Source organism: Sparus aurata, chromosome 6 (assembly GCF_900880675.1).
Source record: "Sparus aurata chromosome 6, fSpaAur1.1, whole genome shotgun sequence".
Taxonomy (NCBI): domain Eukaryota; kingdom Metazoa; phylum Chordata; class Actinopteri; order Spariformes; family Sparidae; genus Sparus; species Sparus aurata.
Genome location: NC_044192.1, coordinates 34,753,025 through 34,825,113, shown reverse-complemented (window position 1 = coordinate 34,825,113; position 72,089 = coordinate 34,753,025). Strand labels below are relative to the sequence as shown.

The window sequence follows — 72,089 nt, the reverse complement described above, 5'->3', positions numbered from 1 at the left end:
GAAAAGTAAATGGGGGTGTTGTGTAGCTGAAAATCCAAACGATTCCAAATTATTGTGTTATATGACTTGGTGATTTTATGTGTTTTCCACCAAACTGCCAGAGTTGAGGAGAAAGTGATATTCTTGAAGTAGTTCTGTTTCTAGATTGATTGTTGTAGGAAGTGAAGGTCTGCAAGTGAGGTGGTTTTACATTAATTTGTGCTGAATCTAGCCATGGGTTATTGCGGTTTTCCTTTATATTGAATACATTTTGCAACTGATTTGGCAGGAAGTAGTGAAGGAAGCTTGGTGTTTCAAGGCCACCTTGCGACTTTGTGTTTTGTAATGTTAAAAGTGAGATGCTTGTTTTTTGTTTTTCCAATGAAATTGAGTTGTTAGTCAGCTTGGTGTTTTGAACCATTTGTCAGTGGGGAAGCAATGAGAATAAACCCCTAATCTGGAATAAAGATCTCCTTTTCACTGTTGCAATTAATGCATTAATTTAACTCAAGTTTTACACAAGTGTAACTTTTGGGTACTTTTTTTAACACTGGATTTTACTATTTTTCTACTAATAATAATCATATCAACATCTTGGTTTTATATAGCACCTTTCAAGAGACCCCAAGGAAGCTTTACCTTAGGAAGGGCACAAGAAAAGAAAATTACCCTTAATTGGTGGGTCCAATTACTAAAATCTAAATCTTAATCACAGCTAATTACTGGGTTGTTTTCTGTCAAAAGTTTTTTTCACTGTTTCCATAAACATTAACACCTGCATTACTGAGGTGGGTTTATATTAGGACCTGTGTTCTCAACAACTCTGCTACCCATAACTGCAAAACTTTTATGGTTTTATGTTGTCACCTGTCTTCAGTTATCATAGGAGATATTAACTTTTATTTAAAGCCAGAATGCTCTTTTTGTGCTTTTGACAGAGCTCACAGTGCTGCGGACGCAGGAGAAAAGAGAGGTAACAACAACAAGGAAAAGAGAGAAAAATGTCATGTGGATGAGCAGCCTTGGGCAAGGTTAGCAGAAAGGCACCCATTTGGCAGTTAGAATTTTGACTGGCACATAGTTAAACAGTGATGCAGTTTGACAAATTTCAAACAGAGCTTATGAAAAGATAACATAAACTCAATAGCAACCCAGGGCTCACCGTCCCCCTGCAAGTGTCACCCCATGGTGTGAGTTAAAGGCATTAATGAGCTGAGTTGCTCGGTGCTCTTGGATTAAGGTCTTTGTAAAGTAAATCACTGTCAGATAAAGGCATGGTGTTTATAACGTACCATTAATATTTTGATCGGTATGTTCAAGAGAGCCAGCTCCTTAATGCACACTGTCCAGGGCTTTAATGGGATGCACTGGCACATCTGTGTGTGTTAACAGGTCATGAATCTTTTGCCAATTGAAGCACCATATTGTTAGACAGGATTTTTTTCACTTGTAGAGAAATGAGTCCGTGTATGGCTTGGCAAGAAATTCTTGGCAGCTGCAGTATTATTTGGTCAATCTTGTTGGTGGAGGTGGGCAGAGGAGGAGGATTGATCAGGGAGTCACTAGTAATTCAATACCCATCTTTGATTTGACTGTGACAAAATAATACTAGAATAATACAATGTCGTGTCATTTTGTCACTTCATGTGAAGTGTCACAGGGAAAAGGAAAAAAAAAAACTCTAAACTGTGGTCTGGCAATAGAATGTTCAACTTTCATTCATTCATTCCTGGAGCAAAAACATTAACCTTCTGCATGAGCCACTCTAACAGTACTAAATTAAAGTTCCCACATGTGCCACACTGTAGCAGAGAAAGCTTCTCTTAACCTATAACTTTACTCAATCTTCAGTCGTAGCCATTCATGTCTCTGTGTTATTGAATATAACTATATAGTCATTAAAGGCAGTTCATTTTCTGAGACTGTTGCTGTAAGGAAATTAATACCAAATATCAAACCATCATATGGGCAGGCCACTCTAACAGACTCTGAATTGCTTGAGCCAGATGCATCAAAAGAATTTAAGATCTTCACAAATTAGGTTATACTGCTGCTTTGTCCATCATTTCTATCAGTTATGATAATATTGTACATGCCAAGTTAATTGCTGGGATCTGGAAACACGCTGGAACAAACATGCCAAATGCAACTAGGCAAGAAACATGAGCAGCAAGACGATCATAGGCTAATTTAGCCAAGTTATTTGAACTGTTTTTCTTTAGGTACAATTTCAAATGAGCAGACTTGAAAGGTTGCCAATTATCTGTACTGGCAAAGGAAAACTGTGTGCTTGCACATCTACGGTATGCATGGTATATGCTGAACAGGTTAAATAGTAAGTTGCTCTGTAAACTTTGATGTCTATGATGTTACTGTAATTGATAGGATGATAAAACCACACAAATATGATCCAAGTCATGATGATTTTACATTACATTGAATAATTTCTTTTAAGCTAAAGGTGCTACATAGGTACACATTCATTGTGTCATATTTAGCTGCAATTCATTTAAATGCAGTGACAGCAAATTTTGCACATTACTTCATACAAAGGCATTTCTGCCTATGTTATGGAACATAATTGTGAAAAGCTGCATTCATAGTTGACCTTTACAGTAGTTTTTTGGATGAGCCCATACCTACACCTCCTAATGCTGTGGTTAAGATCTGAATTAGACCCAAAAACAATTTAGTTACTGTTGACTGTCAGTTAAAAAAACAGGCAACAAACAATGGTCTCCTGTTATTGTCCAATCCAATGACGTGACTTCCCACTTTGCTCTTCTTCAGCCACTAGAGGGCTTTGTCCGCTGACCACAACTATATTTTGTTTTCGTGGATCTGCTGAATCGGCTAAACTGAACAATAGACCCTTAACCTTGGGAGGATAAGAGGATAGATAGGATGTTGGGCTCATGTCCAACAAGTTTTCCATGCACATCTTTTACATCCATGTTTAGGAATCTCTTCCAGAAATCTTGCCACTAGTCATGGCAATACAATGATGATTATAACTGTCAGTTCTTGTTACTGTCTCCAAGGCCATCATAGAATTACTTACAGTTCCATTGCCAGGAGTTTCTGATTGTTTTTACTGAAATCCACGTACAGTCTGTGAGGAAACTTCTCCAGTGATTCCAGAGCCATGTGAGACACATCTGGGAGATTACTACGGCTGTGTCTTCAAGTCGACAACTCCGAAGGCCTTCTGCTATTTTAATCCATACTGAATTCCAACAGCCTGCAATCAAACCAAATGAGAGACGATTGGACATACAACAGAAGGCTGTACAATTAAAGCAATTGCCGGAAATTGTTTGTTGAGTGGTTTGTGCCTTTGTCTTGTTTAAATAAAGATCCAGAAACATGTTGCCCCAACACATGTATCCTGATTACACACTCTTTAAAGAGGTCACTTCTAGGACTTTTCGATTCATTAATGTTCAGAAACAAAACTCTAAAAAAATGTGATTGTGGCTTTTGAAATGTGGCTTTCTTCTTTATGTTTTGTCTTTGATATTAGTTTAATCAAATTAGATTTACTCATAATTGCAAGAATAACACACAGCCGCAATCAAGCTGTCATAATATGGTAAAAAGCAGTTCTTGCACTTGTTTGTAGGTGTAAGGGGAATCACTTATTCTTCCAACATTGCATTCAACACCAGGGTCTCCCATTTTTAGAGAGGAAGAATATGAAAGTGAATAAATCACAGAATTAAGGGATCAGGGCGGATTTCTGACAAGAAACAACCTTTCACTACACAATTGTAAAATGAAATTCTCATGATGACATCACTTTAAAGAAAACATTTGACCTGGGTTTTACCTCTCACGTTAGATACAGGCTGCTCTACCTTACTGGACAGTGTCTGAAATCACTATGTACTATAAAGTGATGATGGTGATGATGATAATAATAACAATAATGATAATTATAATAATAATGGTGATCATTATCATAATCATAATCGTAATAAGTTTATTTATGAAGCACTCTTCAAAAACAAAGGTCCAAAGCGCTTTACGATAAAAAATAAAAATAAAGTAAAAAAAATATAGTAAATGCAATGGGGATGGGGGCCTGGACAGCAAAAGCTGGTCCCATTTGGTCACAAGTCAAGTGTGGTGTTATGTGGTTGCTTCTCTTTGAACCTGTTAAAAGTTTGGCAGCTGCATTTTACATCAATTGATATTATGCTTGCTTATTCCAGATTAAAGTGTCTTGCAGCGCTATGCTTTACAGATGATATTACTCAGGCTGAAAGGGTTCTGCCAACTTTCCTCACTTCACTTCAAATTAATATCACAACGCTACGCCTGGCACTGATGATGCAAATAATAAAACATTTACTGAGCTCAATTCCCACTTAACTGCTCACTATAGAATAAACTAAAGTGTTTGCAAGGAATAGTGAGAGATGAATGCCTGTACACATTTGCTCACTTCACTTCAAATCAATATTTCTACAATTTTTATTTTGTTTTTGCATTCATTTAAGACACTATGTACATCAGTCAAGACGACAAGCAGTAAAGCAAAAAGTAATTTGAAGCACAAGACAGACTTACAGGAATATATTTAAATTAATTGGAACCTATGCCCTTGAAAGAAAAGTAAAACACGGAATAAAGTCAATCTCTCAGTCATGAAAACTGAGTTTTTTAAAAAACTGTTGATATTGGCTATTTAACTTAAATATGAATTCATTATTATAAATATGATCTTTTTTATTATTTCTATTTTGTTATACTAGCACTGATCCTGTGTTAAGTGATCATCGGCAGATGTCAGTCAAATGGTGATCAGTACTTATTTTTCTTGGATTGTCTGTTCATGAGGCTACAACTTCTACAACAAAAAGTGTGAACTACCCTCAGGTTGTTATCAACTGACTGGTTTGAGACAGTTACAGACATTGGTTTCAACTGGTTTAAAACCAAAAACATTGCAAACAAAAATTAAACATGATAATAAAAGATAGCCTGTATACATAATATGATCCATCTTTAGTTTCTGTCGACACATTTTCAGAGAAGAAGAAATATGAGTGTTTTGGTGCTGCTCATGAGCCCATATCTAACTTAAAAACCATGGTGCAGTGTGGGCAGAACATTTCTTCATTATCTGTACCTTAAGACATATGACAACAAGATAAAGGTAAATGTGTATGGGCTGACCAACAGGTAAACCCAAAAAACTGCTTGTCCTCCTCAGACAACTATGGTTTACTGCATCCTTGATCTCAGCAGTTCATTTGGTGAGTACAATATTAGTTTAACTACTAGAACGGCCAGAGGAATAAAAGGAAATCCAGGTTTCAATAAACTGTAGTTTTACAGTGATTAGGAGTGTAACCCCTTCTTAGATATAAGGAGCCTCTCCTTAATATTGCAAAGTAAGAGAACATCATCAACATCATCATGTCCATGTAAAGGACCTGACTTTATAGTTCGATGTTACTGTGTTCAGCAAGCATTGCAGTCCGGCGACTCAAATGAATGATGAGTCTATCAATCAACTAGTTGATCAAAGCCATGAAGTTATTTGTGAAGCAGAATGAACTCCCCTTTTTCAAATATGCGGGTTTTCTCCATTTTTTTCATTGCAAATGTAATATCCCTGAGTTCTGGACCAAGACAAGCTATTTGAAGACGCGTTATGCTCTAGAAATTCTTAGCATTTCTAAGACTAATTGTTTGGGTGAACACTCAAAACACACACACACACACACACACACACACACACACACACACACATACACACACACACACACACATAAACAAAGCATTTTGACACATTTGACACATTTTTGACAGGGTTCATTCATCCATTCATCTTCAAGCAAAATGCAACTGAATCATACACTTCTCAGCTCAGGAAACTTTCAGTTTCCACTTTCGGTATCTGACGATCCGTCTATATTTGTAGAGTTGGAAAAGAGAGTCATTTAATCTACTAACCCGTTAACCTGCGTATTGGACCTTTAACTTAAAATGCTTAATATTTATAATGTCAGAGCCACATGGAGCTGTGACTGATTTCTTAACTAGAAAGCAGCCCTCCAGAGGATCAAGTGGTGCTTTAAAGTAGCTTCTTGGAGGGCCCTCCTCAGATCTACCTGTTTGTACTGAGTACATAACCTCCAGATAATAACTTCTGTTATGTTTTGTTTAGTTTCGTGAGTGATAAGAATCAGGAGCCCAAAGTGCAGTAGCTCTAGCAGCCCTAACGGTTCTCACAGTGTTTCCTCACTGTTCAAACTAAGTTTCCATTTCTTGGCTTTCATCTGTTTTTATAATCTGTATCACTTAAGACCGAGTGCTTTTGCATGGCTGCTGCCTTTGACCATTTATCCAGTCCAGAAATGCTCGTGACTATCAGTTACATCTAAATGAGAAGCAAAATATGAACACGGAACACATCCATAATAAATTATGGAAGTTTTAATGAGAGATGAAGCTGTTTCCACACGGTCACACTGGGATAAGATGCCTGTTGTGAAGGATCTGTCTAAACAGATCTTCTGAAGCAACGTGAAGAGGGTATGACGAACTGTCCTGACGTTTTGATTTTGTTTAAAGTGAGTGTTGGAAAGAGGGCCTCCGAGAAATGTTGGAGGGAAACTATTCAACAGTTGACACCATTAAGCATTTAACTGGGGACGTGTTTTAGAAAATATGTGTAAGAGGTAAAAGATTTGGTTGTGTTCATAAGAGTAAACTACAGAGGAATCATTCACAAAAAGAAATGGGTAAATTCTTAAGATGTGCACCCTGAGTAACATAAGTCTTGAAGTTGTTACCAAAGATAGATTGCTGCCTTGTCAAGACTTACTTTTGAAAAGCACTGAAAAATGGGATTGACTTTCAAGCTGGATTTTGAAAGGAAAGGGGTTTTGTGCAGTAATTGCTATATAATGAGGGTTTCACTGACCTCCTGCCACATCTTGGCCATGTTTTTTTATTTACTCGTCTGGTGAAAGGCAACGACTCCGTTAAACAGATGGAAAAAATATGTCTCTCCAGCTCCTGCAGGAATTTGATTTCTCCCAACAGCTGTCTCGCTTTATACAAGCATGAAGTCAGGGAATTGCCCATCTCAAATCAATCACGTCAGCTGAAGTTTCCTGCAAACTGTGCTCACAGAGCTGACCGGAGGAGCAGTGGGGAGCATCATCATGGCGGAGCTGATGTGCTGTTGTTTACATCCTCTAATGCCTTCTACCATTAACTGCATGACTGAGAGCTGTGATCTGAGCCACAGGAAATCACCTGACACATGAGGGAGGAAAGTTTAACACCGCTCCATTAGGTCTGAAACTGACTCTTAGAGAGTTGTGATGATAATGGACCAGTTTGCTTCTATTACAATTTACACTTTTTTATGACTGTGAAAGCAAGCAATGTCAATAAAGTAAAACCCCTTCACTGTATATTTTCATATGAATGTCTGTTTTTGCTCTGAAAGCTGTTAGATTATCATACACTGCACAGACACACACCGGTTACTAACACCATCCTTGTGTCTTTTAAACCATATAGCTTGTGAAATGAGAGAAAATCTGACACTGCATGTTTTGAAAAAGTTAAAGACTGAAAAGACATTTTTGTAGTTCATTTGTATTGAACTGCTTAGTGAGTGAGTGCCAGGCTTTTGTTTGTTCTGATTGCTTACAAGTGAAAATTAATTTGGGACTCATCAATGTGCTTGATGACGACATTTTTTTTTCAACAGCCAGTGCTTATTGTCGTTCCTTGATGTGCACAGGAAGCAATATGTTAGGAAATGACCCTGCATCGGATTGTGAAGTGAAACTTGGAATTTCCTTTCCTTTGACTACATTCACAAAGGAAAAATTATCAAAGTGTAAATTTAGTCAGGAAGATTATCTATATGCTGCTCATCATATATTTCGCTCTCTCTCTCTTCTCCTCCTGCCTTACCACTCCATTCCATATCCATCCAGATTTCAGCCATTCTCTTTATCCAATCACCCACGCCACCACCAGTGTCTAGACTCTATCAGGGGGGTATCATATACAATGCCTCATTTCCCCTGAAAATATGATGATGTCATTATGGGCTATAATCGCCTAAGACTATTTATATTTCTCATATTTATTTTATTTATGTCAATCAATACTTGTTCGCTCGTTTTAGGTCCCTCCTGTTAGAACTTTTGTGCCCCTGTGAATAGACAAGAGTGTAGGAGAAGACCAATCAATGACATCAGTTGGATCCAAAATACTGGCAGACTTTATAACAGCATTTTTTTTTTACTACATCTCATGGAAATTCGAGTGGGGCTCACATGGTAAAAAGCTGGGGGAAGACAGTTTTGAAGAAGTCAAGCAACACAAAGGTATAGCTTACATATCTGAGCCTATTAGAAATATAAAACATTTCAAATCTTGCATTGTGTACATTATTATTCTTCGTCCCCGCCTTTTTTGGCTCATTTTAACATATCTTTGTGGGTTTGTGCAACCTGTGGATATGCAAACTGGTTTGAAACCACTGATAGGACTGTTTGTCATATTACCCACATATGTTCATGTGTATGTTTGTCCTCATGCATTTCCATTTGACAAATAGATCTGAGACCGGCACACAGAAAAACAGCTAGATACTACTAGAAGCCCAAAACGCCAAAGTGCCATTCACTTCCATTGTACAGTACGAGGTAGTGGGATAATTATGTATCATGCCAAATGTATTGTATTTGAAAGCATCAAATAAGTGCATATGTAATCCATGACTGTTTGGTCATGGTACCGAGAGAAGTGTTGGTAAATGATGCCTCACCATGACTTATGAGGAATATAATTGGACTTGCAAGAAGTCTCGCCTGAGATCTCATGAGGGGTGACTTGTTGCAGGAAGACGACTGTGGGAAAGTGAATCAGATTAGTAGTAGTCTTCTAGTTTAGTTTCAGATATTCAAAGCCATGTACCTCCATTTTACAGAAAAAAAAATCACTCCTCACTTAATGTTTTTGCATATAGTTTGTTTTTCATTGGGTAGGTTGTGAGGTATCATTCTATGTGTTTCAGGTTTCATTGGAACTCTGCTAAGAAAACACTACAGAATATGAACTCTAAGGAAAATCTAGTTTGGAAAAGTTTTTAGGAGTGAAGTTAGCTGAGAAGTGTATGATTCAGCTGCATTTTGCTTGAAGATGAATGGATGAATGAACCCTGTCAAAAATGTGCCAAATGTGTCAAAATGCTTTGTTTATGTGTGTGTGTGTGTGTGTGTGTGTGTGTGTTTTGAGTGTTCACCCAAACAATTAGTCTTGGAAATGCTAAGAATTTCTAGAGCATAACGCATCTTCAAATAGCTTGTCTTGGTCCAGAACTCAGGGATATTACATTTGCAATGAAAAAAATGGAGAAAACCCGCGTATTTGAAAAAGGGGAGTTCATTCTGCTTCACAAATAACTTCATGGCTTTGATCAACTAGTTGATTGGTAGACTCATCATTCATTTGAGTCGCTTGCTGAACACAGTAACAAAAAGTTTATGCTGGTTTTTTATGCTGTTGTAATTTTTCACAGTTTTGAGAACCACCAAGGCTGGAGAATCAGATGCTGCTGGGCACCTGTTAACTGCTCACTCCTCATACTTTTGCCATAAATAACTTTTTTAAAACTGTATATTTTGTTGTATACTTACATTAAGCTAATGTTTCAAACAATGTTTAATAGCAGAGAAATCCACACGGTTACACAAGGCGTTTCATTTCGTCACCCGCCAAAGCTTTAAAACGTTACCTCGTCCGTGAACATTTGTGCCCCAGTCACACTAGATAGACTTCAGCAGCGGTAGTGTGATCACCACCAGCAGGGCATTTCTTGTATTTCTTTGACCTCAGGATAATTTTTATTCATTCATGACACTTGTCCAATTGTTTATCCAGACAACTTTACTTTACATTAGCTGTTAGCTAGCGATCAACAGCACACAACAATAAGTGTGTCAATCCAGTTCAACCCTCTCACTGAACCCAGCATTTACCAGAGAGTGGGTACCAGAGAGTCTCTGTAAAGTAGATTTGCCCTCCTGCTCCAGTCAGCAGTCAACATTACAGTAGCCTACATAAAACACCAGACAATGAAGGACACCGCTGCGGACCACTTGATGAACAGGAGTGAAGATAAATCAATTTTTGATTCCCATCCATCCATCCATTTTCTTCCGCTTATCCGGGGCCGGGTCGCGGGGGCAGCTGCCTGAGCAGGGACACCCAGACTTTCCTCTCCCCGGATACTGCCTCCAGCTCTTCCGGGAGGACCCCAAGGCGTTCCCAGGCCAACTGAGCGACATAGTCACACCAGCGTGTCCTGGGTCTTCCTCGGGGTCTCCTCCCGGCGGGACATGCCAGGAACACCTCCCGAGGGAGGCGTCTCGGGGGCTTCCGAAATAGATGCCCGAGCCACCTCAGCTGGCTCCTCTCGATGTGGAGGAGCTGCGGCTCTACTCCGAGCTCCTCCCGGGTGACAGAGCTCTTCACCCTATCTCTAAGGGAGCGCCCTGGTTTGACAGGCGGATCGGTGCAGCGTTCGCAGTAATGCGGTCGTTGTATCGGTCCGTCGTGGTGAAGAGAGAGCTGAGCCGAAAGGCGAAGCTCTCGATTTACCAGTCAATCTACGTTCCTACCCTCACCTATGGCCATGAACTTTGGGTCATGACCGAAAGAATAAGATCCCGGATACAAGCGGCCGAAATGAGTTTTTGATTCCCAAAAGAACAAATTAAAAAAATTAATCTCTGAGCTCCATCAGTGAATGAGTTTTTCTGTAACTTTGTGATGTATGTCCTTTGAAATGTTTCTCCTCTGTTGTTTACCATCTAAGCCCCCTGTTTGTATTTCCATCAGAAGCATATTGAACAATGACAACAAAGCTCTCCTCAACATCAACATCATTCAGTTAGAATTATCTCCATCAGCAGAATATATAACGGTCTCATAAAAAAAAGCCTGTTGTCGGGGAGCGTCCAGGGAAAACAAAGAGAAGAATGGCAGAGCTAATGTGGAGCTGGGCCTGCACAGAGTTGGATTTCAGTCTAATTGGGATCATACGCCGCATGTGCACTTTTGGCATATACGTTAGATTAATCAGGGGCTCTTTAATCGTGGAGAAAAAAAAAAATCTGTGCGTGGCTGGGCGGACGCTGGGCCCCCACACCAGGCCTCCAGCCTGGGATCTGTCTAAGCACAGACCTTTTGACTCCATAAACACCCGCTCTCAAAAATTGGGGTCAGCCTCTCATTGCTTGCACCAGAGTGCTATCATGCCACCACAAAAGGTCCCCTTAATGATTAAATTGCGTGGAGTATGGATGTTCCCAATGTGCAGATTCCTGGCAGCTGACACTTCCTCCTGATTGTAATTTATGTCGGAAGTCATTGCTGTCCAACACTCGGTCCGTTCAAAGCCCAGGAGAGAGGACGTGCACGTGGATAAAGGCTGAATCATCCAGCCTGCTACAGCTTTAATCTGCACCGTGAAGCAAAGGCGACCTCACACATTCACCTTGTAGCATTTACAAATTGACAACAGGAAAAATTGCATTTCTAAAATGTGCTCATGTTTTTTTTTTCTCATTGCTGGGACACTTTTGCCAACCTCAGCTCTGATATTTAGCTTAGCCTGTCTAATCTGCACATAATTAAGTCTTGACATAAATGGGACATTCTGGGCAAGGGGTGATTAGCCACATGAAGGAAAGGTGAACCTCACTGACAATGTGACACTGGTAATTTATATTAAAGGGATAACACAAAAAGGATTGTCTTTGAGGATGAATTTGAGAAAAAGTAAGCAGACAGCCTGTAAAATAACATATAATGTGTATAGATGCAGTCTAAAACTCTTCAAACACAAATTGTAGTTTGAGCCCTAACTGCAGGTTCAGACCTTTAATTTTCTTATTTAAGACACGTGTCCTTTGAAGTGAAGGATCTCTGCTCTCTTTATCTGCTCTTTTGTTTACAGCTCTTTATACATGCAGACATAAGTGGTGGTATTTGCCTCAGTATGACGCAGCTGCTTATTGATCCCACACACTCCAAGATTCAAGGACAACACCTTAACCTTAAGGTCATCAACATAATGCTTGTGGAAAACAGACATGAGCGTACGTAGTGAGACACATGTTGAACTGCAGTGTCTAAGACACCAAAACATTTCAGTGCTTTTGTTTCCAGTTAGCAGGAAACAAAAGCTGTCATTAGCATCGAAAAACTGTAAGTGTCTTGAGCATTTACATTTTCTGTTACACCACATTTTGGAGGAAAATATTATAGCTTTTACACTGCTACATTTATTTGGTAACTTTAATCACTCATTATTTTGCAGATTACATGCGGCATCAGAGCCAAAGCTATAAATTTGATTTATCTTTATCTGCAATCAAAAACCCAGACTAATCCTAATAATCAGAAAGATGCTGAATATTGGCTCCAGTAATCAGTTGACTCTTATTCAACAGGATATACATGAATATATCTATAGTTTTGCTTGGTGATGATGACGATTGTATGTGTGATGTGTGCATGTGTGTGCGTCTGTATACGCGTGTGTTTGTGTGTGTGTGTGTGTGTGTGTGTGTGTGTGTGTGTATATATATATATATATATATATATATATATATATATATATATATATATATATATATACATATTGAATATTTAGCAATGATTTTGTAAATGAATTCTTTCTGGTAGTTTCTCTCAGTAAATTCATCTCTCCAACTCAGACTCACTTTCCCACTGTCCTCTTCCTGCACCTGCCTTCCTCGCGAAGATTTCGGACTTCTTGCAAGTTTTGTTGAAATGAAACTTGTGTTTCTGGCGACAAAGATCTCATCAATAACAAAGCCTCATTAGCATCGAAAAACTAATTTCGGCAATGTTGTCAGAAGCTTATCATCACAACCTCAGCCTGTCAGTGGCACAGACAAGCACTTTTAATGGACTTCACTTTGAAAGTTGCCCCACAGGATTAAGTTGCAGCCATGTCACAGCTGCCAGCTGAGGCTATCTACTGGACGAATAGATGAAAGCAACATATCCAGGTACGTTGGCCTTGTTCACAAGCATTATGTTGATGACTTTATTTCACTGTTAAATAATCTGTCCAATGTGACTTAATTGTAAATGTATCAGTGGCGCAATACAACCGCTACCTCAATTTTGTGATAATTTCACAACCGTTCACTTCTGGCTGTGTCAGCAGAGACTACAGAGACTGAGCAAAGCATTAAAAACGGACATGAACGTTTGAGGATATTTTCTGACATCTTCAGATTTAACTTTGAGCTGAGTTTACATTTTTACCCTTTTTATTTTATTTTATTTTTTTTTACCGTGTACCTTTACTTACTAGTTTTGATACTCAAGTACATTTATTGCCAGAAAATTACTTTAAGATTCCTGTGCATGACTTTCACTTTTGGCAAAGTAATATTTTAACATGATATCTTTACTTTCTTTTAAGTACGACTTCTGGGTACTTGGTACAGCCCTAGTGTTTAGTAATGAGGGGAAATGGCGAATTCCTTTTTGAAGAACATTTCCTGACTGTTAAAACACAGGTGTTTTCAAATCACTGGTCTCTATTGTGAATAATGAGTTATAATAATTACCATTACTTTATTTACAAGGTTTAAGGGTGTAACGTTCGTTTTTTATCATGGATTTTATATTCTTTTTGTTTTATCAGTGAAATGTTAAAAGGCTGACGAGGTATTGGTTTAGTAGTCTTTGTCGAAAATTCATTATAATTCATCATTATTGAATGAATCGTCAATCTAGATTTATTTTTTCAACCTACACGCAGTCCTAAACGAGCGTATCATGGCAAGTAACATTGATGGAAAACAGAATGTTGCTGTCATTATATGTCCATGCGCACTGACGCTGTTTGATTACAGGCCGACGTCAGAGAGAGTGAGTGTGTGTGTGTGTGTGTGTGTGTGTGTGTGTGTGTGTGTGTGTGTGTGTGTGAGAGAGAGAGAGAGAGAGAGAGAGAGAGAGAGAGAGAGAGAGAGAGAGAGAGACTTAACTCTCAGCATGATACATTTTATGTATCAACATTTCGGTACACCTGAATGCTCTAACATTATACTATTAACAGGACAGCGGATTCCAGCTGTGTAACAGGCTTTAGAATTGAAATGCACATAATCAACTGGGCATTTTAAAGTTGAATAAAAAGCCCGAGTAAGCCTATACAATGAAACATGAACGCGTGTTACTGACGTGTCGGAGCAGTGACGACGATGCGCTGCTTTTTACGTTTTCACAGCAGTCTATTATTTACTTGGAGACAAGAGAGACGACGTGTTGTTGGCTGCCAGCGGGAGAATAAACGTATATATAAAAACGACTCGGCACACACCGGACCATGGGTGTCACAACGTATTTGGCCTGCGTGTTATCTCATTATTGGACCTGCTGTAACTGAGCGACACGTTGATAAAATGCCTCATCTGCTGTTATGAATTAGAAAGACTGTTATGAATTAGAAAGAGGCCGGATGGAATTAAACACTTTCCTCAATTAAGGACCCGCTCGGATGGTTAAAAACACAACGTTTGGCCAGGTGCGCAGATCGCTTAATGTTGTGTTCAGTTTCATGTGAAATAAAATTGGTCTTCACGATTCGAGAGAATTATTAATTCCCTAATTATTATAAGAAATTATAAATATAATGAATTATTACGCGTGTGAAAGCTGTTGATTCAAGACTGGAAAAGGCGCACACAGCAACAGTCGCAACACAAATATTTTGTGGCAGCCTATATGAATTACAATATTCATTATTTATCCTTTGAATTGGATGCAGATATATTAATAAACAGAGCATCTTTCATTTCTGGATAAACAAGACTCGATTAAAACGCAGGCCATGTTTGTTTTCCAGTGTTCATATATCCCCTGCCTGGTACTGAGCCTGGACGCTTTAACGCCGCTGACGCTTCTGTTGCTCTCAGTCCCGCAAAATCCTGTCTCTGAATTACTCCATCATCACATCGCATCAAAAATATAATACAAGTAGGCTTCAGCATGCTCCCACTTTGACCTAATGCTTCAAGAAAATGTTACAGTAACATTGCAAAAATATATAAAGATCATAAAAAAAATCGCCCAAAAAATATATCAATAAAATTAAAAAAAGGGAAGTTTCATTTCAGTGCTGACATACAAACACATCCGACTGTATATCCTACAATGACACAGAGATGTTTCTATTCGTTCAACTACCAACTTACAGCTCAAATGTTGTATTACAGATCAAATTACGATGCTATTATAACACTATACTTCGTTGTATTGAAATACTTGACAGCAGTTGGCTCAAACCTGAAAGCTTCAGGCACATATGGCCATACCTTTGTTAAATATTAAACGTGCTTTCTTGTAGCAGAAAATCTCAATGATTATAAATCATTAAGGGAAACGAAAACTAGAAAAACTGTGGGTTTTTTTTTACCCTGTTTTTCTTTAGTTACTCAGAGGAATCGGCATCACTTCCTTTCTTTCATACAACAATAATGACCAGTAGAACATAGGCACATGTGAATCCACATCGTAACAAGAAACGCACGTCACCTGCTAAATCAAATTATGATTAAAAATTAAACCAGGATATTCGAAAGTTTGGTTTAAAAGCTGGCCCGTTATTTCCACTTTTACACACAAAATGGCAACATGTAATATGTGTGGCTGCAGCCATCTTATATCCAATAAAACATATCAGGAACCAATGAGACATTTTCTTCCTGTGATGGTATGTAACCATATTAGGCCTTAGCCATGAGAGCATGACTGTGTGTGACTGATGAGCCTGGTGGCTATCATCATCATCATCATCATCATCATCATATTCACGTACACACTGGATTAAAAGCTTATCATGAGCCTGTGTCCTTTATGATAAGCAGAGAACAGTATTAGTGAAAATATATTTAATAATTAAACAGCACAGTTACACAAAAGGAATGCAAAACAGAAGAGTGAGAGTGCATCCTTAGAATATAAAGGGTAGACCTACTGCAAAGGTTCAAGTTCCTTCCTCAACAGCAGTAAGCTCACCGTGACGGAGTGCATGGTGGGGCTACAACAATGAGGATGTCAGCTTGTATATTTCCTGTCACTGCTGGGCCCGTGAGTCTTTAAATGCTGCACAACACGGTCCAGCCTCAGGAGCGTCGGCACGTCCTCTCCGTGCCTTTAAGGAATGTGGACCTGTCCAAGAGATACATGCTGAGCATCCCAGAGCTCATGCATATAGAGTCAGTATTTGCAGGCTGCAGTCAGATCATCCCTCCTGAGTGCTCTCTAAGTGGGAGCTCGAGCCTGCAGACTGGGGGTCAGCGTCAGCAGACGATCTTTCTTGTTCAGAGAGCTGCTCGCTGCTGGGGATGGAGTTCTTCTTCGGGCGGCCTTTAGGTTTAGTCGGGGACTCCAGGCCTCCTCCCTGTAACACCTGCAGGGTGGACGTGAACAGAGAATATGGTTAACGTTCTATTACACTGTAAAAAAAACAAAAAAAAAAAAACAACTGACTTTGAGCACAATGATACAAAAGAAATACACTTTTCTAGTCATATAAACTAGATATCAATGCAGATATATCGAAATACTTAATTACTTAAATTCATAAAAAGGCCATATAGAATTCTCTTGACACAAACACATTTCTTTCAACTAGAATTCCAAAGCTGAAGGTTAACAATCATTGTAGACGTAAACCACCAGGACATGACGCTGTCTCATGACACACGGCAGGTTTCCATCATACATGTTGGGAAGTTCGTTAAAATATGCTGATCATGTTTCTTTGGAAACTTATTTTAAAGAATTGATTGCGCTCTATACACTTAATTCAGCCAATGTATCAATTCAAGTCACTGGGTAAAATCAGATGAATTAAAACAAAATGAGCTTGAAAAAATTAAAACTTCCGTATTCATGTTAATGAGAAGACGTTAGTTGACTCCATATGACTTTCTCTAAATTAAGATGACCTGCTTCTTTTTAGGTTCGCTATTGTTTACTGTGAGGAGCATTTTATCGGTGAACCATTTTTAAATTTTTTTTTAGAGTTTTGTGTGCAAGTATATAATCTTTCAGTTGTTTGAGTGACTGTTCCAGTTATGTGTGTAGAAAACTTTAACTAATACGGAGTTTGGTTCCATATGTGTGTATGAGAGGTAATTCTGAATAATGTCCCTAATGCCCTCTCATAGAGTCAGTGCTAATCCATTCCTTCATCTGATGAAATTATAAGCAAAACTATTCTTTGTTCTTGTTCTGTCTTGTTGTTCCTGGCCTGGCCTCATATAAAATGTCCACGACCACATCAACACCATCACCACCATTCATCATCATCATCATCAACATCGTGAAGAATAACTTACAATTTTCTTCCATTTCATCCTTCTGTTCTGGTACCATGTTTTGACTTGCAGTTGACTGAGCCCTAGGGACTCAGCGAGGTCTATTCTGTGAGGAACAACATCAGGAAAAATTACACTATTTCAAACTACAATTCAAATTCACTTTAAATTTTTGTTTTTCTGTCAGCAAATTATCAAAAGCTTGTCAGGGGCTTAATAATTGAGTGTAATGACGTATGATGTATTATCTAAACCCAGGCTACCTATCAGGCGTAGACAGATACTTCTGCTTCTCGAAGCGCTTCTCCAGGCCCATGAGCTGCAGCTCGGTGAACACGGTGCGGCTCCGGCGGCCCTTCTTGGTCTTGCTGCCTCCGTCGGCTCCGTGCTCCAGCTTCCCCCGGAGGTGCAGGTCCAGGGGCAGGTGGTGAGACGCTGCGCCGACCTGCAGCCCCGGAGCGGCCGACAGCAGCGGGGAGCCCAGCGAGCAGGACAGCGAGGACATGGGGAACTTGAGGAGGCTCGTCTGGTCGGCTTTCAGCACTGAAGGGACCGAGAGGAAACACACTGAGACGGGGTTGTGCTTGTTCGGTTGTGTTTTGGAGGCAAAGCAGGCTAATAGGGAGCAGCAGGGGAGTCATCTGAGTTCACTAACACTGTATACGTTTTAAGACTTTACGCCTCTTTCGAACAACATGTCTGACAACTACAGCTGATCAACTGTATGAGAATATCAAAACCGCATTCCAGATAGATATTAACGCCACATAGACTGGATGAAACGGCAATAACTGCAGGACCCTTTATTGTTGTTGTTGTTGTATTTATTATTATTATTATTATTATTATTATTAGGTCAATGTCTATTTGTATTTATTATTATGTTCAGAATTGGATGTATTTTTGCATCTTTAATTCAAATAGGATTGGTAATGTGATTCATCATACAAACAGGCTACAGCGCTAGGCCCCTTTCCACAGAACATGGAACATGTGTTAAAGAACAATCTCCATGTGACACAAGAAACTGTAGTTTCTAATCAGAAAACACAATGACTTCCAGCGGCTGTGTGAGCTGGGTCATTCAGCTATATAGCTAATAGAAAACGAGCGCTAAATTACATGTTAATGGTAATTGCTATATAGCCTAATGTAATATGAGTAAATATCTCCCAGTCATAGGAGCTTTGGTTTTGATCCATGAAGCGCTGGATCCAGCACGGAAGGAAATCCACATTTCAACCAACAAATTGAAAACGCACCAGTAGCTGCACATTTAGACCTGTGTTTAGTCTCTATTCTAATACAAATAATAATACTAAAAAAGAAATCCTTCGTATTGCAGTAGAACACGTCCCCGGTATATCCAGATGAATTTAATCGATAGCGTGTGATGTAGCTCTGACTTTTGCTTAATTATTGCATATCTGTCTTTAGGTCGATGCCAGAAAAGAAATATTGTTCGTGACCAACCTTAAATTATTATCCTTCTTTTTATCACGAGCAAAATACGCACAAGCTGTAACATTTATAATTAATTATAATCTTTAATTTAATTCGAATTTATCATTAATAATAATAACCAAATATATTAAAATGCATCCGACATTGTCTCGTTCATCTCTTCACAGCCATCTCTTACCCATTGGGTTCGGGAAAGGCCGTCCGGACAGGAGAGCATGAACCCCGAACTTAAGCAGCTCCCCGGCGGGAGCTGACGCTTTGTGTTCCGGGTGATCAGTCAGGATCTCCTCGATCATGAAGCTTCTGTAGCGGTGAGTTCTGTGGTCGGGGTGAACTTCCGGAGGATAGTAATGCGCCCCCATGTCCAAAGGATGCTGCATAATCTGGCCGTGCGTTCGCCTGAACATACACCGAGCGCGTACACCTACGACTCCTTCAGTGGCCCTACACAGCTGCTGTCATATTCCCTCTGTGGTGCCTCTGTATTCCGGAGATCAAGATCACAGTTATCCTCGAGGTCTGGTGTCAAGCGAAATAACGAGTAGGTTACAGGTAGACGACTTCCCCACACGTCCTATAACGCGTCACTTGGGGTCGGCTCTGGCTCTTTTTGGATATAAAACATCGAACCAAGAACAAACATTTGACCCAAAACTCCTGAAGCCGGTCGTGCTCATGCCCGCTGCCTGTCCATGGAGGTCGGATGTGTTTGTCAGCCGTTAAGAGCGTCACCTTGGCAGTGAGTTGAGGAATAAGATTTGGGTTATATGAGTCTCGTCATGGCTCCACCTCTTCGCAGGGTGAAGCCTGCTGCTGCCTGCTCTCAACCCAAGCTCCATGCAAAGCCGCACGTGCGCTGCACGCATTTATATGCAAAAGGGAAGAAAATAAGGACGTGAGAAAGGAAGGACGTCTAAAGTAGCCTGCAGGTGACTTTGTGAGTTACAGAGCATTAGTTTGAGGATGGTGATGGTGATAGTGATGGCGAGGTTTTGTAAACTCAGATTAAAATAGGTCAGTTTGAAAGTCATTTATTTGAGCCCTCCTTTGCAAGAGGCTTACAAAGTTTTTGTGAAAAAATATTAAAAGAAATCAATGTTATCTTTCCTTATTGTACTGTTTGGTTCGATGACCTCAACATTGGGGAAGCTGAAATACGGATTAATTACTGCAAACATATACATCATGGAGCGTCCTTTCAGACAAATCTAACGTCAGCTGGTGGTGCAGGCTGTCAGCAGTGAAGCCAGCTCGAAAGGGAAATAATCCATTCGATTGGTCAAAAAACCCACGCCAGAGCACCTCTGGGATTTCTTCGCTAGTGCCTTCTTGGCTCAAAAATTGCGAAATATCTCCCACAACATATTTTTAGCATGTCTCAGGACTGCTTTGAGAAAAGCTCTGGCCTTCTAAAATCGGCGCTGCAACAGGGAACCTCAAAGAACCCTAAACTGCTGGCTTCGAGTACCTCTTATACTATTTACTTGAACACATCAGTGAATGTGTTTGTAACAAATAACAATAACATGTACATATTCAAAAGGACACCCAAATAAAAGCAGCATAAATGGTATGCTGTGAGAGAAGACTATGTGTAACTGAGTAGGAAAGAGCGGGCTTTAAAAAATGCTGTCCTTAAATGTGGACCCTTTCAGGACAGGATTGACAGTCAGGAGAACAGCATTTCCTACACAATGCTATATGTTTTCTGGCCATATATTACACAGTTATGGAAAGAGCAAGATTTCCTAGGAAAAAGACCAATGTGACAATTCATAGTACTAAAAGCATTAAAGTATAACTTCCTGGAGAGAGATCATTGTGTCTCAGCCCCAGATCATCAAATACTAGTTGCCAACACAAGGCCTCAGCATTTGGCAACCTGGTGATGATACTCAACAATAATATATACTTCTCCAGGAAGTTACAATTTAAGTTGCTTTGACAAAGGCAAAAACGTTGTCATGGGTCATGGATTTGCAAATGAGTAATTCTATTAGTCGTATTAGTCATTGTTAAAGGTCTGCCAAGTCAACCAAATCTGCGTATTCAAAAATGTCTGTGTTGTGATCTCCAGCTGAATTAACTGTCATGGCTGGAGCACATCATCCTCTGTTGGTCACTTCTGAGATTGCAGGGAGAGTTACCAACCAGAGGATGTTCATTACCACGTTTGTAATAGAAATGTGTTTCACACAATACCCAAATGACATGTAAATACGTAGTAAAGAACTAGTAGCAGGGTTACCTTAACTTCCCATATTAACAGTTTGCTTACTGTAATTGTAATGTGTAGCATTTTCATGTTTAATTACATGTATGAATACTTAACAAGTAGTTAACTAAAATGCAGCAATAAAAACATTCAGTAGAAAATATAAAATGAGAAATGGACATTCATTTTAAAAAAGGCAGCACCAAATTAAATAATACATTTCTTGATAGAAAGAAATTGTTTGTCCATCACAGTTGGAAATGTCATGTATGCATAACAAAACATGGCAGTTGTCAATTCTGTCAACTAATGTTGATCTAATAGTCCATGAGCCAAGACCCCAAAATTGGCCGTCCCCCATTGGACGGGTGGGCAGTTTCTAGTTAGTTTTTTTGACTTGGTAGACATCTCTAGTGAACAGTTTGGCATGATAACCATTGCAAACAGGTAGCTTAGTGGTGGTTTTCATGCGTTGAATAGGTGGACCGGTAGAGTGGAAACTTGAAAACTGTGTATAGTGCTTGTTCGGTATTATGCTGTTTGTTGACCACTCAGGGTGCCTAAATCACTTCAAGGATGTTTTTCCCTTTTATCAAGACCCTACTGTAATAATAATAGACTCACCTCAGGAATATGAGAATGAAAATGTGATAAAAATGAGAACATACACATGAAATACGTTTACGTGTTTTACTTTTCATGCAATGACAAGAACAAACAACAAGAACAAAATATGTTTTACACAATTAAAATGAACTAAAGAGCTTGCTCCTTCTGTCACAAATAATGTGGAGCATACTGCCAGTACAGTATTTCAAGTGTTACAGGTTGCTACAAACATCAGACCTCCATTTCAGTCCTCAGAGTCAGTCAGGTCTGCACCTGTGATCATGTCATGATCATCCTCTTCAGGTTGATTGTCACATGTCTGCAATTTGCAGAGGTTTGTACATTTCAATCCACTGCTCATGCACTGACATTCCGGGACTTTGCATCTACGGCTGCAGTTGCAGGACAGCAGTTGCAGCACTGCCTCAGGGACTGGAGATCCCCGCATCCATTCTACAGTGAGCTGACCATCGTCATTTCTGGCCCAGCCATGCTCAAGTGGGCTTGGGACTTGCGGATGTTGCTGAAGACAGGCTCTCCAGATGCCAATTCGACTGACTCAGCTCTCATAGCATCCAACTCAGTCTGGAGAGCATATGTTCTCTTCACAAGTTCACTCTTGGAGAGATTGCCAGCGTACAGTATACATTTTCCATTGTCATCAGGACAGATATGGATAGATTCTGCCAGTTCTTTCTCTAGATTGCGACGAAGATTGTTCATGGAAGATCTGGTGACTTTGCTGGTGCCATGAGATAACATTAATTCTTCAAATCGCTTCCTGACAGTTGCCATGGGCACTATATCATGGCCAGGGAGAAGTTGTGTCCTGATATACAAAAGAAATTCCTGAAGAGCCTGTTTTTCTGCAGTTTTGTACAGATCAGCCGCATCTTGTTCAGCATCAGCCAGTCCACTGCTTGTAGCTGACTCCCCACGGGTGTATGCACGATAGCATGATCTATGGTAGTGTCCTTCTGCAACAAGCTCCATGCTCGTGATCGCCAACAGTCTCTCATCAAGCTTCTTGATAGCTGAATCTCGTATCTTACTGTCTGCTCGCAACTCACAGCACTTTATCAGGTTCTCACGGGTCTTCTGACCTTTGATGTACTTGCTGGCTTTGTCACAGAATATACATTTCTCCTCAAGAACCCTTGAGCTGGTTGGTGTAGCTCTTGCTGCTCTGGCTGAACTCCCTTCAGCTTGCACCTTTGGGACCTGAGCATCTAACAGTTTCTTCATGGTGAAGACACTCCTGCATTTTCTGTGATACAACACCTGGGGCCACTCCCCTTCTGGTGTTCTTCTGGCTAGGTCCATGAGGCCTACATGATTTCTGATCTCCGCCGCCTTCGAGGAGGAGTCCAGATCTCTGGGTGACATCAGCTTAGAGGTGTCATTAGTACAGTGGATGGCACATTCCTCAAGATTTTTGGTCAGATTCTCACTGGTTTGAGCAGCCATTTCTCATGCAGTGATTTCAGTAGGAATGCACTGACATAATGCCACTAAGCTATCTTTAGCTAATACAGTGCAGTTTGCAAAATCAGCTAGCGTTCAGCCTGCAGCATCAGCACCACACACCCTACTTCAGAGCTTACGCTGCAAACTGACCGGAGACTATTCTTTCCTTTTCAGGTACAGATAATTATCTGCAAAATTATCAGGCAAAACATACAAATAAGTCAGATAATGAAATGTTTTGCAGATTACTAGAGTTTATTATAGTTTGCCAACATTGACTTGATTCTGCTCATAATCAGTCTGTTTGCCCCCTGAGCTGATTTGAAACAATAACAAATGTTGATTTTTGATGTTGGTTATATTATTTTGTTAAGTCAGCAGCAGAGCTATAATGTTAATGTCATCTTTATTCACTACATCTTAGCCTTAACCTTGGATGTGTATATAAACCATTAAAAGTGTTACCTGTATATGTGTTTCACAAAAGTCCTCTGCTACTTCCTGCTAACAGCAGCATTAAGGTCGATTTTCCCCCTCGCTCGCTCATGCACCCAGAGGAATTGGCGCCAACTAGTGGTGCAAACAAATATCATCTGCAGGGCCTTTCTGCAACTGCAAATGTGATCTAATCAGTAGTGGCACACAAATTATGAAATGTGCAACATCGGAGAATGGCCACTATTGGTGTATGGCATTTTTATGGTCAAAATAGTGAATGCATGATAAATACTGTTAAGCTACTCTTCTGCAAAGGTTATCATACCAATTAATAATCTGGACATATATAGGAATAATAAAATAGCAACAAGAATTTGCCCACCCTTCCGATTGCGATTGGTGGTCTGGCTCATAGACTATAAACACAAAAAGAACTTTTAAATAAACTTTGGGAATGATGCAACTTGCATCTGTGACTATCGCTGCACAACTTGTCGGTGCGATTAAAAAATAACCAAAAAATAAAATTATCAATTATACCTACATGGAAATGTAGATTATTTAATGGACAGGAAAACAATAATATGATTGCAAATACATGACTTGAAATAAAAAATGGAAAATAATGGAAGCTGCATTGATGTGACCGGGTAGATAGCTCTTATTGATCTATGTATGTGAAAGTCCATTAGAAAAGTCATGCCATGGGGACTGACTGTAACAGACATCTTCTGAACGATGCTGCTTGTATTTCTTACCCTGGATGGCATTTCAGGATGTGCATTATAGAAGTGAAACACAGAGGGAGAGAGAGATAATTGGACAATTGGACAACATAAGCCTTACCTTTGAACGATTTCAAGTGTACAGGCAACCGTCTCTTGGTACTGTAGGTTAAAGATGTAGGGCAGTCAGCCCCATCACAAAGGTTGGGTGGATATGTATATACATGTATGTATGTATGTATGTATGTATGTAAATAAATAATAAAAATAGAGAAAGAATAGAATATTCCTTTATTGTCACTAATGACATTTCTAAGAAGAACGCATGAGAGTTCTGCAAGCTAGCATTACTGATTCGTGGCAGTTTATCTAAAATGTTGATAGTTGGCAAAATTATCGCTACACAGATAAAATACATATATGTTTAAGCTTACTCTATTATTTGCCCATAAAGTTTAGTAATCAAACAGCAGGATATAATTACCTTTTACAAGATTTAAAAACGCAAGTGTTGAAAAGAAATAAACTATGCTTGAGTCATTTGTGCTACATCTATTTTAGCAAATAGAGTGTTGATTTTGAATTGAGGAGTCCAAGCCTGGGGAATGAAGCTGCTTTGTAGTCTGATCATATGGCAGCATAAATATACTTGTGTATTTTTTGCTTTCTGGGCTGGGTGTTTTAGTGTCCTTTGGGCTCTGTGCAGACATCTCACTTCACCCTTGTCATTGATGCTCTGGAGATGGGCACCTGGGATGTTCTGGCCTGTTTTAATCACTGCTGTGCTGTGCCAGTATGTGATGTTTTCAGTTAGGATGATTTCTATTGCTCACCTCTAAAGCTGAACAGAATTTGATTTCAAAATGTATCCTTCCTCAGCTTTCGTAGGTAGTATAGCATTTTCTGTGCTTTTTAACCAGGGTGGTGATGTAACGGTGCTACTGTGGCAGTCAGGTTTTTACTGTTGTATTATGTGTTTACCCCTTTCCCCCTTGTTCTCTCCCTAACCTGCTCCTTTCCTTGTGTGTTTTGTTCTGGTTCTGGAGATTGTTCTGGTGTATGGAGATTATATCATTGTTGCTTGCTATTGTGTTTAGCTGTCTTCAAAAGGAGTACTTCCTGGGATCTGTCATTGAGCTGGGACAAGTGAGGACAGATCCCTCCAAGGTGCAGGCAGTGACTGACTAGCCAGCTCTGGAGAGCTGTAAACAACTACAATGTTTTCTGGGATTTGCCAATTTCTATCGACACTTCATTCATGACATCAGCTGTGTGGCTACACCTCTCACCCAGCTCACCTCCACCAAACTCCCTTTTCTCAGGACACCTGAAGTGGCAGAGGCTTTTGTCTGGCCGAAGAAGCTGTTATCATGGTTCTTTCCCACCCGGATTCCAAGTCTCCAGTTGTGGTGTAGGTGGATGGAAGGAACAGCTCATCCTCTCCTTGTTTGGAACGACCACAAGAACCTTACATACCTTCGCTCGGCCGATTGGCTGAACCCTCGCCAGGCTTGCTGAGCTTTGTTCCTGGGTCTTTTTAACTATACCCTCCCCTACTGCCCCGGCCCCAGGAAAACCAGGCATCAATGCCCTCTCTTGTCAGTTCTCCATTTCTGATGAAGAGAGTCCCGATTGACTTATCCTACCCCCCCCAGTGCGTGGTGGCTGCAGCTAGCACTTCCCCCGAGTGACTGACCACTCAGTTGACTGTTGTCCCGGACTCTACCAGGTCCCTAGTGCTCCAGTGGGAGCACTCATCTAATTTGGCTTATCAACCAGGTTTTCAGAGGGCCCTATCCCTCATCTGGCAGCATTATTGGTGGCCCTCAGTATACGCTGACACAGAGGAGTTATCTATGCCTGCTCCGTCTTCATCTGTGCCCGCGGCAAAGCCTGCCATCACCCTCCCGCTGGCCTACTGTCTTTGCCACGCCAACTCCGATCCCACATCACCATGGATTTGGTCACGGGTCTGCCGCCCTCTGAGGGTAACGCTGCTATACTCACTATTGTGGACAGCTAAAGCTCTAAAACTGTACCTCTGCCTCTACTCCTGTCTGCTTAAGAGAACGCTAACCTGCTATTCCTCCATGTCTTCAAGCTCCATGGTATCCCTATGGACATTGTGTCTGACAGGAGACTGCAGTTTACGTCCTTGGTCTGGAGGGTTTTTAACAGGCTGTTGGTGTTTGGTCAGTTTGTCCTCGGGCTTTCACCCTCAGTCCAACAGGCAGATGGAGTGGGTGTACTAGGACTAGGAGTCTTCGCTGTGTTTCCACCAGACATCCCGACTCTTGGCCTACTAATCTTCCCTGGGTTAAACATGCACACAACCAGCCTGTTGTTTAGCCATCTTTGAAAGTATTTTCTAGTCTTGAGATTTCTCTGGTGCATATGTATTTTTCCCTGTCTGGGCTATGTCTCATGCTAATGTTTTGTTTCTTTCATGTGCAAAACCTCCAGCGCTTCTCCATTCCGCTTCCTGCTCCATTGGCTCACCTTCACACTGCCACCTGACAACCCTGCCTGCCTACCTGCCCTCCTTGTCTGGTATTTCCTCAAGAACACTGTCCTGTAATAAATTCCTTTAAATCTGATTTCCAGCCTCCGATCTCTGAATTTTGGGTCTAGACCAAAACCCCACGGTGAACTAACCTTAACCCTAACCCATCAGCTCCTTTGTTTTGCTGAGGTTGAGTAGTAGATTGTACTCACAATATATAACCTCCCAAATTTAAACTCTTGCATTGTTGTTTATAATGAGGCTGATAATGGTGTTGTCATCATACTAACAAAACAGTTTTCTTGATGTGGAGTGCAGTCTCAGTGTAAACAGGAGGGGGCTCAACACTGACACTGGCCAACAGAGTGATCATGGTCAGTGCTTTCCAATCAACTTCATGGTTGAGATTGTGTTTTTTGTGTTGATTGTACTGCAGTCAACATACAGCATTTTAATGTAACTGTTCTTATTCTCCTGTTGTGTTAAGACTGAGTAACAGTTAGTAGTTATGGTATCCTTTGTGTTGGTTTTGAAAGTATCCTGGTGAGGGTCTAGGTAGACGGGGATGTTATCTTTGATATGCTAGAGAACTAGTTTCTCAAAACACTTTATTAGGATGGGGGTGAGAGCCACAGGGCAGTAGTCTTTAACACTAGACACTGCAAACTTTTTATGTACAAGAACGATGATGGCTGTCTTCAGGCAGGAGGGAACAGTCTCCTATTTTCTATACCAGCAGCCTTATATGCACTTCGAATTTTTCTCACATCTGCTGTGGTTACTGATTGAGTCTTTGTTGAGGTGATCAAAGCGAGCGTAAAATGAGTTCAGCAATGTGTACTCACACACGATGGGGGTACTCCTTCTTTTTGTGGCTGCCAGGAATATTTGCATGCACACAGTCCGGGATAGTTCTTCCTTTGATGGAGCTCCGGACATGGATTTTCTGTTCAGAGTACCCCCCCCCCCCAAAAAAAAAAATTCGTTTTTGCATTAATAAATGCAGTCCAAACTCATTTATTTAGTTTATAGATGCAAAAATGTCATAAATCAAATATAACAGTTTTTATTTTGGTATTTTATCTTGACCTGATATTCTTTCTCCTCCACACAGCCACTAGGCTGCAGCAGAGGACTTTAGAGAACGATACACTGTCCTCTCTTTTTCTCAGTGACTATTATTGTGTAAACCAGTTAATGCAGATGCAGTAGATGTAGATGCAGACTGGGCGCTGGTTACTCTAAAAGTTACGAAGAATTCATTGAAAGATATTGGAATTCAATTATATCTCACACAAATAACTACATTTCCAGTAGTTATTTGTAAATGTATATGGATGGCAAAGGACAATTGTGCAAAAAAGAGAAGAATCAATGCATGACAGGAAATTAATAGGATCATTACAAACCAGATGTATGTGTCTACAATTTTGTTTATAATGGATTGCTGAAAATTAAAAAATATGTTTGAAAACAATATAAAAAGCAATACAAACTGACATGAATAGGAATGGAGCTGATAGGTCTGTTGGAAAGAAAATAATTAACTGTTATTTGTTGTTTAAATCAATGTATCCCCCCAGAAAGCACCATACGATGATGCTAACTGAGCTGTGGTCACGTGACGTAACTGGACCATTCTTCTTGACAACATGTCAGGCTGCTAAGTTAGCTAGCAAGCTAGCTGTACTTAGCTGACCAAACGATGTGGCTAAAGGAAATCACTGGTTTGCTACGTGCCAGCGATAAAACAAACCTGGCTTCAGAGCAATGAATCGACTATGTCAGATATTCTAAAGACAGCCCCAGACTCAGACGACAGGAAAACGGTAAGTTAGGCCTTAAGTAGCCACTAAGCTATCTTTAGCTAATACAGTGCAGTTTGCAAAATCAGCTAGCGTTCAGCCTGCAGCATCAGCACCACCCACCCTACTTCAGAGCTTACGCTGCAAACTGACCGGAGACTATTCTTCCTTTTCAAAACAGTGTGAAGTAAAAACAAGAAAGTACGATAAACCTTATGTCAATGAGCTTAAAGCTAATTGACTGATGACCTAGAGTTAAGTGAACTTTATACGAAAGCTGCTCGGTAGCTGACTCAAATGCCCAAACGTTGATTTGAATTAATACACCCGGTGACAGGAAGTCAGAAAATTAACCGCATGCTTTTCTACTGTTAAGGTGACTCATGTCAGAGCCTATTTATTACATTAGTCGCCTTAACAGTAACAGTATATGTAACTCATTTGGACACTATATATACGAGGAAGCCATCATGACTATCAGGCCCTGGTACTGGCACTCGGTCATTAATGTATGTAATTAGACCATAGCATCACAAGTCAGAGGTTGTCTGAAATCACCCCTTATTTGCAGTGAACCATACTAGAGATTTGCCTGTTTTCTGCCTGATTCTATATTATAAGTCCCCTTAAAATCAGTCACGAAGCAGGTCATCATAGTTTTTATTAGAGTGATTAATTATTTAATCATCTACTTAAATAATTGTGTTGGTTATAAGTCACACAAAGGGACTGCAAATATCATTTCATTGTACAATCGTGGTTGTCAGGAGTGATTTAAACAGCCTATATTGTCAGAATCTATAGTTTACCGGGTTATTGATTCAAATTTTTTTGTCTGATGAGTTTTATTATTTTCTCTGCTCACTTGATTAGCTATTACGAACATTTGTTGCTGGCCTGTAACTAGAATAATCTGGGCAGCATTCATTTCCTTTGCACCGAGGAAAATCCACGACTGAATCAGATCCACCCAAATATTACTTACTAAATATTCCTTACTACAATTCCCTGCCCAACATTTCTCATTCTGACTATTTAACAGACCTTCACACGTGTTTTTAAAGAGTTAGTGGTTTGCAATACCACAAAATCTGGTTTTCATCTGACACCAGTATCACAGAAATCTATACTGATACCTATTTTATGATTACTGAAAAGAGTTTTTAAAGACAAATAACAGAGATGTTAAGACCTAGCTGAAATACCAAAATAAAAAAGGTCTATAGCCTAGAGGTGGGCATCTCTAGCCACTTCACGATTCGATTTGATTGGGTTTCAGAGGGCTGAGATGCTATGATAAAACTAATATCGATTTGTCTTGATGCATCTTTTTTTGCTATTCAAGATTTCTTTGTTTTTCGCTGTGTGACTGCTAAATCAAATGATTTGTAATGATCCATACTGAATTTACTTCCAATATCTTTTAATGATAAAACAAATGGAAGAGATGTGGCAAGTCAATTGAAAGGTTACATTTGCGAGCAAAAATCCCTGCTTCGCAAAGGACCAACAGGAAAAGAAAAGTGGGCCTGTAGCAGCATACATGTAGTAAATGAGCTTCAGCATAATCTGAAACACTAACAACATAAAAAGCTACCCTTAATAAATATTAAAGAGCAACTAAACCCCTCAGTTTTGGATGACGTGCTCTAAGCTGGAAATTCAAAAAATGCCTTGATGATGGGCGGGGCTCCAGGAGTACTCTCCGATTCCCCCCTCTCCCCTAACCGTCACCACACTACACTACCTACTCAATAATCACTATGCCTCTCTATTCGCAATTCTCTCAATCCAACCGACTCGCCACAGATTCCAGATCAGCAGGTGCTAGTTTTTATAGGAGGGGGCGGAGCAAACCGTGGTGGACCGTGACGAAAGCTGCCTCCAAAACGTCATCTGCCTCCATCTCAGCCAATAGGAAAATTCGATTGTAATAACCGGGTTTCAACCCAAAGAGGGCAGTCACACATACATTTTTACTACAAAATACGCCAAATTGAAATACTTCGACTAAAATGTCAAGAGTTGGACTAGAATCACTCAGCAACACTACTTCATACCCAAATACATTGGTTTTCAGCAGAAAAAAGTGGTTTGGGGGTTTAGTTGCTTTTTAAAGAGGAGAGAAAGGAAAGTCAAAATGTTGTGTCACTTTTTCTAGATGGCTGCACTGATACACTCTGTGGAGGGCAGTACAGTGAACCTACTTAAGACCCGGGGTTTACCTGCAGATCTGTTTACAGCATATAGATGTCACAACTAGAAATACAGAAAGCAGCTCTCATACACAGATATTACATAAGCCGTTTTTAGACAGAGCACCTAGCCGCCAATTTGCCCGTCCTTTTGGTGGCTCGGTCCGCGGTTTCAGACAGAGGGCGACCCACAGCTGGGGAGTTTTAAAACCAAGAAACAGCTGATCACAGCAGTCGGTCCATCATTTAATCCGCGGACATTAAGGTGAGCAACTGGACAGCCGCTGAGATCCAGGAGATGCTAGCATCTCCTCGGTCTCTGTAGCTGTTTGGTTGTGTTAGCTTGATGTTGCGTCGGCAAGCTAAGGACGGTCGCTACTTTCAAATTAAAAGCCTCCCGCTAAGAACCCAGTTCTAAACTCCAATGGGGTGCAATGTAAAGCTCTTTTTTTGAAGACAAATTCTATGTCACTGTTCACAGCCCAACTTCGAGCTTCATGTCACGTCACATGTTTACGCCTACCTCAGAGGCGGCTTTTGGAGAAGGAGGAATATTACACCTCGGTTTTAGAAAGACAAGCCGGCGCATTGCCGTCCTTACCTTGGAGCAAATGTGCCGCCTTTCCTATCTAAAAAGGGCTATAGTCTACAATGAAATCATACCAGTGCCTGACAGTGCATTCTTTAACAGAACAGCCATATCTGCACCCGTGTGGTTCTCATTCACTGCTCTTGTTTGGAGCACTTTAGTGATTCCATGACTTCGAGTTGGTCTCATTGTCTATTGTTGGGATTGCTGTGTCAGTAAAATATCTTTGAGATGGGATGTTGTATCTCGACGTCAACATGCACAACATTGTGCGAGAGCCCTGGCTCTCAATGACTGAGTTTGGGCGCAAGTGCTTGGCAATAAAAGTTGCAATAGAGTTTGTAATTTGCTTCGCCTTTTCCGAGTTGGGCGGAAGCTTTGATATGGCTTGCTGGATGGTCTTCCTGGGTGGTTTGGCAGCAACTATGGCGTTTTTCTTCCTCCTCCGGGTGGAAATAGTAACATGATTTGTCACGTTTGTCATGTTTCCAAAATATTTTAGTTTAGTTTGACACTTGCATGTTTTGTGGCTCTTGTCCAGGTCCTGTTTGCCTTCATCTTCACAGAAGCCAAAATGCTTCCAGACGCTAGCTTTAATGCAGAAGGTGCCGGTCGAAATGAGTGCCTTTGCCTGTGCCTTTAGTAGGCTTTGTTTTTGTGCATGCCATCGACTGTCCGGGCGCTGCACCAGTTACACCTTTTGCGTTCCGTCGACATTGCGTTATCAATTAACATTTAGAAAATTGAGTTTTGACATTTGTGAATTGATTCAGAATCGTCCACGTCCGCATTGCGATGCATCTAAGAATTGATTATTTTTCTCCCACTCCTAAAAGCCTACATGTACAGTGTTTCCTCTAAATTCATTTAGGAGTGGCGGCCCGCAAATACACCACCGCCGCATCATATCTCCACCTTCACAGCAGAGTCCTGCACTGGGTCGGGTGTCGCAAGTGTTGAGGTAAACTAGATAACTATCTTGCTCAGTATCTACTCTTTGGAGTAGATTCTCCCCCCCCCCCCAAGATCTTACTGGTGCCATCAACGTTAATTACTTGAAAGAGCGTGGCCTTGAAAGTGACATCACGTCAAGCACCCAGGCACCAGGTCGGAGAGTCAGAGGAGTGTCATCTTGAAAATAGGGCAACGACTCACCAGAAAAAAGGTAGACTTATTAGCTTAAGAAAACTTACAATAGATTTTATAAGTTCAATAGACATTCGCAATATATTGATGGCCAGCTAAGGTTCCGCAACATATCGGTAGCTTAATTAATTGGGCCCGGTGCCAACTGAACTCAGTGTCGCTAACGTGAGTAAACTAATTGACAGCATTAAGCTAGTATATACACGCCATGATGTAACTGCTGACTGCATTTTCAGATGAGCTTGTTCAAATATTTCTCAAATAAGAGAAAGACACCTGATGAAGAAGACATTTATAATATATCATCAGACACAAACTAGAAACAGTTTTAAAATGATTAAGGTGTAGGACATTGAGAGAAACAATCTCATTATTGTTTCTATTGGGTTAGGGTAGGGTTAGGGAGGACAGGTGAAGACTGACTTGAGAAACAGACTGCAGGGGGATCACGTTGCAGCATGTATGCTGCTGAGCATCAGCGGGCCACCTCTCGGAGAATTTCCGTACAACAAAGCCTCAGAGCTCTTCTATAAAAAACCCAGAAAAATTCATTGTTCTGAGCCTGGGTGCAAACTTTGCCACTGATTCTACAGCCCCATCAAGGAATTATTATTATTATTATTATTATTATTGTTTTTATTTTTTTTATTGTTGTATTTTTGTTATTATTTTTTTATTTTTACATTCAGCCTTTAAAAAGCCCTTTTCCATGCCAGCCATTCAATAAAAAGGGGGATTATGCTGGGCATAAAAGTAAAATCTGCAGTCAAGTGTCATTTGTTTACGCCGCCACGGCTCCCCGGAAAGCCTGCCCCCGCTGCTGAAAAAAATCCTAGAGGAAACACTGATGTAGCATAAAGATAGAAATCCTATGAGCTTTTTGCATCCATGTGGACGTTTTGAAAATCCTGACTTTATCACCTCAATGAATTGTTGATTGTTGTTTTGTCTAATGAACATGTGCCTTAGACCAGTGGTTCTCAACCTTTTTGAGTCGCGACCCCCAATTTAACATGCACTGCTGTCCACGACACCCCCCCCCCCCCCCCCCCCCCCCCCCCACACACACACACACACACACACACACACACACACACACACACACACACACACACACACACACTCACACGCCGGTGTGAACGCTCAGAGCAAATGACACACTGTGGGTAGTCAATGCTGTTTTTGTTGTGCAGGAAAAGCCATATTTCAAAAAGTCGAGCTGATATTTACGGAGCCTCGAACCTTTATCAGCCGCCGGTGTCGGCCCCAGTGCCATACATTTCTCAGGTGGAGGTTCTGGTGGCTGATCTTGGACCCCTGCTGCTGCTGCTGACTGTCGTGTGCTGGAACACTTTTTCTTTTAAGCCATTGATCCATTTTTCCTGCTAGCAAACTTGCTGCAGCTGTGGCTAAAACAACAATCCGCCTTTTTTTTTTCTCTTTTTCTTTGTTTTTTTTTTTCCCCCACTGTGCTTCACTGACCAGAATCTCACGCGCACAGATCAGATTCATACAAACGCTGCGTTGATACAAACAATTTTGGGCAAACAATGAAGCAGAAAACAACTAAAACAACTCTCTATTTGAAATTATTTGATTTAATATTAATTAACGACCCTTAGGCTACTGTTATAATGTTTAAGTAGCCTAATGTTTAAGTTTAAGTTCTGCGATTTCAGACTGTCTGTGAACGCGTATAGCGGTAAGGGGGGGGGTAGAGAGAGAGCTGTGTCTGTATGTGTGAATGAGAAGGGCAGACATGAGACAAGTGGACAGGCTCGTTGTTGTTGTTTTGGTGTAGTTACGGCTGACAGTGACTGGTTTTGAATAATAAAATGCCTGTTTGAGCCCAACCGCTCGTCGTCCTTCTAACGTCCGGTCGGACGCTACATCTCTCTATAAAAGCACGGAATCTCTGTCTGTGTGTGTGTGTGTGTGTGTGTGTTTCTGTTAGTCAAATATCTCTGCGGATCAGGATCACACTGACCCGAGACTTTCAACATGGCTGCTGCGTGGTTCAGTGGTGTGCATCTAAGCATTTGCTTGAACTGCAATGATACCATGACCAAATTATTTCATAAATTCTTTACAAATTCCGGCGAGCATTGTCCACCGGAGCCACCACGGTCACGTGCACACCAGAGCCAATCACTGCACACCGTGGCCACGTGCGCACCAGAGCCAATCACTGCAGAGCTCAAGCCCACGACATACCTGAAGAAACAAGCGGATTGATACCTGCAGTGGCGCGAGCTGGACCGGGATTTTGCCGGCGGTTTGGTCCTGTTCTGTTCTGTGCATCTAAACTGACTGTTGTGGATTAATCAGATTAAACGAGTCCGGACCGAGTCTGTTCGGGTCTGAGGAGATCCGGAGACGTGCGGACAACAAAGTGGAATCGGAATCTGTGGATGTTCGTGAGCAGCTAGCCGCTAGCTAAATGGCCCACCTCCCGAGGCGACGGACCGGACGCATCGGCATGTCCAAAACCGGACTTAGGGTAAATAATGTCCGCCACGCTTTTTCGCGAACATTCCCGTCACGTTTGCTTTGTGTCTGGTGCAGGAAGAAACGGTAAAAACGGGCTTTTGTCACGAAAGTGTCCAAGCAGCAAGTTTGGTTGTTGAGGAACAGGAAGTTGTGGGAGGGACTTAGGCGGATGATTGACATGCAACGACGGTCGGTGTACAGACAGCGATATTGAGAGTTGAGAGATTTGTGACATTTAGCGTGTTTGGAGTTTGTAGTTAGTGTGTTATGTAGTGTTTGGTGTAGTGTGTGTATTGGAGTCGGTTTTTTGTTTAATGAGTCAGAATAATGAGGAGAAGCTGAATGTGGAGCAGGCAGGAGCACAGGCAGACCTGAGCATTGCTTGCATTTAAATGTAAATAGTTACATATAACTTTGTACATTTTTTAAATGTATGCACAAATTTAGCAAACATCACTTTATATTTGCATTATAAGTAAAAAAAAAAATGGTTTGTTAAACATATTTGTGGTTTTCACAGTAAAAAAATCTAACTTTTTCTTACATTTTATGTTTTTTTTTGTGATTTTAGGTCCATTGTGTTAATACAGTTTGTCAAAATAAAAAAATAACTGTACAGTCACACATGTGAGGTTGTGCTGAAAATAATGACACCAAGTAAATAGTTTTAAAGGTGAAATATAATGGCAAAATCAAAAATAGTCAAAAACAGCCAATTATACCCTGGAATATCGGATTTCACAACAAACCTAAATATCCCTGACGCCCCACCTTCAAACACAGCCTCATTTGGCCATCCATGAAAAAGCCTCTTAACCTCCCACTTTTTTATAGGAATACACTCTTCTTACGGGCACTGCACTAGTTCATTTTGATAAAAATTCAATAAATAAATAAATTTATATTTTTCCAAAATGATTTGGCGACCCCCAGAAATCATCTCGCAACCCCAATTGGGGTCGGGACCCCAAGGTTGAGAATGGCTGCCTTAGACAACATCAGCGGACCACTGTTTTTTTTACGTTTGGTTAGTGCTGCTAGGCTGTGTGTTCCAGACAGGTGTAAGCCTGTGACTAAAAATAAATAAATTATAAGTGACTGTTGTTTGTGTTTTTAAGTTCCTACAGCTAGAGAGTAACACACTATGCCAAAGATGCATTACAAGCTGCGCCACTGGTATGAAATGGTATGCACTTCCTGTCTCCTAAGCGTTTGTGGACGTGGATATTAATAATATTAAAAGCTAGGGTTATGGCCAGGGTTTTTATTACTTAACTGTCTGCATCCTGTGGAAAAGAAAAGGCAGATAACTTGTTCCTGTCATTACAGTTGGTTGCTACACAAAGCTTGACATTTAATAGCAGTTAAAATACAGTGGGTGCACAGAAGTGGCTGGAATCAACACAGAACGAAACTCCAGCACGGCAAGTTTTTTTGTGGGCAAAAAACAAATGTGTTTCAGCACTAAGCCTTCATCAGCGTGTGAGCGAGAGCAACATGTCAATGATGGACAATTGCTCATCTTTGTCAAAACAATACAACACTTGATATAGTACTAGATATGGTATTGAAAATCTAATGTTTGTGCCTTATTGTATTAGTATTGTGATAGAGGAATGGAAGAGAAATGTGTGTTATCTCTTGGGAGAGTGTGTTGCTGAGACAGAGAGAATTCTCAAACAGAGATGATTTTTTTCTGATTTGCTTGTCAAGAAAATTTTTTTTTAGAATGTTAAGCAGGTGGTCTTGTGATTGAATAGACTCAAAACCTGCTGCTAGTCTCCTTAATGGGCACGGCAATATGCGAAACTCGTATGACGCAGATATACCAAGATTGACTCCTAACTGTCTCTGACTATATGCTCAGAATGTTCTTCTTTGTTTCATTGATGTATTGTCCATGAAGAGTTTAGGGCCACCTACTGGCCTGGTCGGCTTTTTTAGCATAAGGATGTCCTCATCTGTGCAGCTATAATTTGTAAAACAACAGTTGCATGGGCAGAATTTCTATTTTTCTCATTTTTAAATGGAGTTGAACAGTATCCCTTTGGAAAGATATCCATATTCATGTGGACAACACCTGTATCTCCAGGTGTGGAGTGGGATTTTTTTATGTTACTGTGACAGGTAGCTTTTCTGCAGTATTGTGAGGGATGTGTATTCTGGTTTGCCTGTTTTCTGATTAGCATCAAAGTTCAGACACATCGCATATAATTAAACATGGTGTGAGGAGCACCGCCTTGTTGTCCATATTTCTTTGTGAGCACACTCAGTGGAAATTACTCTCACATCCCACACTAATTAGCAGCTTCTCAGAAAGAGCCTTCACACCACCGCTCTCATATTCACCAACACACTGGCCTCCCAGCTGACAGGAGCTTATGGACCAGTGTTTTGCTTAATTTGTTCTTAATTAGTGTTTGAGTGAAGAGATTTATGTGTGATCATGATATAAGCTCAATCTCATTGTTAATATTTGATGCACACAGTTTTGACGTCACACTTGTCATGAAGAACACCTTCTCACTCACCAGCTCGTTATCAAGAGCTTCTTGTAAACAATGCCAAGTGGTGTCAGGCTCCCGCGAGACAGACTGCTCAACTGATTAGATAGGCTTCTTTCTGCCTGTAATGTTGGAAACACTTCAACCAGTTTTATACCAAGATTTGGTGCTATGTTAGTTTGTGCCAGGAAATGAGGATTACAATGTAAACAGTCCCAAAACAGGTGTCGATGGAAAAAGACAGGCTCTAAGTTTACACCATCAATTATTAAAGAACTACAGGAGCCTTACTCTTGACAGAGTGCCATTGTGACCTAGGCTGTGTGTGACCTGTCTCTGAAGAGGTTTATCAATGATATTTTCTCACCTCTGTGTTTCCTCTACATTCTACTAGCCGTCGCTCCTTCAAATTTCTTTTTTTTTCTTTTTTTAAATTGTCGCAAATACACCACCGCCGCATCATATCTCCACCTTCACAGCAGAGTCCTGCACTGGGTTGGGTGTCGCGAGTGCTGAGGTAAACTAGATAACTATCTTGCTCAGTATCTACTCTTTGGAGTAGATCCCCCCCGCCCCCTCACTTACCGGTGCCATCAACGTTAATTACTTGCGAGAGCGCGGCCTTGAAAGTGACATCACGGCAAGCACCCAGGCACCAGGTCGGAGAGTCAGAGGAGTGTCATCTTGAAAACAGGGCAACGACTCACCGGAGAAAAGGTAGACTTATTAGCTAAAGAAAACTTATAATAGATTCCAAAGTTCAATAGACATTCGCAAAATATTGATGGCCAGCTAAGGTTACGTAACATATCGGTAGCTTAATTAATTGGGCCCGGTGCCAACTCAACTCAGTGTCGCTAACGTGAGTAAACTAATTGACAGCATTAAGCGAATATATACACACCATGATGTAACTGCTGACTGCATTTTCAGATGAGCTTGTTCAAATATTTCTCAAAACCCAGAAAAATTCATTGTTCTGAGCCTGGGTGCAATCTTTACCACTGATTCTACAGCCCCATCAAGAAATTATTATTTATTGTTTTATTTTTTATTTTATTTTATTGTTGTATTTTTGTTATTATTTTTTATTTTTACATTCAGCCTTTAAAAAGCCCTTTTCCATGCCAGCCATTCAATAAAAAGGGGGATTATGCTGGGCGTAAAAGTCAAATCTGCAGTCAAGTGTCATTTGTTTACACCGCCACGGATCCCCGGAGAGCCTGCCCCCACTGCTGAAAAAAATCCTAGAGGAAACACTGCCTCTTTTATGGAGAAATAATGGTTAAAAGATAAATCACTGACCCAGCTGTAGAATATAGTGTCTTTCAGACAGTTTTCCCTGAAGAGTAACAAAACCCTAAAACCAATTTTTCAGCTGGAAATGAATGAATATAGGTTTTTAGTAATGACGTTGACTGTTTTTTATAGGGAAGTAGTGGCATCTCCAGCTGGTTTAGTGATGACAAAGCTGGGCTTTTTTGACCAGGAAGTTACATCTCGAAGTGTGTTTGTGGTGACAAACCCTTGGTAGTATGTTGGCTAATGGTATGTTGGTTGGTGTGTTTTTGTGTAGTAGGCCTATGTGTTTACATACGTGTTGAAGTAGTGGTGAGTGGCTGGATGGGACATCTGCATTTTTCCTCGCTGAGAGTTTTTAAAATTTTATGTGATGCCTGTGAGGCTTCATGTATGGCAATTAAATGGCAGCGTTTGCACTCACTTGGCCTCGACGCGGAGGTGGTAGACACCTTGCCTCGTAGACCCCCTCCACTTGGCTGCAATACAGTGTCAAGTGGACAGTGTTTAACAACTAGAGTGGTGCTAGGCGGGAAGATCCCTTTGCTTGCCTCATTTCCGTAATTCTCTCCTTCCTCCAGCACCTCTTTGCCTTGGGTCAGACAGATTCAACTATCAGGGGTTACCTTGCAGCAGTCTCTGCTGTTTGTGAAAGGTATGGGTGCTCTGTGTGTGTGTTTGTAGAAGGAGACAAAATGGTTCGCCTTCTACCAAACTTCGCTTTTCAGCCTTGGCCAGGTATTTTGTATCCAGGCAAAGTCCTGGAGGATTTCTATCCTTCAGCACACTTTTCTGCAGAGGCTAAGAGACTTCACAACTTCTGTCCTGTGAGGGCCCTCAGGCCCTATGTCGACTGCACAAAGACCGCACAAAGTCCTTCCATTTACATTTGTCAAAAGTGACTTACATTAATGCATATATACATTCATACACTGATGGTTGTAGCTGCCATGCAAGGTGTAGGAGTAGTTTGGGGTTCAGTATCTCGGCGTGCTGACCAGGGGAATCGGAACCAGCGACCTTCCAACACCAAGATGCTGGCTTTGGCTAAGCCAAAGCTCTTCAGACAAACTTTTTTTGTTTTTTTAATTCCAGTTGGTCAGCATGGGTTCATGCTCCAGGATGATTTTTTCTTTAGCCATTTACCTTGAGTCTCATTTGCTATCCTTTGCTAATCCTTCTTTGTGTGGCTTATTCTACCTTATAGGTGGTGCCAACTCACTCTACTGGTGACTGATTTGGTATGCGGTTGTCACATGGTTACAAGTTCACTGAAATGAAAGTAAACAAATGTTTACGTATGCAAACATGGTTTTATGAATGAAAGTGGACCCGTAACCCCTTGTTGTCACTCAGCAGTGAGGGTTGGGTTGGCCAAATAACCAAAAATTTGTGCTTTATTAGTAGTAAAAATTACAAATATTGTATGCCTTATGTTGCACCGTTCCTGCTCGGCTTCCGGACCGTGGCCGGGGAGCGCAGGGGAGGGTCTCCTCCAGGGCCGAAGTCTGTTATCACCTTCGGGGTGAACCCCCTTTCACGTGTCGTTGATTGGTGAAATAATGCCAGTAAGCTTTGCTGTCCTTTTGAGGAGCCGTAGCATTTATTCGCAGCCAACAACAGTATTGTACAGCTTGTGCCTGTCACTACTACTGTTATGTTACTCCTTTTCTCTCTCATCCACTCACTCTCTGCCCTCTGCACCTACAAACGCTCCCTCGCTCTCGCTCTCCTACACACACCTTACGCACACCTCACGCACCGCCCTATTCATGGAAGAGTTACGCCACTCATGCAACACTACCCCCACTCTGGATGGCAATTTTAACAGAATTCCACTCCAGCACAGCAACATACATCAACATGCATTTCATACAGATACAGGCCTCATTTGCATTCAGTTCAGTTTAAGAGGATTCAGTACAACCAGAAGTCTTCAAGTCCATTGCAAGTGGGGCGCCGGCAGAATGTGCAGTTTCTCAGTGCGGATACAAACACGTACCAGTCCACCATCTTGTGTGCGCCCATAGTGAAGCAAACACACCTTGGAAAGACATCAGTAATGTCAATGCTTCCGGACATAGTGTATTCTGAGCTTTAAATAGACTGTTAGGAACATATTAACAGAACCTTCTACGTCAATCAAATTTTAAACTGAATATACAATGCAAATTTGTTCCCAGTGTATAGCGATTAAACCACTACTCCTCAAGTGTTTTTTCCTTTTTTTTTTTTTTTTTTTAAACAAATATGAACGTATGAAATTAGCCATTTTTTGAAAAGCACAAAACACTGCACAACAGCAGACCTTGAAAATAGCCATTAAAACTGTGAAACCTGCTCGTGAATTCAGTGACATTCAGCTACCAAACTTGGCGGGTGGCCCTCGCTGGCGGCTTGGCCTTTGAGAACGATGGCTCTGATGAGGCTGTCCCAACACACCACCCCAACTATCCTGGGGGCCCCCAGGAGGAGTAGAGTCGAGATGAGGAGCAGCGAAGGGGAATGAAACGTCAGCTTCAGGAATCTCCACTGCCGGGTCTGATGAGGTGCATCTGGGGGTTTCCTCAGTGCTGGAAAACAGTTGAGACAGATCCGGGCTAGTGTCGGCAGGATCCAGGTCAACGTCTGGGGGTGACACCTCCATTGGTGTCCACCTCTGAGCCTGCTCCATGGCCCAGGTACTGTCCAGTGCATCGCGGGAGCGATAAGGTTTCAGCTGGTCGTGGTGAACTACCTTTGCTCTGGTCTTTGGGCCTTTCTGGATTTGATACACCAGGTCATCCAACTGTCCCAGGATGAAATACGGCCCTTTGTACGATGGAAGGAACTTTTTCACCCTATTCTTGACTTTCTTTGTGCCTTTGATGAGGTACCACACAGCATCGCCAACCTGGTACTGTGTGCGAAAACAGTTCTTGTCATATTGTCTCTTTGCACGCTTTACCAACTCACCAAGGGCGTCTCTGGTGATTTGATGCGCCAGCTCCAGGCGCTCCCGTAGGTGCTGGACATACTCAGGGACCGAAGGGTTGACGTCAGGGTCCGGAGGCAAGCCTGTTACCAGGTCCACTGGCTCACTTACTTCTCGCCCAAACATCATGAAGTTTGGGGTGAAACTAGTTGCACTGTGCTTGGTTGCTCTGTATGCCATGACAGCATAGGGGATCATGAGGTCCCAGTCCCAATGGCACCGCTCCGCTGTGGTGGCCAGAATCTTTTGGAGGGTGGCATTGAATCTTTCAACTTGGCCATCGGACTGGGGTCGGAATGGTGTGGTGTGCGTTTTCTCAATACCGAACAGTGTGCACATTTTCTGGAACACTTCAGATTCGAAGTTCCGGCCTTGGTCACTGTGCAACATCTGTGGTGCTCCATAATGACACACCCACTCCGAAGCGAGCACTTCAGCCACAGTTACAGCCTGCTCATCGGGTAAAGGGAAGGCTTCCACCCATTTAGTGAAATTGTCCTGTATCACCAGAATCTGTTGTTGCGCTCCATCTCATTCAGTGGCCCCATAATGTCCAAGGCGATGCGCTCCATAGGAGCTCCCACACGAACGATGCCCAGGGGGGCTTATGGTATCCTGCGTGGCCTGGCTTTGGATGCGCAGCTGGTGCAGGTGCCGCACCAGAGGGCAACATCTTCTCTCATCCGGTACCAGAAGTATTGGGTCTGCAGCCGGGCTACAGTGCGCTCCACACCAACCTTCCCCTCATGCATCTGTCTCATAACACTAGGGCGAAAAACACGAGGCAGCACAATTTGTGGATAGAACTGGGTGTCATCCAGACAGTAGAACCGCCTCACCAATATCCCATCCCGGATGTAGAGCCACTTCACAGACAGGGCACCAAGCCGCCAATTTGCCCGTCCTTTTGGCGTCTCGGTCTGCGGTTTTAGACAGAGGCCGGCAAATTGGGGGTCTGTTTTGGTCCGCCAATTTTCCACCTCAGAGCCTCGCCTGCTATCTAAAAACAAGGCGGCAATGTGCCGGCCTCTGCGTGAGGTGGGCGGAGGTGTCAATGACCTGCACTGTAGTGTGACCCACAGCCAGGGAGTTTTAAAACCAAGAAACAGCTGATCACAGCAGTCAGTCCATCATGAGATCCAGGAGATGCTAGCGTCTCCTCTGTCTCTGTAGCTGTTTGGTTGTGTTAGCTTGTTGTTGTGTCGGCAAGCTAAGTCCGGTCACTAGTTTAAAATTAAAAGCCCCCTGCTAAGAATCCAATTCTAAACTTCAATGGGGTGCAATGTAAAGCTCTTATTTTGAAGGCAAATTCGTTGTCATTGTTCACAGCCCAACTTCGAGCTTCATGTCACGTCACATGTTTACGCCTACCCCAGAAGCGGCTTTTGGCAATATTACACCTCTGTTTTATCTAAAAAGGGCTACTGTTAAGTTGCTCCTTTTCTCTCTCATCCACTCACTGTCTGCCCTCTGCACGTACACACACTCCCTCACTCTCGCTCGCCCACTCATACCTTATGCACACCTCACGCATCGCCCTATTCACGGAAGAGTTACGCCACTCTCAACACTTAGTTAGCTCACCATAATCTTTATTTGTTCCATGACTCATTTCAGTAACTTTAGGCTGATTATATTTTATATTAGCAGGGTTATAGTTTCCCAATGATATTTTTTTTTTATAATGTAATGATGAAACTGTAATTTGTGGTATGAAATTACTCTAAACCAGTAGTTTGCCCCTGGGGTCCTGATGCATGACTTTGTTGTGCCTTTCAAACAGTGTGTGATGGAAAGAAGTTGAGAAACCATAAAGAATATAAAGGAGAGAGAAAGTTAGTAAACACCTCATATGCTGCTTGCCCTTTGATCAAGCCATCCTACTCATCCTACATCCTACTCTTGACTTTATCAGAGTGGAAGGGAAAAATAAGGTCAAGGAATCATTTGCCCATCAAAAACTTAGCATGTGCAGTACAACGACCCTGCTTAATTGTTAATGGACCACATGGAGGCAGAGCGCTGTAAAGGTGCAGAGTTTCACTACTGCAACACCAGGTAGAACAAGTACTGAAGCCTATTAGAGGTTTGGGTGTAATGTGAGAAACATTTGGTCCACACAGTTACATTGGCACTATGTGATACAACTCTCATCAGGCTACATATATCAGGGCCCGTATTCACAAAGAATCTTAAGGCTATAGCTCCCAACAGGCGAATTTAGGAGCAACTCCTAAAAATAATGGCCGTGTCAGTTGTAACTTTAGGACAGGATTTTTGAAAGGACAGGATTTTTGAAAATGAGAGTTATTCACAAAACATTTTAGGCCTAAAAGTAGCACCTAAGTCTGGGAGACCTTAGAAGTAGTCCAGAGGACTCCTAACTCGCTAAGACCTAGTCACAGCTGAATGTTTTGGAGACGCTAAATGACAGGGAATTATTAAAATGATGTCGGATGCACCGCGAAGGGATTGAAGTTGTGGTTGAGTTGGTGAGGGACGCAATAATGTCCCCCACCAACCGAAACAACCCAATAACGCCAGAGTTAAATTGTTTGGCAACACTCCGGTATTTGGCTACGGGGAAAATGCAGCTCTTCGCACAGGACTAGTATTACCTGGGGACCTCAAATGATTTAGAAATTATCCCATCACGTCTGTGTTTCGTGCGGCACATTCGCACAGGATAAGCGAAGTCTGTGTTTTAACTCGAATTTACTGACAGATGTGCAGGTCAACAAGTTAGCTCTGAAGCTGCACAGTAGAGTGCATTTGTTCGCTTGAGTAATTCAAGTGTGGGATCTTCTAATAAAATAGGATGAATTTGACAAATCTCTATTCTATGGGTTGGTTTTGCTGTCACACCAGAAAAAAAATCATTTTTGTATGAATGTGATAAGTCATATGTTCTTACAGTATAAATGATTATGATTATGTTATAATGTAACACTTATCACATTTGTACAATAACATTTTCACGTTATAATATGATAGATTTTCTTGTGTGGCAGCAATACACTTTCGTACTATTCTAACTGGTTGCAGCTGAAAACATATTGAAGTGTAGCTGTGTATGATGATGACATGTCACTTGTAGTCATGTCGAAGTGTTTCTGTTTGGACTGTGTGGGTGCTGCTGAAGTCAGTGCGCTGTGTAACTAAGCACCGTGTATCACAGGTTTGTGCTCTGAGCTCCCACTGTTGTCCCCAGGCCACACCCCCCTGCCCTCAGAGATGCAGTGGCCAGACTGACACATGAGCTGCTGACATGGTGGCTTGGTTTGCACATTTCCCTCTCTCCCCTGGGATATCTTGCCTAGCAACACCACTCATGCTCCTCATATCTCATTTGTGTTTGTGCACCTTGTGACTGTCAGCAAACCAAAGCGTCTGATGTAAGCTGTTTGTTTTTTTCATCTGCCTTTGACACACAATGTTTGTACACACCTTTCAGCCTGTGCCATGGCAGCTGGTGTCAGCATCCTGAGTGACTTGCCTTACTCCATGAGTGAAGCCCGCATTGGAGAGATCAGCAGAGAGATGGAGACAGGTAAGAGAGCTCCACAAAAGCAATACAAGAAAAGCCGCTGGATTTATTTATGTATGTTTTGTAAAGCAACAGAACAGTGTTCTAGACTTGAAAGAGCTTCATTGATTGAAGATTCCTTTCTTTCATGTGTCATGGTAAAATTAGAGATGGATTAGAAATCATACAAGATATTATCATGTGGGCTCACAGGCTGGCAATTTGCAAGCCAGAAATAATTTATTATATTATAACGGTATTAATATTGAGACCAAACTTTCAGGTCAGACAAACAAAGGCGATTCATTTGTTATGAGATGAGGCTATTTTTGTAGCTGGACATCAGGATTACAATAAATTGTAAGTATAATTCTAAGATCTACTCTATGGATAAAGTGTAGTTCAGGGGTCAGTAATCTATTTTTCTGACAAGGATTTTTCCTGATGGTTACAGAAACACCCATCCACTCCATTTCCATTGATAAAACATGGATACAAAACAGTATTGTTAATGGTGGTGGTTATTAGTGTTTTGTGGATGAGAAATATGACATCACAGATATGGCCTATAATATGGCCAGAGAACATAGTTATGTCTCTTAAAAGACATAGATGTGTCAGTGTTTGCTACTCTGATAGACATTAATGTAGCGAGTATATTTTATGCAATAATCATTTTTTCAGTGATTAAATGTGTTGATGCTGCACTCCATGAGCCATCATGAAAATATATACACACAGATTTGGTGTGGAAACCGGAAAAATGAAACACGATACATTTAGTTGACAACTGTTCTATTTTTAATTATTGACTAAATATAAAGAATGTGGATCTGGTCATAATTACCTCTATATTATACTGCTACTACTACTACCAACCATCCATAAACCCCCACAACAATTACAGTAGCTAATCCAGAAGTACAAAGGATTGATAGAATTGTTAGAATGTCTTAGACCCCAGTATGCATGCCTGAGCTGATAATGCCATGTTGGTCTTGTTCCTGGCAGATCATGATTAATGTTGATCTAGGACCATTGAAAATGACCATGATCATGTTTTTTTGAGAAAAAGAATAACATACATGTGGGAGAATTTACTGTCATGTCATGAAGAATCTATTTTAACACAAATCATGTTTTCCTAAAGCTAGCCACTGAGAATTGAAATGTGCGAGAAAAAATGAATATGTGAACTTTGTGTGAAAATGATAATTACACAGTATAATAATATTTTCCAATTGGGATACAAAGCCCTGTTTTCTGGGTGGGAGTCCTGTACCCAACCCATGAAATCCCAGCTGGCTTGTCGTTTTCTGTTTTTTTTCTGTTATTTTCTTGCAATTGGAGATGATGATATCAGAAAGAGCCCATTATATGATCAACACTTTTTACACAGACTATAGGTTGCATGTTGTCAGCCATTTGTTGGGACATGTTGTGTACACCTTCCTAAAATATATTGAGTTATGAATTCTCATCCTGTCTATTGAAAATGTTCTGATCTTAATTTCAGTAGAACATTTGTGTTCCTTTATTATAATAATAATAATAATAATAATAATAATAATACACTTCAGGGCTAACAAGTAATAACGAGGACTGCTGAATGTGGCTGATTTTAACTGTATTTTATACAGTAGATCTCATTCTTTCTGTTGCTGCAACCCGCTCTCATCTTTGCTGTGTGTATCTGCTTGCGGCTCCCACACACTGAGAGCCTCAGTTAACCAGCAGGATCAGTTCACCTTTTGGCCTCAGTCTGATGCTGGACTGACTAATGAATTGTTGAGCAGGGCTGGAAGCACAATGTCTATATTACAAGTACGTAACAGTCTTGTCTTGAACTAGTGGATACACGTTTTCCCATTGTTATTCATATTCAGGTATACAAAAATGCATTTATCATAAAAAGCTTAATAACTATTTTTAGCAGAAGCAGGCAGTAGTAATGTAAGTTTGAAATATATATGCTCCAAGTCTATAACATGATTCAGCTGATTCCAGCTTCAAATATGAGGATTTTCTCACTTCTCTTAGTTGTATTTCATTATTAACTAGGTCCAGGCAATACATCAACATTATGTTGTTATCGAGGTATGAGACTTTACATCATCATCGCTTTTGGATATTGTTAAATTGTGATGAGTCATAAATGCTGTCTCTTACTGGTTTTAGGGGTACATTACCATAAAGTGAGGTCATTTTCTAAACTTACCAGACTGATTAAGTTGTGTTCTGGAGGAAGCATGTTGTTAATTACGTAGCTGATCAGACGCAGCATGCACTGAATGGCATTGTAACAACCAGGTAAACTTACAAGTTTGTAAAAAACAGCAGCATAAATAGGCCTTAATTTTGTAGAAGAGGTTGTATCACAGTCAGGGCACAGGAGGGATGTCATATCAGAGAGCATGATTGACAACATCTGATGATTGACAGTAGGTGGGTGGGGAAGAGTGAGGGCAGATTGTAACTTGGATAGCGTCGTCCTCACAGAGGCCTGCCCAAGTAAACTGTAAACTGTTTAAAGTTGTCCCAAACGATTATTTTTCAAACGATTAGTCTAGCGATTATTTTTTCGATTAGTCGACTAATCTAACAATTAATTTAACGTTACATGACCAAACAAAAGTAACGTAGTAACTGTAACTGTCATTGGTAACTTATGTAAAGAAAAAAAATACCACAGTTGTAGGCGGAGCAGCGTCTGTCCTCCCGCCTGTCCTACCAACTCTTCATCACATTTCTGCCCGAAAAACAGCGTCTGTCCCCAGCAAAAACCTTTAACTCACTCAAGTGGTTGTGTTGATAGAAATCACTGCAATGGTCAGCCCTCACGACCGAGACTTCAGTGAACTTTCCCCCAGAAAACAGCCTCTGTCCCCACAAGTGACAGAGTCACGCAGCGACCTGTTTACTGATGGCGATTATGTAATAATGTAATTTAGCGCAAAAAACGTAACTCTTTCATCTTCCAGGATGTTTAGGGGGCCGGGTTCTCAATCACTACACATTATAAACGGTCCACGGGTTTAGATTGCCAGGGGGGACACCTGGGAAACACCCCAACGTCATCATGGTGACTTGTACCGTCACGTCTCTTTAGGAGCGGCAGCGCAACTTTCTGTGTGAATTACATGCCAGTTCGTCTTTATTACAGCGGTGCCTCACACTGTGTGAATTACCAACGGCGGAGAATTGACAAACCGCCGCTGCGGCGTTAATGCAGCGTCTCTGTGTGAGAGGGGCTATTCTCAGCCTCTGCAGGTACTACCACTTCCTGTTTGGGGCGACGCATCGACGCAAATTATTCATGTCGACGAATTTATGTCGTCGATTACGTCGACGCGTCGTCCCAGCCCTAAAACTGTTCCCATAATATCAAGGTCAGTGTTTCCCTTATATGCACCTAGCAGTGGCGGACCGCCGCTGCTGAGTTTTTTTTTTTCTTTTTAAACGAGGAGAGAGGAGAGGTGGAGAGTCGGCTCAGTCTTGTCTCTTTAGAAACTAACGTTGTATCATTTTGTGCTATGGACGCTTCATATCCAGGTCAATCACACACCTGTTTGAGGCCATTTATGAATATAAATAACGAACTACAGTGGGCCACCTATAGAGACTATGAAGCCTGTTACGGTATTTCTTACTGCTGTTAGAAAATTGAATTTTAATATAACAATTTTGGCTGCCAGTATCCATGGTTCTATTGTACAGAAGAGGATTAGGGCCACATGTGAATTTTTTTTTTAGTTCTGACTTTAAAGTCAGAATTCTGAGAAAAAAAGTCAGAATTCTGACTTTAATCTCAGAATTCTGACTTTTTTCTCAGAATTCTGAGATTAAAGTCAGAACTAAAAAAATTTTTACATGTGCAGACTTCTGACTTTATTCTCAGAATTCTGACTTTTTTCTCAGAATTCTCATGTGGCCCTAATCCTCTTCCGTACTATTGTCATATTATGCTTGGCAGCTATCATTGTCATTGTCTCTATACCGTTACCGGTTGATGCAGGTGATACGCCGCGCTAAACTCTGCTATTCCGTGCCGTGCCGCGCTGCGCTGTCTCTCAGCATACTCCACAACGAAGGTATTGTTAGCGCCAGGTTTGGAGAAGGTGCAACGAGAAACTTTGAGTTACTTGATAATGTCAGCACAACGGTTTTAACAAGCACCGGGTAGATGTCAACCATGAAGCAAGCAACACTGATCACAGACTCAGGATTATCATTCGGGGTAGATGGATTTGTGCCGAGTTCACTCCGACTTTGAGTGGCGTTCCAGTGTACTTTGTTATAGAAGGAGGTCTGAAAATTCCTACTGTCTCGAATGCAGCATTACTATGCGCGAGGGCCACTGTGACGCGCGGAAGCTGTCAATCTCAAATTACTGACAGATTAATTCACAGAGGCACAGACCTTTGGGATTGTTCTAGTATTTGTGTTATCATGTGATTTTACTGTGTAGGTTGTTAATATATTTTTTGTTAAATTATTGTCAATAATTGTTTTATTGTGTTCATAAAAGTGTATTTTCCTAAAACTTGAGACAGACATTTCCCCTGCTCATTACTGTGCACAAATGTACTGTTATGTACTCAAGTGTAAAGAGCCCCTCTAGTGGCGGCAGACACATAGAAACCTCCCGGCAGGGTGCACTTTGCGCTTTGCCTTTGCGCTTTGCCTTTGCACGCGGGCGAACACTCACCTCCACTGCTACAACTCCATCCTAGGGGAAACACTGAAGGTATTTGATCAATCATCGCGAGATGTGATTTTGTCCCCATTGAACCAGCCCTATTTTGAAACTGAATGTTGCCCGACTAATCAGTTTTACATAATTTTGGCCTGTGAATACTTTCAATAATCATCCGTTGTTACAATGAAAGTAATAGACAAATGTAGCACTTACAATATATTTCATATTAACTAGGGATGTCCAGATCCTATCTGCAGGATCAGGATCAGGGCCGATATGAGCATTTTTCCACTGATCGGGATCGGCAATTTTGAATGTGGACCCATGGCCGATTTTTTTTATTTTTTATGCCAGAGCACAATTTGTGGCAGAACTCAGATGCGCATGTAACGTTACTCTGGCAAACCTGTGGATAAAATGTCTGCAGTGTGGAAATAAATTCAATGAGAAAGCAAAAGCAGTCCAACAGCGACATATAACATCTGCAATATGACCATTTCGCGATGGGGTAACAGAAGAGCTGCATTTGATACTACTCATTTGGTACGATAAAATATTACAGAGAAGGTAACTGAATTAAGCGCACTGGATATCCAGTTCATCTCCGGATCAGGGTTTTCTTCGTCACCTTGAGTTTTTGAATCTCCAGCAGTGGCATGCACAGACGTTTTGAAGGGCAGGGGCGAAAATAAGGGCACTTTAGCTCGCGTTTTATCTCCAAAGAGGGCACTTTAACACGCGTTTTTGCCACCCAAGAGGGCACTTTAGCGTGCGTATTGGCTCCCAAGAGGGCACTTTAGCGCACGTTTTGGCTCCCAAGAGAGCACTTTGGTGTGTATTTTTGCCACCCAAAAGGGCAGTTTATCATGTTTTAACCAGCCAAGAGGGCACTTTAGCACGCGTTTTGGCTCCCAGGAGGGCACTTTAGCGCACATTTTGACTCCCAGGAGGGCACTTTAGCGCGTGTTTTGATTCCCAGGAGGGCACTTTAACGCACGTTTTTCAACAATTGGGCCACGAGGGGGGGGAGACTGCCCCCCCTGCCTCACCCTTGTGCACACCACTGATCTCCAGTATGCCTTACCATCTCGGCATTACATTACATTTATTCAACTTTCGAGTTACAACGTGCTGGTATGCGCACTTTGTGGGTCTCATACAGCAGAGTATGGAAAACAGGCATTCGAGGAGATGCTGAACGTGTGTGAAATAAACAAGCAATGCGTCCACGTCATTTTACTTGACAACATAAGGAATATGAAAAAAGCAATGGGTGATGATGGAGGTGCAAGCGTGGGCTGCGTCTCGCACACACTTCAGCAACACTTCAGCTGGCTGTACACAAGGGTCTGCTGTCACAGTGCAGCGTCACAGACTCATCTGCTGACTCAAGGAATGTAGTAGGCCAATGTTGCAACAGCATATGCAGAATAAGAAAGAGCCATATGAAAGTTTATTCCTTGTTTCGACAAAATAAAAAACCTATAAAGGAACAGCTGGGATGCAGGTACTTTTTTTTCTTAATGCAGCTGTATTATCCAGGAAAATATTAGTTAAGGCTAAGTATCAGATCAGGACTCGTATCGGCATTTACTAAATAGTAAAGGACTCGGATCGGTATAGGGGTAAAAAAAAAAAATACCTGATTGGGACATCCCTAATATAAACATAACTCCCAGTGTTATTTAATCATATGTCACATCCCTGTGTATAGAAACTACTTGACTATTGCTGATTTAATCAAATCATAAAAAGGTTTGATTGTCTTGTACACAGTATGTTCAGCAACACCACCAGATATATGGCCCTGTAAGCAGGGGAGAACAGCATTCTCCTCTTTTATTTACAAGCTGTCTGCCTCAGATCTGTTCTGTGCTTTTGTGTGCGCAACATTCGCCCCCATCTACCTCCCACTGATGACTTTGGTTGCCATGGTGACACTTCAGCTGCTGCTGATGAACTGATAGGTAGTATTTGCCCCTCTTTGCCAACGGCTGATTGTGTGATAATTTACTGTGGGCACAGAACTGCTAAGCCAAGATTCTGTGTTGGTACACTGATACTCTCAGTGTAAGCACTACCACAACCAGCATTTTAAGATGCCACTGCACCAAGGACGCCACTCCATAACTGGTCAGATGACTGGCACCGTGAGGCAGCACGGCTGCAGGCACTCAGCCTCGGACATCCTGTTGAAGGTCTTGCAGCGCAGACGAAGCTCTGCCTTTGAGATCCTGTCCTCCTCCTCCCACAGAGTCATTGTGGCCATCAGCATGAACGAGCCGGAGCCTCCCACTGAATGCAAGACCAGGAGATGTAACCACTGAAGACAGAGCTAGTGTTTTGTAATTAGGGGCTTGATGATAACTTAAGCTGTAAGGAGAGCGTGCACTAAACACTGATGAGTATAGTCAAATTGTTTCCTTTTTTGTTTTTTTCTCTGCAGCCAACACTAGGGTTCCTACAGCAAAGTACACCAAGATGGGGGAGACCCTGAGGCATGTCATCCCGGGTCACATGCAGTGCTCCATGGCATGTGGAGGGAGAGCCTGTAAATATGAGAATCCGTCTCGCTGGAGTGATCAGGAGCAAGCCGTCAAGGGACTCTATTCGTCCTGGTACGTCAGTCTGTCTTTCCACCACATCTCTTTCAGCCCTCAGTTGTCTTGTACTTTTCATCTTTGTGCTGTTCAGTCAACACGGGTCATTGATGTCCACATTAGTAGTCACATGAAAAGTCAATACATTTGTCCTGGTTTTGGTCTGTTTTTAAAATGTAATCACTAAACAAGTGAGATGTTTAGTTTCAGTGTGTTTCAGTGTCTTCAGATATTTCTTTCTTTCCTTCTTTCTTTCTTTCTTTCTTTCTTTCTTTCCTTCTTTCGTTCTTTGGTATCTTGAGCTCTTTAAAGTTGTGTTTAACTTTAAACATTTATTTTTCATTGTGTTGTATGTACTACAACTCCCCCTAACTTGTCATATTCTCCATTTACAGGATTACTGACAAGTTGCTTGCTATGGCAAGGCCTTCTACTGAAATCATAGGGAAATATAATATAATTGAACAATTCCAAAGGTACAGTAGCCTCCATCTTCACACCTCCATCTAAATGTTTTTCTTGATTTATTTAAATTTTTCACAACATTAGATTAACATTGAATGGAATTTGGTTTCTGAACGATTTGCTCCACATGCAGTGGTGTAATGTACAATAGGGTAGAAAATTCTGAAGCCACTAGTCAAAATATCTCTATTTTGCATTTGTTTTGAATGCAATGCACGTTTTTAAATTGCAAAATGTGGTATCAGCAAAATAATTTAAGAGAAAAGTTGAATCTTTAAAAATTGAATGAATGTCAGAATGCCTTATTTGTTATGTCCCCCTTTTTGCTTTTGTGACAGCATTCACTCCACGTTTGTGCAAACTTACTGACTCATGTATCCCTGCATGATTTGACACCAAGCATCTTGGGATGTCAAAGAATGCTTGTTTTCAACCCACTGAAAATAATTGTTCAATAGGTTTGATGTCAGGTGACTGTGCAGTCTACGACAGTCAGGATTCTTTGATTGTTTTTGGTGTTTAAGTTAGTTCTGTCAAAGCTGAGGTCTGTTTGGGATCAGCACAAGAAGCCTTGTGGAACTGTCAAATCAGGCTAAGATAACATGAGTTGTTGTGGAGTCAATGCCAGCTCGAGAGCAGGCTGCCATTAAAGATACATTTTGTGAAATTTGCATTGCAGAGATATCCCTCGCCAACCAGCCCGAAGCAGCCAGTACAGGCCGTCCCTTCTGTAATACATTTTGTCATAACACAAGAAACATTCAAACCGGCTGGAAAGGGCTGTTGTGCCAGTTTTACTCAAATGTGGTTTATAATGGTTGTTTAGTATGCCTGCTTACACAGACCTGTGTTTGTTACACTAATGGAATGAACTGTTCTCAGAATTGAGTAATAATGTATACCTGCAAAAGCTTTATTATCACTTATTGTGTAACAAAAGAATGCAACTGAGCAATGGTGAATATATGGGTAAATACATACTTGCATGGTAATAATTTCGGTATTTACATTTTAACAACTTGCAATTACGAATTTGTGAAGAAACAAATAAAATATATAAGGTAAATGACAAAAAGTTTTAACTAAACTTGAGAAGGGAGAAAAACTGCCCCCCATCTTTGTGTGAAGCAGGTGGCTGGAAATAAGGTCTTAAATCTTCTAAAGCAAAAGGTGGGCAATAATGAAATATTCTGAAATTCTCATAACATTTTTAAAGATTTAACTTTCCATTAAACTTCAAGGCTGATACTAATATTTGTAATGAATAATCGTATTACATTCACAACAAATATAAAATAGAAGTAATTTATTTAGTGGTCTCAGACTTTTTGACCCTACCTATGTGATGTGTTGATTTGTGTTGAAATACTGCGTGTATTGTTCTGTACACTGATATGGACCTGTTGCTGTGCTCAGATGTGGTTTGAAGACAGTCATCAACCTTCAGCGGCCAGGAGAACATGCCAGCTGTGGAAACCCACTGGAGCAGGAGAGCGGTTTTACTTATCGACCGGAAACTTTCATGGAGGCAGGCAGTGAGTTTCTTTCTTTTCTCCGCCTTCACCAATACACACTGTAAATTCCCTCACAACAAAACACAACCCAATAAAACATGTAGTAGTTGTCTGAGAAAAAACAAAATCCTGAATGTAACCCATGACATGAACATGAACTGATGGGCATAGATAGATAGACAGACAGACTGACTGACTTACTGACTTACTTATTTACTTACTTACTTACTTACTTACTTACTTACTTTATTGATTCCAAGCTGGGAAATGATGGTGTAGCAGCAGCATTACACACAGAGACAGTAACAACACAATGAAATAAGAGGAACAACCTAGACACATTAAATTGCAATAGAAAAAAGTAATGTGCAAAATGTATGAAAAGTGTATAAATAAGCAGAGTAACTGTAGTGCAAGATAAAATATAAGGTGCGGTGAACAGAGTGTACAAAACCAAAGTGCGTAGAGACTTTGTGATATGACCTGAGGTTTAGCTGTTGTTGTACAGTGTGATGGCATGTGGCAGAAAAGGTTTCCTATATCTGTCCCTTCGACAGCGGAGCTGGAGCAGTCTGTGAGAGAAGGTGCTCCGCTGTCTGTCTACTGTGTGATGGAGAGGGTGCTGATCATTGTCCATGATGGATAAAAGTTTGTTCAGTGTTCTCCTCTCCACCACGGTCTCAAAGGACTCCTACCTGAGACAAAGTACAGAGCCAGCCTTCTTGATGTTTTTGTCAAGTCTGTTGGTGTCGCTGGCTCTGATGCTGCTGCCCCAACACACAGCAGCAAAGAAAATGACGCTTGCATCAACAGACTGGTGAAAGATTTTCAACATCTTGCTGCACACGTTGAAGGATCTCAGCTTCCTCAGGAAATAGAGTCTGCTCATCCCCTTCTTGTACACAGGTGTTCTGAAAACACAAGAAGCTCATGCACACTTTTTTTATTGCAGAAAAAATTATAGGGTAAGTCGGACTTTAGAAAAATGATTAAAAAAGTATCAGTATGTATTAGGAACATAAATACTGAATAAATGCAGATTTTATCACACTTTATAACCGTGTAGCATAATGTAAATGAAAGCCGTCAGGGCATAAAACCAGTAATCCTTTTAACTTTACGAATATAACGACCAACACTGGTATAGCCATCAGTGCTGAAAAGAAATGTTTAAATCATAATCTTAAAATCAATCATGGATTTGGAGAATCATGACACCCATTGTATGGATGCATCACCTAAAGAGGCTGCACCACCCGTAGGTAGGTCGACAGATGGATAACTTTATTAATCTCCGAGGGTAAATTAGGTTTAGTAGTTATAAGAGTTTAGTAGTAGAGCTGCAGCAATTAGTTGAGGAAATGATTGATGATCAAAATAAAAGGAGTAGCCTATTTCCATAATTGATGAATCATTTAATTAATTTTTCAAGGAACACAGTTGACATTTGCTGGTTCCAGCTTCTTAACTGTAAGGATTTGGTGCTTTAGGTATTTATGATGGTACAACTGGTGGTAGGACAGGGGAAGACATCAGAAAACGTCTCACGTTCAAAATATCATGAAGTCCCTTCTTTATAATTTCTTTCATATTTTAGAGAGCAAATGATTAAGGGATTAATTGTGGAAAATAATCGTTAAAGCTAAAACGACAAGCTAACACAAACACATGGATTTACAGACCATGATCAAGACAAAAGTTTAAGCATCCTCACTGGCTCACACGGTGCTTTCTCAATCCCACGTATAACTTGATCTGTGTTTAAACTTGTCAGAGGTCAGATAAACACTACAACAGATAGACACGCTTCCTGTATAATCATATGAGTGGAAATCAGTGTCTTAAGGGGCAGGGCCAATAAAGGATAGTTTAGATTTAAAGGTCCCATATTATGAAAAACTGACTTTTTCTGGTATTTGGGGTGTTATTTTGGGTCTATGGTGCTGCCACACGCCCAGAAACTTTGAAAAAAGACTATCTGTGCTTTTTTGAGTGAGATACAGATTTCTAAAGGTCTCTTGCCTGCAGTTTCCAGATACACGAGTCAAATTCGGCTGCGGCTACCGACATCAACGGCCAGTCATTTGAATATGTCTACCCTACTACCCCCTCCCTTCACCGCATACCTAAGGTGGTTCCACCCACCAGCTACAGTATTACCGTCTCGGAGATCCGCCATTATGTTATGAAAGCACCATGTCGGAGCTCAACGCAAAGTGCTCTGTTTTTGGCTGTAAAGAGAGCACACAACACTCCATCGTGTCCCAGCCGCGGAGGACAGAAGAGCGGCATGGATTTATTCACTTTTTAAGACAACGTCCAGCTACAGTTGGCAAAAACTGCTCGTGTGTGCTAACCACTTCCAGACTGACTGTTTCTCCAACCTCGGTCAGTACAGGGCAGGAGTAGTCGGAAGACTTTTTCTAACTTTGCGTGGAATACCTGCAGATGAGGGACGTGTAAGTATACAAATAATTTGCTGTGTGTTTCTGTAGATAAGGGTGAACTCGTGCGTGATGTAGTGTGTGTTTTGCCATTGAGGACAAGGTAAGGTTAGTGGCTAACCGCTAACGTTAGCTTCTCTGACCACACAAGTTAGTGCTACAGCAGAATCATTGTGTGTAGTACGTTTCTTATCTTGCACATTATGTAATGCGTGTCCTAGGGAAATGTCTGCATATACATGTATTTAGCTGTGTATATTTAGCAATTTTACACGAACTAACCAATAGGGCTGGGCGATTAATTGAATTTCAATTTCAATTTTGGCTTTCCTCTATCATGAAAACAAGATAATCGTATTAACGATCATTCTGCCGCACGCCATGTCTTGTGTGGTAAATGCAGCGAACCCTTCCATCTCCACCTGTGCACTCCGCTCCACCCCCGCCTGAAAATTTTCGCTTTCAGCCACGCTGGTGCGTATTGCCAGTGCGTGTTTTGAAAAAACGTGTAGAAGAAGACGGTAGAAGATGGCAGAAATGCAGCCTTTGGTCGGGAAGAAAGGTAAAGCGAATTCTGTGGTGTTGAAACACTTCAGTTTCGCGACTGTGTCTGCACCTCAAGGGAACGCAACCAATGTGTTTAAAACCATTTAAAGTCCACACACAGAGTAATACATGACCAAGTAGTAACGGAACAAAAAAACTCAAAAATTAAAAGCTCCTCGATTCCTGCCACTGCCACACAGTCCTCAATTAAGTACACACTTTACAATGCCACCGCATATCCACCCAGCTCCCACAGGCATAAAGAAATAACGGATGCCGTCACATACATGATTGTCAAAGATATGTGCCCTATCAACACCGTTAGTGACCCGGGGTTCAATAAACTGATTAACACATTGGACAAGCGGTATGTGTTAACATCACATCACCATATCAGTAGAATTGCGCTGTCTGTCCTTTATGAAGAATGTAGCGGAAAAGTTGCAAGAGAAGTTTCAACAGCATTATATTTTGCCACCACAACGGACCTATGGGCGAGCCACACCGGAATAGTGTTTATTTTTTATTCATACATATTATTTTATTCATTTTATTGATACATTTTTCTATTATTTATTTGACTTTTTCTTGTTTTTCAGGTCAAACTAATTGTGTTAAAAGAAATACTAAAGTTCAAAGTTGATTAAGTGCTTGTTCTCAAATCAATGAATAATCGTCTTTAATAATCGTGATTACAATATCAATCAAAATAATCGTGATTATGATTTTTGCCATAATTGAGCAGCCCTACTAACCAAGCAGTGTCACACAGTACCAGCTAACACTAACCGCGAGCCTCCAAGCTAATGCTAACCGCGAGCCTCTAGTTCGCGATCAACACGGTCTCCACATGCAAACCCAGAGACACGGTCGGTCAAGCAGTACATACACACACCCTCCACTGGGTCTAAGTTTTCAGGATTTTGTGAAATAATAAATTTGAAAATGTTTTCTAAACTGGACTATGTTGGCATAGGCCAGGGCAAAACGAGTGTACTGTTGACTGCTACATAGAGTTTAGATTCTCTGCCCGAGCCCGACCCCGCCACTATCCTCGGCCGGGCCGAGCCCTTGATCAAGCATTTGTGCTTTTTTGTTTTTGATAACTCAAAATAATGACAACATTTCCAGCTAGAAAACGCGCATCTGTCTCCTCCCTCCATTTTTGTGTTGCTGCGTGGTGTTCACGTGAGTTATCCTCATGGTTAAAGCGTGACTGGAGACATACGTGACATCACTCCCCGAGACACAACAAGAAAGCAAAAATATACATTTTTACTAAGGAAAATGACAAAAATAATTGTAACGCACAGTGACTTGAATAAATAACTTTAATCTGATTACTGGTTTGGAAATATTAATGCGTTAGATTACTTGTTACTGAAAAAAGTGGTCAGATTAGAGTAAGGTAACGCGTTGCAGCCTTTAGTGCTTGAATTATACTGTAACAGTGCTGTCATGTGTCACTCCAGGTTAATTAAACTGTGATTACTTGTTGAGAACATTTCCCAATTTCTTGCAATTATTTTCATGTTTTATTGTCTTTTTACTGTTCAAGACTCTACCTGGCTGCACTGCATTACAATGAGAAGGCCGATAGAGGACAAGCCAACACATCATCAGGAGATCCTCTTTTCAAACTGAGCTTTCCAAAGTCCATGAAGGGAGAGTGCAGAGCCAAACCAGTGAAGACAGAGACGACATTCCGTAAGTTTTACAGTCTTTTATTTGAACCTCTCAAATTAAAATAAACATGGACACACAGGCATCATACAAAAGGTTGAAAACAAACACAAACACTTAAAATCTGAATTCTTTTAAGATGGTTTTCAAAATAAATAATAAGGAGAATGTATACATAAGAAGTAATTAGGAGAAATAAGAGAAACTTTACAACACTGCAGCACAAGGCTTTTTGGTTCTACTGCAATTTTCCTGTAAACATACATTTTTGTTTATTGCACTGCAGACTGCGGTGATGCACTGTTGGACCTGATCTTCGAGAAGGTTTTCCAGGACCCTGCCCCATATGTGAACGAGGTGCTGAAACTAATAATCCCTGAAGACCTCTTGGACCACACAGACAGGCAGCACAACTCTCACTCTCCGCCCCAGAGAGCCCCAGCACCAGCTTACAAAGCTTCTGTAGGCTATATTGGCTGAACACAATTCAATATAAAGTCAGCACTGAATGTTTACACCCATGGCAACTAGATACTTTCTTTGTTATTATTTTCATATTGATATTGAAGTTAATATATAAATTCAAACTGTTTCACTTCAGATATTTATTATCTTCTTCGTGTTATTATTTCATTCATGTCAACACATGTTTACAAATGTTTCTTACAATAAAACATCTTTCCTAACTGTTCTGTGTTTTCATTGTTTGATATGTAATTTTCATGTTAATGAGTAAAAGATAATAAACTATAAGCAATGTAAGATAGAGGACGCAGTTATGTACTTTTCATCATAACACTTTTGCGATAAGTGAATAGTATTTATGTGACTAAAAGCTTACTGCACTATTCCCCTCAGACGTAAAGGTCCATAGTCTGCCCGATAAATGTTCAGTGCATTCTGCAGTGCAGTACATTCAGGCAGACAGGTTCCAGGCCAGGATGGTCCACCATGCATGATGGTGGCTCAGGATGCTGCTGTAGTCTTCGTGTAACCTAGAAATTATGAAAGGTAAGTGAGTGACAATAGATTAGAGAAAAGAGAGACAGCAAAATGACAGCAATGTTTGCCCAGTGTTCACACTTAAATTGTGGTATTTCCATACAGCAGATATTCTCAGGTTCTGTAGGCATTTGTTCACAATTGCCACAGGAACACCTGTTTTTATGCAGAATTGTTATTATTCATTGGATACTATGATCGCTAATCACGTTGCGTTGTTTCTTTGGCAATATATTTAAAGTTTATAAACCGTTGTAACTGATTAAAAAACTATTCTGCTGGTAGAGAGGTGATGGGAGGCAACTGTGGCTTATTGAAAACTACAGTTGTTGAAAATTGCTGGCAGTAGCTAATTACAGGTCGTCACTGCCTGTTTTCTCTTGTAACGGCTATTGCTAAATTGCATCCACGTTGCAACTAAACAGCAGTATACACCAACCGAGGTTTAGCTAAGCTTTATGATGTAAACACTCGAGGCAGAAGAAGGGGGCTGTTATCTGTAACAACGCAGGGCAGATGGCCAGTAAGCCCGTAAAACTTTCGTTAGTCTGCAGTAACATAAAAGTAATGTCGAGGTAACAAACTTAACTACTAAGCGCTGAGAAACATCAATGTTCATTCTTGGCTGCTTACTTTCTTCTGGAGCCTCTTGTTGTTCTGGGTCGGATCGCAGTCTGTTGTCCGGCAGCTATTTCTTCCAAAAACTCAGCCGTTGCCATGGTCACACGATGCCATCCTCACGTCTTCCGCAGGCAGGAAGAGGTGGGCGGCACTGTGGGCGGCGCACGCAGTAGCTCATTAGCATTTAAAGGGAAAGGCACTGAAACCAGCCACCTAGAGCAGGGCTGTGAAACTGGTGTTTCAAGAACTCTGCTGTGCTCAATCCTTCAGCTTTTTTCGACCAAAGCATGTTACTAACATTCCATTTAGACATCAAGGAACCATGTCAAGAAGCACAAATGACCATAATATGGGACCTTTAATGTCAGCCTCCACTATCACGGGACAGACCCTCAAAATTCCACAGGATGCTTTTTGAGAAAAAACAGGCTCAAAAACTCCAGAGACCTTGCACAAAATTCATAAGTGGTTGAAATGTAAGTTTTTTATGGCAGTCAACCATGGGTGGGGCAGACCCTACTTCCACTACTACGTGCACGTTGGGGCGTGCAAGGACCCTTTCCTCACTGTAACATGGTCTCCTAACCTCTTATGAGTGATGCTGATAGAAAACAGCTGGTGACTTTTCTTGTCCCATTTTAACAGGGCTTGTTTGATATATCCACTAGACTCAGCCTCAAACACTACGATGGCAACATCTAAAGAGCTCAGCATTGGTCTGAAAGAGCACATTATTGATTTCAACAAGTCAGGAAAGTCACTTGGAGCCATTTCAAAGCAGTTACAGGTCCCAAGATCAACTGTACAAACAAGTATTTGTAAGTATAATGTGCATGGCACAGTTGTGTCACTACCACGATCATAAAACACAACTATCACTTGCTGAAGAGAGAAAACTGGTCAGGATGGACTAGAATCAAACAAAAAAAAATCAAAGGCAAGTTTGCAATGAATTACAAGCTGCTAGAAGACTGGTGTCAGTGTTCACAGTCAAGCGTGTTTTGCATCAACTTGGGCTGAGCAGCTGCCATGCAAGAAAGTAACAGGGCACATTAAAGCTTGACTGAACTCAAGCTGCTACTGATCACATGAACAAAGAAAAAATCTTTTGAAGGAAAAACCCATTGTCAGATGAAAAAAATTGCCACAATGAACAGCAATATTTTGGAGGGGAGAAGATTAGACCTTTATCCACTTCTGGTGCTCAAAAGTCGGTGAATGGAATAATAAAGAAGGAGGATTATCTCCAAATTCTTCAGGAAAACCTAAAATCATCAGCCTGAAGTTTGGGTCTTCAGTGCAGTTGGGTGTTCCAACAGGACAATGATCCCAAACCCATATAAAAAGTTATAAAGGAATGGCTAAATCAGGCTAGAATTGAGATTTTAGAATGGTCCTCCCTAAACCTGACTTGAACCCCATCGAGAACATGTGCACTGTGCTGAAGAAACCAGTTCGTGCCAGGAAGCCAACAAATTTAGTGAAACTTCACTGATCGTGTCAAGTGTAACCTTTTTATTGCAACTGTATGTCACAATTCAGATGGTAACAAAAAGATTGGTCTCCGTTCACTACCACACAAAGTTAATCTGAAATGAGGTCCTGTGACTAGATGGCAGTGGTAGAAAAGTAATTTCTGAAGAACACTTTAAATCTGCAGCATTCTGCATGAGAATGCAAAAAAAAAATGTTGGGCTGAGGTAAACTCTTGTTTGTGTTATTCCTACATCCGGAACATAATATGGTCCCCAGTAACCAAGTAATTACCTTGGGATTCCACATATGTTATGTCTTTGTTGGCTGGCAGTCTTTATTTCTCTTCCTAACAAGCTCACCTGGGATCTTTCCCTACATCACTTCATCAAAACATCAGCTGCTTTGTGAAAAGGTTCTCTCTCATTTGACAGTCAGTAAACACACTGGCTTCTCATCTTACTGTAGGTCTAGGGCAGTTGTGGCTCAGGTGTAGAGCCAGCGCCTTGTTATTGGAAGGTCGCCTGCATGTCAGAGTGTCCTGATAGTGGCAAGATACTAAATGTGCTGGTGTGTGCTGGCATGGCGGTATCAGTGTATGTATGTATGAATTACTATAAGTCGCAATGAACAAACAATTGTCTGAAACCTAGGTCAGACCTGTAATATTTCCACATAATTCTCAACACAACAGATGTCTTATGTAAGGTTCAAGCAGATTTAAGGTTCAAACATGCTAACAAACATGTACAGAGATAAATACACAGCTGTTTTAAAGTATACTAGTGCAGTGCCCGTAAGAAAAATGTATTCCTATAGAAAAGTGGGAGGTTAGGTAGCTTTTTCATGGATGGCCAAATGAGGCTGTGTTTGAAGGTGGGACGTCAGGGATATTTAGGTTTGTTGTATATCCGATATTCCAGGGTATAATTGGCCGTTTTTGACTATTTTTGATTTTGCCATTATATTTCACCTTTAAAACTATTTACTTGGTGTCATTATTTTCAGCACAACCTCACATGTGTGACTGTACAGTTATTTTTTTATTTTGACATACTGTATTAACACAATGGACCTAAAATCACAAAAAAAAACCCATAAAATTTGAGTAGAAAAACAACAAATATGTTTAACAAACCATTTTCTATTACTTATAATGCAAATATAAATAGTTGTTTGCTAAATACAGTATGTGCATAGATTTAAAAAATTTACAAAGTTATAGGTAACTATTTACATTTAAATGCAGGCAATGCTCATTCAGCAGTCTCCTCATTGTTTTGACTCATTAAACAAAAAAACGACTCCACCACACACTAAACACACTACACCAAACACTACATAACACACTAACTATACACTCCAAACATGCTAAATGTAACAAATCTCTCAACTCTCAATATCGCTGTCTATACACCGACTGTCGTTGCCTATCATTCATCCGCCTACGTCCCTCCCACAACTTCCTGTTCCTCAACAACCAAACTTGCTGCTTGGAAACTTTCGTGACAAAAGCTCGTTTTTACCTTTTCTTCCTGCACCAGACACAAAGCAAACGTTACGGCAATGTTCGCGAAAAAGCGTGGCGGACATTATTTACCCTAAATCCGGTTTTGGACATGCTGGTGCGTCTGGTCTGTTGCCTCGGGAGGTGGGTCGTGTGGGTTGGCTAGCGGCTAGCAGCTAGCTACACACGAACATCCACAGATTCCGATTCCACTTTGTTGTCCGCGCGTCTCCGTATCTTTTCAGACCCGAACAGACTCGGTCCTGACTCTTTTAGTCTCATCAATACACAACAGTCAGTTTAGATGCACCGAACAGAACGGGACCGATCCGCCGGCAAAATCCCGGTCCAGCTCGCGCAGCTGCAGGTATAAAGCTTTGTACCTTAGGGTGGGGGGTTGCGGTGGGCTCTGCAGTGATTGGCTCTGGTGCGCACGTGACTGTGGTGGCTCCGATGCAGAGTCCTGCACGGGTCTTATTTTGCAAACCCGCACCCACCCATACCCATCGTACTTAAAACCGCATCCGACCCGTTTCCCGACAGTAGCACAAGTTACATTCCGCACCCGAGCCGACCCGCTATGAATTGATACCGACGCCCGACCCGCACCCGAAGTAAAATTAGACTGACGCAATTTTTAAAAATGAAAGTAAGCCAGGGTGGGGAATGGGAGTTCTGGGAGGGCGCAAGCACGCATGAATGAGCTCATATGAAATATACCGTATTGACCCGAATATAGGACGACCCTGATTATAAGACGACCCCCCTCTTTTCAAGACTTCAGAAAAAGACTCTGATAACCAAAATTCGTTTCTCAATAACAAACTCACATACCATCCTGTCAGTCTCTTGGAAGCGGCCGCTTAGAGGACCACGATAAGCTTTTCTCTTACTGTTAGCGTTTTCAGACGATCTTTTTGGACCCACCATCTTCGGACATTACACTCCATAACTCCATATTTCTTGGCTGGCTGACAGTTGTTTGGCGCCTCCGCTGCACTGATCTCCATTATCTTAAAATCAGCATCATAGCTCCGCCTCAGATGTCTGTTAACTTGCCCCACTTGATCCACTTTGCTCCGTAAAATCACCGCGTCTCTCCATTTTTCATCTCCTGTCACTTCTTCTCCGCTGTGATTGACAGATAACCTGAGCCACAGTGTCAGTGACGTCTCTACAATAAGCTGGCGCCCTCTGCTGTTGTGGTCTTGTAGCGACCCAGACAACTATCAGCATGTGTCAACGGTTAGACCCCGATTATAAGACGACCCCACTTTTTCACATAATTTTCATCGAAAAAAACCTTGTCCTATATTCGAGTCAAAACGGTACATGCTTATCATTTTGAAATGCAGGCATATTTTTGTAGATGTGTCGCTAATGATTTAATTTTTTTTGCACCTGACGCCATGAAAATGACAATCGCAAAACCCGACCCGCGCATTTCTGAAATAATTTATTCACGGTATCATTGCAGTCCAAACAAATGCGACGTTGCACACCATTGAACCAAGCAGCAGCCATGTTGAAACTTTCAGGTCAGTCTGATCCGCAGAGATATTTGAGGCATACACACACACACACACACACACACACACACACACACACACACACACACACACACAGACACACAGACAGACAGACAGACAGACAGAGATTCCTTGCTTTTATGGAGAGATTGAGGATTGAAATGGCAAAAGATTTCATAAAGTAATAAATAATTGGCTCAAGAAATGCAGTAATGTACCATTAAAAACAATAAAGTTGATATAAACAAATAATTTTGGCATTAAGGATATATAAAATGTTTAAAAACTGATATTTCTGTCTTAATTTGCTTCTGTATTTTATTTACATGTGCATTACATACTTTTTCATTGGATTTTCCATTTTGTGTATTACTGTATTACTTTTTATGTTTATTTATTCATTTCAATTTGCGTTTTCCCCCGTTTGCATTTTTAATTTAGTATTAGTATTTAGTATTGTTTTACCTTTTAGTGCATATCTGGTTTATTATGCAAATGAGGGGCCTTCATTCAAGGCTACAGTAGGGTGGGGGAAGGTGCAACAGACTAAAATAGGAGAGTAAATTGATTTGAGGAATTAGTGAATAATGCAGAAGCAAATTACAACAGTGATATCAATTTATGTTACATTTAATAAACGAATGAATACCTAATTTACTTTGAATATTATTTCTGTTGCATTGTGTAGCCTCATATTTTATTTATTCAGCAATTTTAGAATGAATTATATTTTTACAGTTTTTGTCCTCCATAAAACATCACTTTAATACATGTATTTTCTTTATTCTTTGCCCAAAGAAATGTGCTGTGTTGAATAAAGCATGAAATACTGGGAAAGAGCATATTTTTTAGGGTCTTCTTTTATCAGTTTGATAAAACAATTTTTTCCCTAGTGCTGCAATAAGATATTAGAATATATTGTCATACAAGCACAGTAATAGTTCTAAATTCTCCTGGCTTTGTGTATTTCAGTTTATTACTACAATTTTGGGTGGAAGGATTATGGTGTGGCATCTCTGACTACAATCCTTGACATGGTGAAGGTCATGTCCTTTGCTGTCCAAGAGGGGAAACTGGCTGTCCATTGCCATGCTGGTCTTGGAAGAACAGGTTTGTAATGACAGCAATTTGGAAGTGCTTAAATCCCCATTCATTACTGCAAATGACAAGTTTTTTTTATTTATTTATTTATTTTTCATCATGTAGGTGTGTTGTTTGCTTGCTACTTGGTTTTCACGTCCCGGATGACCGCAGACCAAGCCATCCTGTTTGTGCGAGCTAAGAGACCCAGCTCCATCCAGACCAGAGGCCAACTCCTGTGTGTCCGGGAGTTCGCCCAGTTCCTAGTTCCTCTCCGAAGCATCTTCGCTTGTGCAGAACCTAAAGCAGGGGCCGTCACCTTGTCCCAGTACCTCACCCGGCAGCGCCACCTGCTGCACGGCTATGAGGCTCGACAGATGAAGAATGTGCCAAAGATTGTTCAACTGGTGTGCAGGCTCCTCGTTGCCATCGCTGCCAACAGACAGGTTGTGATTGAGGAGGAGTGGCTTGAAATCCCCGACCTCACAGCTGAGTTGGAGAAGACCATATCACAGCAGGCTCTTCAGCAGCTCGGGAAAGAGATGCAAGGGAAGGGGATTCCTGTTGCAGCATGTTCATCTCACCCTCTCAGTCCACCCGCTCTGCAGTCTGGACCTGCTCATGATCAACCTCTGGCCATTGATAATGAGCTCGACCCTCTGTGGATGCAGCAGAATTTACAAAGCCCTCTGAGATCCTCTCTGCCCAAGAACAGGCGCCTCAGTTACAGTGATTCTGACCTTCACAAACTTGGACCATGGCGGCACCATTTAGGATATCTGAAGAGCAACAAACCAATCAGCTGCCAGATCAAACATTCCTTGTCTCACAGCAGCCTTACAGACTGTAACTCTACCACATTTTGTGATCTCTCTCCTCAGGACATAATCAGCAGCATTCAGGACCCCACTAAAGAAACAAAGCCAGACATAGCATCACACTTTGTAAAGAAGCGGCTACAGAAAGGCTTTCAGAGTTTGTCTTTAGATCTGTCTGAGCAGGGAAGAAAATTCCACTATTGCAACACACTTCCAGCCTTATCAACCAAGAGCCAACTGATGACCAGTGAGGAGCAACCAGATGTGGATATGCCACATGTGGGTAGAGCTGAAGCTCAGAGTGGAGAGCTGAGTGCTCTCCAGTCTGAGCTTTCCCCAGAGAGCAGAAGCCTGTTAGTGGCCAAAGCTTTGGCCATGGAGCTAACAGACAAGGACCTCGCCTTCAAGGTGTCACTTTGGCAGGTAGGGTGCCCATAAAATACTTTCAAATATGTTTATATATTAGTATATGTTTTTATACATCAGTATTTCAGGAATCTTTGGTACAGAGTATAAGATACGGTAAAACTCAGCATCAGCATCTTGTCATTGTGCTGGATTGAACCCATGAATACAGGAGACTGTCATTCCCTTCATGTGACTTGCAGTTTATCACTTCCTCCAAGGTAACAAAATAGCTCGCTCATTCCATTTATGAGCCATGTGACTCTTGCACAGTTCTATTTTATCCACAGTTATGTAAAGTATGACAAACATTTGTTAACACTATACAACCTAAATTCAGAGAACCTGTTTAGTCTCCCAGTGTTGTAGAAGGATTTTGAAAATCCCAACAACATAAACCTTTAGAGACTGCATAACAGACCATCACATTTTAAGTCCTCTGTTATTATTTTATTGTAATGTGCAGACAGAGCTGAACTCCAGAGAGGGAGCGTGGGAGAGGCTTTGTATGGAGAGAGATCCTCTGGTGCTGTCCAGTCTGATGTGGTCATGGCTGGAGCAGCTCAAGGATCCAGTCATCAGCAGTGAGGATATAAGATCCCTCAGTGAGAAGAGCATCAACCCACAAAATGCCCTTGACTCACTAGCAAAGGTAACTGGATCAACTATCTTCCACAGCATTACTGTCTGAAGCAAACAATGTTAAGAGACACACTACATGCTGTTCAACAGCTGTTTGACTGAGATTTTTATTGTTCATGTCTCAAATGTCTACACATTTCTACCACTTTGCAGAAACAAAAAAATATTCAAATTATGAGTTAGAATAAAAGAGACTGCCTGTTCAGAGGGCAACTTTAGATTGAAAACGTTTTTGAAAAGCTTGAAAAACACATTTTGATTGTTTTTTATTTCAAAGTTGTTGACAGAGTTTAACCTCTGTTCATGTTTTTTGCATTGTGGGACAACCCTGTCCATCAACACTACATCAGAAAAAATGATCAATTTTAGTCTGCATTTCCTTGTATATTTGTGCAAGACACTGGAGACAAAGTCAGAATTGCTTTGCAGTTTACAGTTTGGACAAAGGGGCAGTAAGGCCTTAGAATATGTTTTTTTGTCCTGCAGTGGGCCAGTGCAAAAAAAAAAATCTGTTTATTCTTGTGCATTAGTAATCTGTTATCGTCTCAATCGTTAATACCACTGTCTTGCATTGAACAGCCACATTAAGAATATAAGTCAGGTAGATACAGAAATCCCACATGGCTCATATTTAGCACTTTAAACAGTGCTGGTCCACAGTGGGCTGTTGGTCAGTAGCTAACATATTTGCTGAGAATAAAAATCTAGAAATCCTGTGAGTAGGGCTTCCCAATAGGGCCTTAATAATTAACAATCATAAAATAATCATTAATATTTCTAGGCTATATGGCAAAAGTCTATTTGATATTGCCAGATCATTGTTGTTGTTGTTGTTGTTGTTGTTCCTGGATCATTATAATTAATGTTGCTTCAGGACTATCATGTTTAATTATGAGAAAGCATCAAAGTCTGCATTTTAAGGGAACTGTTATGGCTTTATGGGTTGAGTACAGGATCCTCACTTTGGAGACAAGGGTTTGTATCCCATTTGGATCATATCATTGTGCTGTCTAATTTTTATCTGTTTCTTTTAAGGTTTCTCCCGCTGATTGGTTAGAGTCAGGCAACTAAAACACTTGGTTACGTTTAAGTAACAAAAATAATTGGTTAGGTTTAGGAAAATATGGTTTAGATATTTTTGACCAAATATCTTGATATTGACAATTTTAACATTAAAATATTTTATGAAATATTATAATATACTGATTTTTGATAGATAATCATCAGTAATGTGGATGTAATGGTTACATGGGTTAAGGCAAGTATTAGAAGAAGTAGAACAGTCTGGTAAGTTCCGAAAATAGCATCACTTTGCTGTAATGCAGCCTTTAAAACCAAGAGAAGACAACACAATTTTTGTATTGATGTATTGCCCATCCCTAGAGTGAGACATGTTGTCATGTCACATGATAATATTGTCCATCCTTCTCCCTGACAGGGCCACAGACTCACCTTGCTGTGTATCATCGACTGTGCTGCTCATCTCCTGCCAATGCCTGAAGAGGTGGAGACTAGTTTTCTTAACCAAACAATAAAAGTGTTTACTAAGGTGAGCATTATCGTAAATGGCATAATAAATATGTTGTGATTTGATTTGAAGATGTGTGTTTTGTTTGCATGATTCAGTTTCCTCTGTTCTGTCCAGATCAACCCTGTCTCAGAGAAGAACAAGTCTTTATACACAACCCTGAAAACAATCCTGACTCCCATTCTTCATGAGCTGTGTGACAAAGCTGTGGAGGAGAATGAAGACATCAGCCTAAATAGGGCTGGTCTGACCGACATGAGGAAGACTCACAAGAGGGGTTCTGCTCTTATTTCTGGGCATTAATGTATTCTAAGCCAGTTCTTTATATCAGATTCTGCTGCCAATATTTAGTCTGTAAAGATATTTGATGATTGTCATTTAAAGGATTTGCATTTCCTTTTACTCAGAAGCTCTTAATAGACTCTAAGCACTGCCAAAATGTTATGTGCCACTGTGCTCAGTTTGAAAGCATTTGTTTTGTCGTCTGTTCTACTGTAATATTAGCACTAGATGTTGCTTTCAATATCTGTTAGTTTGCAGGAAAATGACTGAGAAACATTCTCATGATGTTAATGTTAAGTTTTTTAAATGTTGTCAGCTGTCAAAGCTGTTGGGAGTGGGATCTTATTTACACCAAAATAAGTTTTTACACTGTGCTGATGCTACAATGCGTCTTATTTATTCAGATCTCTTTTTGAAATGCAGCTGGTTTAATAATTCTAACCTGACGACAAACTACATCATTCATGTAGAGAGTATGTGTTTTCTTAGAGTCAAATGCAAACTGCTGCTCTTGTTATGGCAATGCAAAATTGGACAGGACACAGTGCATTTGCTTGTTCAGTCAATTTTATGTCCTTAATACTGAGTGCACCAAAAACCTCTCAGTGTACTGTTCTGTTGTACAATCATTTGTAACACATCAATCTGCCTCCGCTGTTGAATTTTTAAAAATGTTGTGCATCTCAACTCAGAGGCATTTCCTCCGTCAGGACTCTGTGTGTAACATCGCCTTGCTTTGTGTGTGTGTGTGTGTGTGTGTGTGTGTGTGTGTGTGTGTGTGTGTCTCCTGTATGGACACAATGCACTGTTCTGACACATGCTGAATGTGGAACACTGATGATGATGATAATAATATGAAGGACTGTTTTTTCATTGTTACGTTGAGCTACTTCTTACAGAATTAAACACAACTTAATGCAAGCTGTGTGTGAACTGTCATTCTTCAAGTTTCAAGATTAATGTGTCATACATTACAAGAATGTATAACGAACTGTAGTTGTAGTTATGTAAGCTAATCACACTACAAACGAATGAATAGATAATAGTCTTGTCACAAACCTAAAATCTTAATGCTGTTGTGTTGAAGATGACTTTAGGATTAGGAGTCTTACAGCTTGAGGAAAGAAGCTGCTTGGTAGTCTGGTGGTATGCCAGTGGATACTTCTATCTCTTTGCCAGGTGGCAGCAGGGTGAACATATTGCTGCTGGGGTGGACGTTCTCTTAGTATCCTTTGGTTTCTGGGCAGACATCTGACTTTAGTGATGTCACTGATGATCTGAAGTTGGTTACCAATGATGTTCTGGGCAGTTTTAGTGGCCTTACTGTAGTGTTCTGGGCAAAGAGCGAACCATGCCAGTTTGTGATATTTACAATTGTTTGAAAATGCTTTATATTGCTCAAATGTATGTTATGGACTCAGCTGTTTTAATTTGGTCAACTGCTCAGCATCTAAAGCGGAAAGAAAGGAAAGAGTGCCTCCTGGTGTTGTCACAGTGGGGTAACATCCAAACTCATTTAATTTCAAAGAGAGGAATTCAATATTCAATCTCAAATGTGTGTTATTATGGAAATGCATTTTGGGATCAAGAAATGCAGTCTTCACAGCCTTATTCCTCAAACTGTTTGCACATTACTATAGCTGATTCATTTAGTCATTAGTACAAAGGGTCTGTTGTTTGATGTGATAAACTAAGTTAATAGTTGTATATGTGAATTCAACATGATTTGGATCTTAGGGTTAGGGTTGAGTGTGAATGTAATGTAAATGTAACATATAATTATTACACTACTGGTCCAGGACTTTGTGACCCTACTGTGTACTTACAAATCTTCATGAATGCACACTCTAATATATATCAGTGTATTAGTGAAACTGGCCCCCATATAGAATAGAACAGAATAGAATAG

At 40.9% G+C, this 72,089-nt stretch overlaps 2 protein-coding genes across 2 annotated transcripts; one reads left to right on the top strand and one right to left on the bottom strand.

The window, feature by feature from the left end:
- Window positions 1–14,973: 14,973 nt before the first annotated feature.
- On the bottom strand, window positions 14,974–19,618 carry barx1 (BARX homeobox 1). The gene is made up of 4 exons (XM_030421029.1): window positions 19,036–19,618; window positions 17,657–17,936; window positions 17,415–17,499; window positions 14,974–16,480 (listed from the first exon to the last, which is right to left on the bottom strand). Exons 1-4 carry the CDS (start codon window positions 19,262–19,264, stop codon window positions 16,313–16,315), a joined length of 762 nt encoding a protein of 253 aa, XP_030276889.1. The 5' UTR covers window positions 19,265–19,618; the 3' UTR covers window positions 14,974–16,312.
- Window positions 19,619–28,424: 8,806 nt separating this feature from the next.
- On the top strand, window positions 28,425–71,101 carry ptpdc1a (protein tyrosine phosphatase domain containing 1a). Its single transcript, XM_030421020.1, has 10 exons — window positions 28,425–28,643; window positions 45,271–45,366; window positions 52,488–52,659; window positions 53,037–53,117; window positions 54,523–54,641; window positions 66,398–66,535; window positions 66,632–67,746; window positions 68,195–68,380; window positions 69,809–69,919; window positions 70,016–71,101. Exons 2-10 carry the CDS (start codon window positions 45,279–45,281, stop codon window positions 70,199–70,201), a joined length of 2,196 nt encoding a protein of 731 aa, XP_030276880.1. The 5' UTR covers window positions 28,425–28,643; window positions 45,271–45,278; the 3' UTR covers window positions 70,202–71,101.
- Window positions 71,102–72,089: the final 988 nt, after the last annotated feature.

What these genes read in the sequence shown, in the direction of transcription:
- barx1 (XM_030421029.1), bottom strand. Translation starts at nt 19,264, where the DNA reads ATGTTCAGGCGAACGCACGGCCAGATTATGCAGCATCCTTTGGACATG. An exon ending in GCCTTTCCCGAACCCAATGG is followed by an intron (nt 17,937 to 19,035) that starts GTAAGAGATGGC and finishes CGGTCCCTTCAG; the next exon opens with TGCTGAAAGCCGACCAGACG. An exon ending in TATCTGTCTACGCCTGATAG is followed by an intron (nt 17,500 to 17,656) that starts GTAGCCTGGGTT and finishes TGTTCCTCACAG; the next exon opens with AATAGACCTCGCTGAGTCCC.
- ptpdc1a (XM_030421020.1), top strand. Translation starts at nt 45,279, where the DNA reads ATGGCAGCTGGTGTCAGCATCCTGAGTGACTTGCCTTACTCCATGAGT. An exon ending in CAGCAGAGAGATGGAGACAG is followed by an intron (nt 45,367 to 52,487) that starts GTAAGAGAGCTC and finishes TTTTCTCTGCAG; the next exon opens with CCAACACTAGGGTTCCTACA. An exon ending in CAATAAAAGTGTTTACTAAG is followed by an intron (nt 69,920 to 70,015) that starts GTGAGCATTATC and finishes TGTTCTGTCCAG; the next exon opens with ATCAACCCTGTCTCAGAGAA.